The 72,089-nt window shown below is 44.3% G+C and overlaps 4 protein-coding genes and 1 long non-coding RNA gene across 11 annotated transcripts; 4 read left to right on the top strand and 1 right to left on the bottom strand.

Annotated features, from left to right (window-relative positions):
• Positions 1-723: 723 nt before the first annotated feature.
• On the top strand, positions 724-10,205 carry LOC132828701 (uncharacterized). Its single transcript, XM_060845787.1, has 3 exons — positions 724-793; positions 4,250-4,347; positions 8,150-10,205. The coding sequence occupies exon 3, from the start codon at positions 8,215-8,217 to the stop codon at positions 8,941-8,943; it is 729 nt and encodes a 242-aa protein (XP_060701770.1). The 5' UTR covers positions 724-793; positions 4,250-4,347; positions 8,150-8,214; the 3' UTR covers positions 8,944-10,205.
• Positions 10,206-13,926: 3,721 nt separating this feature from the next.
• LOC132828626 (zinc finger protein 239-like) lies at positions 13,927-14,316 on the top strand. Its single transcript, XM_060845675.1, has one exon. It carries the CDS (start codon positions 13,927-13,929, stop codon positions 14,314-14,316), a length of 390 nt encoding a protein of 129 aa, XP_060701658.1.
• Positions 14,317-24,647: 10,331 nt separating this feature from the next.
• LOC132828702 (gastrula zinc finger protein XlCGF8.2DB-like) lies at positions 24,648-27,614 on the bottom strand (the record flags this gene model as incomplete). Its single annotated transcript, XM_060845788.1, has 1 exon — positions 24,648-27,614. A coding segment is annotated over one exon (732 nt), but the record flags the coding sequence as incomplete, so codon positions are not given.
• A 9,248-nt stretch (positions 27,615-36,862) lies between these two features.
• On the top strand, positions 36,863-48,524 carry LOC132828688 (zinc finger protein 239-like). 7 transcript variants are annotated; one of them, XM_060845765.1, is made up of 3 exons: positions 36,863-36,938; positions 43,493-44,890; positions 47,557-48,524. In XM_060845765.1, exon 2 carries the CDS (start codon positions 43,897-43,899, stop codon positions 44,881-44,883), a length of 987 nt encoding a protein of 328 aa, XP_060701748.1. In that variant the 5' UTR covers positions 36,863-36,938; positions 43,493-43,896; the 3' UTR covers positions 44,884-44,890; positions 47,557-48,524. The 7 variants fall into 7 exon arrangements, with proteins under 7 accessions (XP_060701748.1, XP_060701741.1, XP_060701745.1 ...); XM_060845758.1 differs by lacking the exon at positions 47,557-48,524 and having other exon boundaries at positions 43,493-46,366; XM_060845762.1 differs by lacking the exons at positions 36,863-36,938; positions 47,557-48,524 and adding an exon at positions 37,184-37,326 and having other exon boundaries at positions 43,493-46,366.
• A 2,119-nt stretch (positions 48,525-50,643) lies between these two features.
• LOC132828709 (uncharacterized) lies at positions 50,644-62,123 on the top strand. The gene is made up of 3 exons (XR_009646142.1): positions 50,644-50,928; positions 54,070-54,121; positions 57,414-62,123. It is a non-coding gene; the product is annotated as an uncharacterized LOC132828709 (long non-coding RNA).
• The last annotated feature ends 9,966 nt before the right edge of the window (positions 62,124-72,089 follow it).

Below are 72,089 nucleotides of genomic sequence, written 5' to 3'. Positions count from 1 at the left end.
ATTATCCCACTATTTCTTCATTTGCACTCAACCCTACTGTATGGTTCCTGTCAAGGGTAGAGTGCACCATTATCACGTGACATTTTGCCCATATCATTTCTATACTCTGGACTACATAGGTCATCTCTCTCAATTACCACAAAGGAAAAGGTCCAGTTCTCTGCTGGGATTTGATAAATTTGGTTTCCAAATGGTTTCAGTCCATGAGGTAAAATAGCCATGGTCCTACCAGACCAGAGGACTACTCCCTCATTAGCAAAACCACTAGTTCTGGTTTAACCTGAGGGTCATCATGCTTCAGGAGAGGGGACAGGTTGAGAAGGACAGTCCTTGAGACGTACGGGAATTGAACATAAAACCAACAGAGTTAACCTGCCCCTGAGTCGATGAGAAGGCTCCAGGCTCAGCCTCCCCCTTCATTGACTCCCATTGGTTGGAGGTCCAGCCTATTTCAGGCAGGAATTCTAGTCCCGCCCCTGATTGACCCCCATTAGTTGGAGGACCAATCTCGGTGGGTCGGTCTTCCAGTCCCGCCCCTCATTAGCACCCAATGATTGGAAGGCTCTTCCCTAGGCTGTCCTTCGGTTACGCCCCCTCATTGACAGTGATTGGTTGGAGGACCAGCCATTTGCGGGTTGGTCCTCCAGTCCTTCCCCCTCAGTGACGCCCACTGCTTGGATCCAGGCCCGCCCCTCTGTCTGATTGGCGCGGGGTAGCCGTCAATCAGTCGGTGGTTGGAGAGCTGTGTCGGGACCGTGAGTTTGAATGCCGGAGCACTTCAGGGACGGGCTCGGTGAGTGGGGTGGGAAGGGACCGAAGGAAGCGGCGGTGCGTGTCCGGTGAGATGACTCCAAACGGCACGACGTGGCTTCAAACCCCCGAGTAACCAGCTCCCGTGTCGCTCCGCAGCGGACGGGGCTTCTCTTCTTTTCACACCTACCCATTTATAACTCTGGCTCTTCGCCCTCATGTCTTTCTTCCCCTCCCACAACACCAATAGGGTCCCACTGTTCCTCACTTTTGACCTCAGCAGCATCCACATCCAAACAATCATAAGCTACCATTTCCACCACTTCCAATAGGGTGCCACCACCAGGCACATATTCTGCTCCCTTCCCCGGCAGCCTTCTGCAGGGACCATTCCCTCCTGGACACCTTGGTCCACTCCTCCTCCACTCCCAATGCCTCTCACAACCCCATGGCACTTGCCATGTAATTGCAGAAGGTCTAAGTCATGTCCGTTTACTTTCTCCCTCCTCACTATCCAGGGCTCCAGCCCCACCTTTCAGATGAAGCAGCAATTAACCTGTACTTTCCTTAATCTGGTCTATTGTACTGCCTATTCACAATGTGGTCTCCTCTACATTGGGGAGATAGGGTAACTGACTCGCAGAACACCTATGTTCTGTCCACAACAAATAACCCGAACCTTCTGGTTACCTGCCACTTGAACACACCACTTTGTTCCCTGGCTAACACCTCAGTCTGAGGCTTGCTGAAATACTCCGGAGAAGCTCAGTGCAAGCTGGAAGAACATCTCCTCATTTTCCGGTTGGGGACCCCACTTCAGTTCAATAATTTAAAGGCCTAAGCATCTTCCTGGATCCCACAGACTAGGCCTCATCATCACATGGACTGCCTCCACAATTGACCCATTCTCAATTACTAATGGCCCCCATTAGCAGCTATTGATTCTCCTCGGCTGACCATTACCCATTCTTTGAAACAAAAGACAAAAGAACTGCAGATGCTGTAAATCAGAAACAAAACCAGAAATTACAGGAAAAACTCAGTAGATCAGGCAGCATCTGTGGATAGAAATCAGAGTTAACATTTCAGGTTGAAATACTGAGGAATGTTCTGAGAAAGGGTCACTTGACCGGAGACATTAATTCTGACTTCTCCCCACAGATGCTGCCTGGCCTGTTGAACTTTTCCAGCAATTTCTGTTTTTGTTACCCGTTACTTTGTCCAAATGCTGTTCTCTCTCTTTGGATCCATCACCACCCAACGTTTCCTACTATCCCCTCTCCCACTCCATCTTCAGCATATGTAGCAATATTTTCTGAGGTACATTCTGGATTAGTGGTGCTGGAAGAGCACAGCAGTTCAGGCAGCATCCGAGGAGCAGTAAAATCGATGTTTCGGGCAAAAGCCCTTCTGAGAGAGGGTCAACGGATCTGAAACGTTAGCTCAGCTTTCTCTCCACAGATGCTGCCAAAACTGCTGAGTTTCTCCAGCAATGTCTATTGTAGTTACTAATTTACATCTGTTTATTGAACTTAGCCTGCAACACTGGTAGAAGTCCCTTACCTTCAACTACAATTGCAATTATACCAAAGTCGTATCCAAGTCTAATTGGTATGAAGGTGCAGGATGCAGAGATTTCGGGATGCTGGTCTGTTTCCACTTCCCTGAAGTACTTTGACTTTCATCACAGGGAGGAATTTCATCATCTAACTGTAGCTTCAATTATTGTTGCTGGTGTCACATGTCCCGAATGATTCTGTGAAATGAGTAGCCAACTTTACCTCTTTTTAACTTTCTTCATTAAAGGCAGGGATGACTATGCTCAAGAAAGACAGCTGTGACTTCATAAACAATGCTTCCACCCAAATACAAGTAATGAGGTCTATGCCTGTGCTAAATGATCAGAATGAACGCTGGGTTCCTGTGCGTGTGCGTGTGTGTGTGTGTCTCTTTCTCTCTCGAAAGAACTGTGAGGGGACTCAGTGGTTAGCACTGCTGCCTCACAGCACCAGGGACCCAGGTTCGATTCCAGCCTTGGGTGCTCATTTGTGTGGAGTTTGCACATTCTCCCTGTGTCTGCGTGGGTTTCCTCCACAGTCCAAAGATGGCAGGTCAGGTGATTTGACCATGCTAAATTGCCTGTAGTGTGAGGTGCATAAGTCAGAGGGAAATGGGTCTGGGTGGGTTACTCTTCGGAGGGTCGGTGTGGACTTGCTGGGCCAAAGGGCCTGTTTCCACATTGTAGGGAATCTAATCTAATCTAGAACAAACTGAAGTCCAGAATGCTCTCTTGTGGCTGGTCTTCTTCATCTGTATATTTGAACCCCTCCATTTCAGGTTCACTTTGAAGAGAAATGAAGGATCTGCACCACCTCCTTGTAATGATGATCGGTAGATATGCAGATCATAAAAGCTTACACTGAGGGGGTAACATATTGGCGTGAATAGAAGATCAGTCGACTAACAGGAAACAGAGTTTAGGCACAAATGGGTCTTTTTATGGTCAGTAAGATGTAACAAGTGATGTCCCACAGAGATCAGGTTTTACAACTTATATAACTTTATACAATTACTTGGATAAAGGGGTTGGTTGCAGAATTAGTTTAATGATGCAAAGATTAAGTAGGAATGTAAGTTGTGAAAAGGACATAAGAAGGGTTCAAAGGGATACAGATAGGTTAAGAGGGCAAAGATCTGGCAAATGGAATATAATGAGGAAAAATATGAAATTGTTAATTTGACCTGAAGAATGAAAAAAGCCGATTGTCTAAGTGGTGAGAGATTACAGATCTCTGTGATGTGGAGTGATCTGGGTGTCTGGGTGCACAAAACACAAGTTTAGTAGGCACGTGTAGCAAGTAATTCAGAAAAGTAATAGGATGTTATTGTTTATTGTAAGAGGAATAAGTAAGAAAATCATGTTTAATTTATACAGGGCATTGGTGAGGCCACATTTGGAGAATTGTGCACAGTCCAACAGTCGAACTAGTCCCTGTTGACCATAATCCCAAACTAAACTAGTCCCACCTGCTTATGCTCGGCCTGTATCCCCCCAACCACTTCTTATTCATAGTATTTTAAGCATTATAACTGTACCTGCACCCATCACTTCCTCTGGAAGTTCATTCCACACATAAACCACCCTCTGTGTGAAAGAAAACTGCCCCTCCTGTCTTTTTAAAATCTTTCTTCTCCCACCTTAAAAATATGCCTACTTGAACTTCCCCACCCGAGATAAAGACCCCTGCCATTCACCTTATCTATACCCCTCATGATTTTATAAACCACTAGTTATGATAATATATTTTAAATTATGATATAATAAGTCTTGGTCGTCTTATTAAAGAAAAGACCACATTTTCATGGGCTTCTATTGCATGCTACTTCCTGTCACTGTTGGCTATTTGGAATGTTAGATCGCTGGGCTGGCCTTTTTTACCCTTAGCAGTGTGGTATCTCTAGGCTTTATTTCTGAAGCTCTTTGTCACTTACCCTTCAGATCATGGAGTCTGATCACCACATTGTTAGGTCCGGACGAGTGGAACCGAAGGATCTGTTTCCATGATGTACATCTCTCTGCTGATGACTATGAGCCAGGTAAGCAAACATTTACAGGCTTCAGCAACATGCCTACATACAGTGGCGAGTAAGACGGCAGCTACCGGAACTCCTCCAGGTTCATGCTCCAATTGCACAATGATCCGAAATCATTCTGACACAGCTCCTTCTGCACACAATTGAGTTGCTATTCTTAAAGGCCCAGATAACACTTTACTCTACATCAACCATCTCTCGCCTGAGATTCCTCCGAAATCTTTGCGTCTCAGATTCTGGACTGCTACACATCCAGGATCTTCCTCACTCCACCAGTGTCAGATTTGCATTCAGCTGCCTGGATAGTGAACTCTGATTCCTTACCTCACTATTCTTATTCTCTCTCCTCTCCTTTCAGAAGCCCCTTCTAACCTGACTCTTTGCCTGAATGTTTGCTCACCTGGAATACTGTGCACAGTTTTGGTGCCCTTACTTGTGAAGGGATGCAGCTGCATTGGAGACAGTTCAGAGGAGACTCACTAGATGGGTTCTGAAGGCAAGGGATTTGTCTTATCAAGAGAAATTGAATATTTAGACCTACGCCCTCTAGAGCTTCGAAGAATGGGAGGAGATTGGAGTTATATAAAAATGCCAAAGGGGATTGACAAAGTAGATGTAGAAAGGATGTTTGTTTCATGTAAGGCAATCTCGAACAAGAGGTACAAGTTTAGGAAAAGGGTTAACAAATTTAAAGTAGAAATGGGGAGAAATTACTTCTCTGAAAGAGTCATGAACCTGTGGAAATCACTGTCACAGAGTGGGGTGGATACTAGGACATTGAGTAAATGGAAGAAGACAGGGACAGATTTACAATTAGCAATGGGTTGAAGGGTTATGAGTAGTGACACGAAAGTGGAGTTGAGGCCAAGATGAAATTAGCTATGATCATACTAAACCCTCCAATCCTGCACCTAGATCTTACGCCCTAATACTTCCTTCTGGAGAACTGAAATTGGTTTGATAACACTCAGTCACACGGCACAGAAACAGGCCCTTCGGATCAACTTATCTGCGCCGACCAGACATCCCCACCTGAGTCAGTCCCATTTGCCAGCATTTGCCTTCCTATTCATGTACCTATCCAGATACCTTTTGAATGTTGTAATTGTACTAGCCTCCACCACTTCCTCTGGCAGCTCATTCCTCGCACATATCACTCTCCGTGGAGAAGTTACACCTTCGGTCCTTTTTAAATCATACTGCTCTTGCCTTCCTGGCCGTTATTAGACTGAGGAGGGAATCAGTTTAGCTCAGTTGGCTGGATTGTTGGTTTACAGAGCAGTGTGATGCCATCACCGGTTTGAAGTTATGATGAAGGACCCTCCTTTTCAATCTCTTCCCTCACCTGAGGTCAGGTGGCCCTCAGGTGAAATCCCCACCAGTTGCATCTCTCTCTAATAAGAGAGCAGCCCCTATGGTCTGGTAGGACTATGGTGACACAACACAACAACAGACCAAGGAATGGACTCTCTAACCTCAAATAATACATGCCTATCGGTGACTCCAGAACCACAGCAATGCAATTGATCCTGGATGGACATTAAATGCTGGCCTCACCAGATCCAATGAACAAATAAAAGAACACCTGAAAAGTTAAACTGTACACTTCAATTAAAATGTGAATTAATGTCAACTACAAACGAAATTTGATTTGTACCCACCAATTGCAAGCACTCAGTTTTTTAATGTTTTCTCCTTATTGATCTTTTAGTGATTCTGTCGATTATATCCCGCCTAGTCCTGTGATCTGACACCCATTTCTGCAATTAGTTTGCTCTGGTACTATGTTAAACCTATTTCTTAGTTAAGCACAAATGGCAGGTCATGCATTTGTATTTTTATCATCATCACAATATTTCTTATGAAATATCCCCTTACATGTCGATAACTAACGCCTTTATTGGTCGATTTGTTACCTTAATTTACCAGTTCATGTTAGCTAGCTGTTTTCACACCGTTCACAATTGCCCCTTTTTAATTTTAAAATAATACTCTTAGACTAATCTCTCTCTCTAACTCTACGTAAAATTCAATCACATCATTTCACTGCTGTCTGGAATGCTTTCTGCAAGATCATTAATTAATCCTGTCTCATTGCAATTAAAAGTTCGGTGCCACCAGAATATGTTATTTTAAGCATCTATCGGGAAAAAAAATGTACTCCTCAGCTGAGCTATCATTGCCCTTCTGATGGCCTCAGCCCATATTAGGATGGTCATACCTCCTGATTATAGCCAGTCACTGGACTTGTAATGTTAACTCTGCTTTCTCTCCACAGATACTGCCAGGCCCACAGGGTTTTTCCAGAAATTTCTGCTTTTGTTTGATTTCTAAAATAGACAGGCAGGAGGCTGGAAGACACAGCAAGCCAAGTAGCATCAGGAGGTGGAGAAGTCAGAAACTGAAGAGGGGTTACACCCGAAATGTCGACTTCTCCAACTCCTGATGCTGCCTGGCTTGCTGTGTTCTTCCAGCCTCCTGCCTGTCTATTTTGGATTCCAGCATCTGCAGTTTTTTTTGTCTCTAACTTTGTTTGATTTCCTGAATTCAAAGTTCTTGGTTTTATATTATCCCACTATTTCTTCCTTTGCACTCAACCCTACTGTATGGTTCCTGTCAAGGGTACAGCGCACCATTATCACGTGACATTTTACCCATATCATCTACCCTATCATTTCTACACTCTGGACTCCGTAGGTCATCCCTCTCAATTACCACAAAGAGAAAGGTCCAGTTCTCTGCTGGGATTTGATAAATTCGGTTTCCAAATGGTTTCAGTCCATGAGGTAAAATAGACATGGTCCTACCAGACCATCGGGCTACTCCCTCATTAGAAAAACCGCTAGTTATAGTTTAACCTGAGGGTCATCATGCCTCAGGAGAGGGGACAGGTTGAGAAGGAGAGTCCTTCAGACGTACGGGAATTGAACATACAACCAACAGAGTTAACCTGCCCCTGAGTCGATGAGAAGGATCCAGGCTCACCCTACCCCTTCGTTGACTCCCATTGGTTGGAGGTCCAGCCTTTTTCAGGTAGGAATTCTAGTCCCGCCCCGATTGATTCCCATCCGTTGGAGGACCAGTCTCAGCGGGTCGGTCTTCCAGTCCCGACCCTTATTAGCACCCAATGGTTGGAGGGCTATCCCCTCGGCTGTTCTTCGGTCACGCCCCCTCATTGACCGCGATTGGTTGGAGGACCAGCCATATGCGGGTTGGTCCTCCAGTTCTTACCCATGCCTCTAGAAATTCCCTGGCTGTTCTCTGTTTGGCTTGTCCTATAATAGTAGTGTTGTCCCAGTGGAATTCATGTTGCTTGTCATCTGCGTGTGTGGCTACTAAGGATAGCTGGTTGTGTCGTTTCGTGGCTAGTTGGCGTTCATGGATGTGGATCGTTAGCTGTCTTCCTGTTTGCCCTATGTCGTGTTTTGTGCAGTCCTTGCATGGGATTTTGTACACTACATTGGTTTTGCTCATGCTGGGTATTGGGTCCTTCATTCTGGTGAGCTGTTGTCTGAGAGTAACTGTTGGTTTGTGTGCTGTTATGAGTCCCAGTGGTCGCAGCAGTCTGGCTGTCAGTTCGGAAATGCTCTTGATGTATGGTAGTGTTGCTAGTCCTTTGGGTTGCGGCATGTCCTCGTTCCGTTGTCTTTCCCTTAGGCATCTGTTGATGAAATTGCGGGGGTATCCGTTTTTGGCGAATACATTGTATAGGTGTTCTTCTTCCTCTTTTTGCAGTTCTGGTGTACTGCAGTGTGTTGTGGCTCTTTTGAATAGTGTCTTGATGCAACTTCTTTTGTGTTCATAGAACAGGCAATCACCACAGGACAGAACAGGACCACATACTGCAAAAAAACAGCACTACAAGAAAAAATGGCCAAACTAACACACAACAGAGAGGACACCACAGCACACATCTGTGTTAGAAACCTCTCCCACAGACAGCTCACAGACATGGAAAGAACAATACTGGCCAAGGGACTCAACTACAACCACAGGGACACCAAGACAGTGGACTTCCTAGCAGCACTAGAATGCACACTCAGGAACAATGGACTGACAGAACAGACACAACAAACAGTGAGACAAAGTATCGTACCTCTGATAACAAGGAAAAGACAAACACATAATCTCAACACCAAGGAGAGGGAAGCACTAAAATCACTAAGAACTGATAAGGACATAATCGTACTACCAGCAGACAAAGGCAGAATGATGGTCATCCTGGACAAAGCAGACTACATCCAAAAAGCGCAACAACTACTTGCAGATACCAACACCTATCAAAAGAGGGAGTTCGACCCCACCCCACAGCTCATCAATAGGATTAACAACACACTGAGGAACCTACAAAAAAATGGACAGATAACCAGGTTTGACCTACAAAGAATGAAACCGGAAAGCAACAACACCCCCAGATTCTATGGACTACCTAAAGTGCACAAACCACACGTCCCACTCAGACCCATAGTATCACTACCAGGGACACCATCACACAAACGGGCTAAAGAACTACAGCAGAAACTGAAACACCTGATCAGCGGATCCAGAGACTCTATACAATCTACACAGGAATTCTTGGACATCATCGGCAAAGCCTAAAGATTTCACAAGCATGCAGGACTGGGTGATGCTGTTAGCTGACAGCTCAGAGAATGTGTTTTAAGTACGAATAATGTTTTGATGCAATACAAATGTCTGAAGCTGCACTGGAGTCAGGAGACATAGGACGTCACTGCTTTTTGTTACATGTTGATTCTGATGCAAGTGATGTTTCTTTTAATGAGAAATTATTGAGGTTGCAAATGTTATTTGTGACATAAAGTCTTGTTTGATAGAAATTTACCTCATAGGAGCAACCTCACTTTGATTTCACGAGAAATTCATCCTGACAAATTGGAATGACCAGACGTTATGTGATAATATTGCTATAGCCAACTGTTAATGCTTTTGGAGACAATGCTATTGAGCAATAAGGGTTCCTTAAACAGTCTTTGTCAAGTTGGTAATGAATATGTAACAATTTTAAGCAATGCCTAACAGTCTCATTTTGTTTTATTTATATTGGTATAAAATTCATGAAAGAAGCCACAGATAAAGACTCCATGAACATGTTGCCAATCATTTCTTCGGGGCAACGTCAGATTGTTTGTTTCCTTTTCAGAGTTGAAAACCCTCAGCATTTGAAGATTGACGAATGAATGGTGTTCAGAAAACATGCTAATATTGCAATGAAGAAGAGTTCTGAAGTCATGTTATGTTAACTCTTGCTTCTCTCTGCACAAATACTGCCAGATGTCTTGAGTATTTTGCATTTATCAGGCATGTTTTCTGAAGTAGCCTTTCATCCAACACACATTGCAGGATGAATGTGCAATATGTTTGCCTCTGTCTCACTGTTAAGCTTGTAACTGCTCCCTAACAGCTCACCATGTGTACTATGATTTCAAAGCTTGGCCATACCAGTATCAGGTCAGTCATTCGTGTGGAAGAACTGAATACCCATGATCCTTCGCATTGTAGAGTTGTATCTTGTCAACAGATGGACATCATGCTGCTCTTTATTTTTAAAAAATAGTTCCAAGAAATATGGATAATATTGAGTTTGATGCTATTGGTACGAGTTACACATACACACCCAAGATACTTTATGCAATCACAAGGATAAGTGGAATCCATTTATCATTACTCACCGTTTACCAAAACTTTCAGTAAATCTCATGATGTTATTTTATATGAATGATCCCTGGAACAATTTTCTTTAAACAGTATTAACTTCCATATATACTTCATAATTGGACAAACATTAGGTAGGACTTGCTAATTAGGTGTAACAAAAATAAAACTTCATCTAATTATGATTATCATCTCTACAAAGAACTTGATATGGTTAAAGTCACATTAGATTCAATGATGTTCGGACCTCTTTGTGTTTTAATTAGAACAGTACATGTATTGTGAAAAGAAAAAAGGCATTTGGTCGAATTGTCTTACAATATCAATCCAGATATAAATGCAGTTAAAATGTGAAACAAGTTGGCAGAGTGTTAGTGATACTAATCTTAAACCAGACACCAAACTAATCCTCCAGGAACATAGCTTTAAATCCAACCATTGCAGGATGCCCAGTCACTGACCAACCATTGCAGGATGCCCAGTCACTGACCAACCATTGCAGGATGCCCAGTCACTGACCAACGATTGGAGATGGAATTTATGTGGCTGGTCCACTTAAGTGTCTTATCAATGGTGACGGCGAAGATGTTGATTTTGAGGGGTTTAGAGATTGTATTGTGTTGAATGGATTGTATCTTGTTGGATATTTATTGTCTGGTACTTGTGTGGCACAAATATTACTTGCCACTAAGTACCCCAACATTGTCCAGATCTTGCTGCATTTGGATACAGACTGATAATTAATGATACTAAGAACAACAACGCACTTTATAGAAGAGAAAGATAATAACAGCAACTTTATATTGTGTAGTATCTTTCTTACAATTATATAAACGCAGGCACTTCAGACATAAAGTATAAAGCAAACATAAAGTGCAGTTTGTGCAGCAGATTAGAAGCTTGGCTGAAGCATACTTTTTTTTAATGAGCGTCTTAAAGGAAGAAAGAGGTTGAGAGAAAAGTTTATGAAGCTATTTCTAGTGCCTAAGCAACCGAAGGTAAGACCACCAGTGGTGGAACAATTAAAATCAGAGTGCCCAAGAGGTTGGAGTTGAGAGTGCTCTATGGATTGTGGAAACAGTGGAGATTAACGATAGGAAAGGATGATACCGGAGAGATTTGAAAACAAGGATGACAGTTTTAAAACCAAGGCATTGTTTGACTGGGAGCCAGTAGAGGTGAGTGAGCACATGGTTGATTAACAATATTATCTCTAATTTCTGCTTTTCTGTGAACATCAGCTATTTACACTGTTTCTAACCTGATTAATATGAGCAAACACTCACTCCACTTGTATTTTTACCTGCATATTTCATAGTGTTTCAACAAGGTTTATATTAAACATTTCTCTAAATTATCATATTGGAATGGGATTCTGTTATTGAATTGCTCATGGCAAATGAGAAGTGATGCTATTGGTACTGGTTGCCAGTTTCCTCAGATGCTGTACTCTGTCAATGTAATTTTACAAGCAATGCATCAGTATGTGTACTTAAAAAGTGTTTTCACTGTTTTTGGTGAAGTTAAGGTGATGGATTGGGAACAACTCCGTTATGGGAAAATGGAAATGAAGGAGTTGAACTTTGCATGGGCTCACTAAGCTTTCCATGGTCAGGAAAGAGAGGATCACATCGGTGCGCAGGGGAAGAAGTATTTTTTTTTCCTTTTTTCTGCCTCATAGTTTGAAACGTTTTTCACTAGGATATATTGAACCGCAGGACCAGGGCCCAACAGAAAATAGTGATGTCACAGGTAAACTGTAAACCTATCCATTATGGGTTACTTTCAGATTGAAAGATAATATTGGAAGTATTTACATGCAACAAACTAAAAGACGAGTATGATTTTTAAAAAAAAATCAAATAAAGAACTCAGTAATTAAAATACAGGGCCTGGCAATGTGTTGTAACTACACGATGTGGGAGCTGGGGGACACAATTGTGGTTCACATTGACGCCATCAGTAGCAATGTTGGTTGCTTGAGGAACTCTGGCACAGAGTTGATGATCCTGACTGAGTATAGATAGAATGGATAGAGATATGTTTTTTCCCAGGCTGAAGGATTCATTAACAAGAGGTCACGCATTCAAGGTGAGAGGAGGAAAGCTAAGGGGAATACACACGGAAATTACTTCACACAGAGGATGGGATTTCCTGGAACGTGTTGCAGCAGAGGTAGGAGAGGCAGGTACAGTAGATTTATTTAAGTTGCGTCTGGACAAATATACAAGTAGGTGGGGACTGGAGGGATACAGATCCTTAAGAATTGGGCAATAGGTTTAGATAGTCAATTTGGATCAGCACAGGCTTGGCGGGCTGAAGAGCCTGTCCTGGGCTGTAAATTTTCTTCTTTGGTCTTTGTCATTTGTTGGAACTGGCCATTACGTGGCACTTGAGTGGCTTAAGTGTCACTTGCCAGTTAGCATCCTGAGACCATAAAACATCGGAGCAGAATTAGGCCATTCAGCTCACTGAGTTTTCTCTGCCATTTGATCACGGTCGATATGTTTCTTAACCTCATTCCCCTGCTTTCTCCCCTTCCTAATCAAGAATCTTAAATACACTCAAGGACCTGGCCTTCTGAGGCATTGAGTTCCACAGATTCATCACTGTCTGGCTGAAGAAATTCCCCCTTATCTCCTTTCTAACATGTCATCTCTTCACTCCAAGGCTGTGCACTCAGGTTCTAATCTCTCTTACTACTGGAAACATCTTCTCCACGTTCACTCTCACTATTCTTGCTACTTGTCTAGATCTTGCCACAAATGAACACTGGCTTCTTAAATATCTGAGGAGTTACATTCGGCACACGAACATCCCAACGTTGACCTTATGATGGAATGGAAGGCATTGCTGAAGTAGCTGAAGGTTTGGGGCCTTGGACGTGTTCCCAGCAGTGATGAACTAGGGTTTAGATGCCTCCAACAACTCCAATCGTATTTCTTTGCGGTAGGGTTGGCTGCAATCAGTGGAGAGTTTTCTTCCTGATTCCCATTGACCTCAATTGTGTTTTTGATGCCAATATTTGGCCTTTAACTCAAGGGCATTCATTTCACACCACTTCTGGAGTTCAGCTCTATTTTTTCCACTTTTACATTATGGCTGATGAATTCAAAACTTGGTTTGCCTGGCAAAACACTTGAGATTTGTGAGGGGTAGGGGGGAAATAATGTTGCTGGTCTAGTAATCTGCAACATGAGGCTATTATTCATGGGTTCAATCTGCACTATGGAAGATAGTAAAATCTGAATTCAGTGCACATCTGGAGTAAAATGCTCATCCAATAGCCACATTGTGCCTGTGTAACCAATGTCAATTGTCATAAAACATCATCTGAGAATCCTGGGAAGGAAATCTGCCATTCTTAACTAGTGTGGCCTAGAAATGACACCAAAAACTAATGATGGGACTTGGATGGAGTGGTTAGAAAGCAACTGTTCCCGTTAGTTGAAGGGTCAATAACAAGGAGACATAATTTTAAGGTGAAAGACAGGAGATTTGGGGGGGAGGGGTTTAGGGGGAAAAAAGAGGGTAATGGCAATCTGGAACTCATTACTGTCTTACCCCTCTCTCTTCCCACAGAAGCTTGGTTCTGGTGTGGACTCAGATCTATTGACAGGGTTGCCTTCACGATGGACATTAGTGAACTAGCTAGCTCTTTCTGACAATCCAGCATCTTCCGTGGTCTAGGGTTGGTGCAACAATTTACCAGATTGATTCAGCTCAGTTTTACAACCCATCTTTGATGTTTTTTTCTTGATTGTCTTTCATTCCTGTTTCTTTGCTTTATACTGATTTCACAGGGTATGAGAAGGAGTGGATTTGCAGTCATGAAACACACTAGCGTCCCGTCAGGATTGGATGGAGCAGCTCAATTCATTGCAACCTGAATATCATCGGATTTTAAACATGGAAGGAATCTGTACCGTTCAGAGTGGGGAGAAACCGTGCATGTATCTTGTGTGTGGACAAGGTTTCAGCCAGTCATCTGAGCTGACAGAACATAAGTGCAGTCACAGTAGGCAGAAACCATGGAAATGTGGGGACTGTGGGAAGGGATTTAGTTATCCATCAGAGCTGGAAATCCATCGACTCAGTCACACTGGAGAGAGGCTGTTCTTCTACTCCGAGTGTGGGAAGAAATTCATGGAGTCATCCCACCTGCACGCACACCAGCGTACTCACACTGGAGAGAGGCCGTTCACATGTTGCAAGTGCGGGAAGGGATTTATTCACTTTTCCGACCTGGTGAGACACCAGAGGATCCACACTGACGAGAGACCTTTTCAAGTGTTCTGACTGTGGGGAGTGCTATAAAAGTTCTGGGACACTGATGACCCATCAATGTGTTCACACTGGCAAGAGACCCTCTAGCTGCTGTCAGTGTGGAAAGGGGTTCAGACGATCATCTCAACTCATTGTTCACAAGCGAATTCACACTGGGGAGAAGTTGTTCTCCTGCTCTGTGTGTGGGAAGGAATTTATTCGGTCTTCCCAACTGGTGATACACCAGCGAGTTCATACTGGGGAGAGGCCCTTCACCTGCTTGGAGTGTGGGAAGGGATTCACTTGCTCATCCAATCTGCTAATTCATCAAAGAATTCACACTGGCGAGAGACCGTTCACCTGCCCCAAGTGTGGGAAGGGGTCTGGTCACTCATCCAGCCTGGTGAAACACCAGCGAGTGCACACTGACGAGAGGCCTTTTGAATGTTCAGATTGCAGGAAGTGCTTTAAGAGTTGCAGGGAACTGATGTCCCATCAACGTGTTCACTCAGATGAGAGACCGTTCAGGTGCTCTCACTGCAAGGTTGGATTCAGACGGTTATCTAACCTCGCTGTACACCAGTGAGTTCACACTGAGGAGAGCACAGCAGGTTAGGCAGCATCCAAGGAACAGGAAATTCGACGTTTCAGGCCAGAGCCCTTCATCAGGAATGAGGAGAGTGTGCCAGGCAGGCTAAGATAAAAGGTAGGGAGGAGGGACTTGGGGGAGGGGCGATGGAGATGTGATAGGTGGAAGGAGGTCAAGGTGAGGGTGATAGGCCGGAGTGGGGTGGGGGCGGAGAGGTCAGGAAGAAGATTGCAGGTTAGGAGTTTGGTGCTGAGTTGAGGGAACCGACTGAGACAAGGTGGGGGGAGGGGAAATGAGGAAACTGGAGAAATCTGAGTTCATCCCTTGTGGTTGGAAGGTTCCCAGGCGGAAGATGAGGCGCTCCTCCTCCAGCCGTCGTGTTGTTATGTTCTGCCGATGGAGGAGTCCAAGGACCTGCATGTCCTCGGTGGAGTGGGAGGGAGAGTTAAAGTGTTGAGCCACGGGGTGGTTGGGTTGGCAGAAAACATTGGACCTCTGAAAAGAAAGGCGCTGCCCTTTTCTCTGCAGTTAACAAACTACAATGAAGCCAGAAGAAAGCCATTTTACTTTCCCTCAGTTGCTACACGCTATTGCTGTTAATAAGTCTGAGACTTTATAAACGTGAGCCAGTCATCACGTACCTCCTGCAAGCCAGTGAAAATACCTGGGGAAGAACGATCAAGGAGCAGCAGGGCCTGACAACCGAAGGAAACACCTCAATGAACCCTGAAGTCAAGGATTATTGAACTGCTTTCCTCAGTCTGTCCCTCTTGTCCATTATACTCCTGATTCTTTGTAAGTCGGTCTGTATGTGCAGGGTTAAAAAAATCACACAATACCAGGTTATAGCCCGACAGGTTTATTTGGAAGCACTAGCTTTTGTGGCACTGCCTCTTCATCAGATGCCTCAAAGTCTAGAGCTTCCAAATAAGCCTGTTGTGTAATTTTAACTTTGTCCACCCCAGTCCAATACCGGCACCTCCAAATCATATATGTGCAGGGGCAGCTTTATAAAGAGATTAGTGCTTTAACTTGCAGACTATATGCTCGTAAGTGTTTACATGTAGCTAGAAACTGTTCATTTGTAATAATTAATGATCGTTAAGTACAAAAACCTGGTCTCTGCCTATGCTTTCTACCAACTTGGTTGTAAACATCTGGTAATTTAGGGAGTTTTGAAGCGCTTCTGTAAAAATGTTGTGATGGCTTGGGCAATAGCAGGACTTGATTTCCCACACATTCTCCCTGGGATGTGTAGTGCTATGCAGCTCCAAAGGACAGCTGCTTCGTGGGCAATATAGTAGTGAACACCAAACGAGGCAAAAAAAAATGGAGAGGTAACCTTCTGACATTCTACTGATGATATCTTGTCAGAGAGAAAGCAGCTGAACTGAAATCCTTGTTCCCCGGGTGCGTGGTGCATGTGTGCGTGTGCAAGTAGTGATGTTGCAGTAACGTCACTGTATTGGTAATTCAGAACTCTAGGCTAATGGTCTGGGGAAATTGGTGAGTCCCACAATGGCAGGTGTTGAAGTTTTGAATTGAGCTTTTAACAAAATGTAGAATTAAAATCTGGCCTTGTGGTGACAGTGTAACCACTGTCCATTGTTGCAAAACCCACCTGGTTCACTGATGTCCTGTAGGGAAGGATATCTACTGTCCTTATGTGGTCTGGCTCTGTCATCTGACTCTAGACCTGCAGCAAAGTGGCTGACTCTCAACTGCTGTCTGGGCAATTAGGAATGAATAATAAATGCTGGAATAGTCAGCAATACTCATCTCATGAACGAACTTAAGAAAAAAAAAACTGTGCTATAGATATTTAATGATCAATCTGTTCAGAGATGTTATAACACACCTCAGAAGCAGGTGGGATTTGAACTCAGGCTTCCTGGCCCAGATGTTGGGTCACTGTCACAGTGGCACAAGAGTCCCCGAATAAAGAAAGTGTTCGACAGCATCCTTACTTGTCGAGTACTTCCTCAATATTGCTGTTTTCTGTTAATTTTTACACTTAAGTTCCGGAATGAGACTCAAATTTGGAATTGTCAGAAGCAAGGCACGACCCATTTAGCCACCACTCACTGTCATACATTTGTAGTGTACGTAATTCAGAATTGTTCAGAGTTGTTTTAAATATCTTTGAAGCTGGTTAGACTTCATCTCAGGTTTCTTAACCCAAAGGTAGCGACACTATGACTGCACCACAATCTACGGTACGTACTTTTGAATCAACAAAATTAAATGGCACGACTTCCTGAGTATGTGGAACTTGAACCCAGATCTCCTTTCACAGAGGTAGGGCCACCATCAATGTGCCATAAAAGTCTGAACCTTGTGGTGTACTCTGAGAACAATGAGCACGCAATGGCACCTCTGCACAAGAACAGTGCTGAACCGTTGACGTGCAATATTATTGTTAAGGAAGTAGACTTCTGGACCAGGATTTGCATTACACTGGTTGGGTGGCAAATTGACTTACATTCCCACATATTTCTTAGCCCTTATTATTTCCAGAAGATCATCCTCAATCTCCAGTGCTAGCTCTTTTAGTGTCAGTTCACCTACCCATTTATAACTCTGGCTCTTCGCCCTCATGTCTTTCTTCCCCTCCCACAACACCAATAGGGTCCCACTGTTCCTCACTTTTGACCTCAGCAGCATCCACATCCAAACAATCATAAGCTGCCATTTCCATCACTTCCAATAGGGTGCCACCACCAGGCACATATTCTGCTTCCTTCCCCGGCAGCCTTCTGCAGGGATTATTCCCTCCTGGACACCTTGGTCCACTCCTCCTCCACTCCCAATGCCTTTCACAACACCGTGGCACTTGCCATATACTTGCAGAAGGTCTAAGTCATGTCCATTTACTTTCTCCATCCTCACTATCCAGGGCTCCAGCCCCACCTTTGAGGTGAAGCAGCAATTAACCTGTACTTTCCTTAATCTGGTCTATTGTACTGCCTATTCACAATGTGGTCTCCTCTACATTGGGGAGATAGGTGTTCTGCAAGTCAGTTACCCGATGTTCTGTCCACAACAAATAACCCCAAACCTTCTGGTTACCTGCCACTTGAACACCACTTTGTTCCCTGGCTAACACCTCAGTCTGAGGCTTGCTGAAATACTCCGGAGAAGCTCAGTGCAAGCCGGAAGAACATCTCATTTTCCGGTTGGGGACCCCACTTCAATTCAATAATTTAAAGGCCTAAGCATCTTCCTGGAATCCCATAGACCAGGCCTCATCATCACACGAACTGCCTACACACTTGACCCATTGTCAATTACTAATGGCCCCCATTAGCAGCTATTGATTCTCCTTGGCTGACCATTATCCAAAACTGCTGAGTTTCCCCAGCAATGTCTATTGTAGTCACTAATTTACATCTGTTTATTGAACTTAGCCTGCAACACTGGTAGAAGTCCCTTACCTTCAACTACAATTGCAATTATACCAAAGTCGTATCCAAGTCTAATTGGTGTGAAGGTGCAGGATGCAGAGATTTCAGGATGCTGGTCTGTTTCCACTTCCCTGAATTACTCTGACTTCCATCACAGGGAGGAATTTCTTCATCTAACTGCAGCTTCAATTATTGTTGCTGGTGTCTCACGTCCCGAATGAGTTCTGGGAAATGAGTAGCCAACTTTACCTCTTTTAAACTTTCTTCATTAAAGGCAGGGATGACGATGCTCAAGAAAGACCGCTGTGACTTCATAAACAATGCTTCCACCCAAATACAAGTAATGAGGTCTATGCCTGTGCTCAATGAACAGGATGAATGCTGGGTTCCTCTGTGTGTGTGTCTCTCTCTCTTTCTTTCTCGAAAGAACTGTGAGGCGGCTCAGTGGTTAGCACTGCTACCTCACAGCACCAGGGACCCAGGTTCGATTCTAGCCTTGAGTGCTCATTTGTGTGGAGTTTGCACATTCTCCCTGTGTCTGCGTGGGTTTCCTCCACAGTCACAAAGATGTGCAGGCCAGGTGAATTGGCCATGCTAAATTGCCTGTAGTGTTAGGTGCATTAGTCAGAAGGAAATGGGTCTGGGTGGGTTACTCTTCAGACGGTCGGTGTGGACTTGTTGGGCCGAAGGGCCTGTTTCCACACTGTAGGGAATCTAATCTAATCTAGAACAAACTGAAGTCCAGAACGCTATCTTGTGGATGGTCTCCTTTATCTGTACATTTGAACCCCTCCATTTCAGGTTCACTTTGAAGAGAAATGAAGGATCTGCACCACCTCCTTGTAATGATGATCGGTAGATATGCAGATCATAAAAGCTTACGCTGAGGGGGTAACATATTGGCGTGGATAGAAGATGAGTCGACTAACAGGAAACAGAGTTTAGGCACAAATGGGTCTTTTTATGGTCAGTAAGATGTAACAAGTGATGTCCCACAGAGATCAGGTTTTACAACTTATACAAATTTATACAATTACTTGAATAAAGGGGTTGGTTGCAAAATTAGTTTAATGATGCAAAGATTAAGTAAGAACGTAAGTTGTGAAAAGGACATAAGAAGGGTTCAAAGGGATACAGATAGGTTAAGAGGGTAAAGATCTGTCAAATTGAATATAATGAGGAAAAACATGAAATTGTTAATTTGACCTGAAGAATGAAAAAAGCCGATTGTCTAAGTGGTGAGAGATTACAGATCTCTGTGATGTGGAGTGATCTGGGTGTCTGGGTGCACAAACCACAAGTTTAGTAGGCACGTGTAGCAAGTAATTCAGAAAAGTAATAGGATGTTATTGTTTATTGTAAGAGGAGTAAGTAAGAAAATCATGTTTAATTTATACAGGGCATCGGTGAGGCCACATTTGGAGAATTGTGCACAGTCCAACAGTCGAACTAGTCCCTGTTGACCATAATCCCAAACTAAACTAGTCCCACCTGCTTATGCTCGGCCTATATCCCCCCAACCACTTCTTATTCATATAGTATTTTAAGCATTATAACTGTACCTGCACCCATCACTTCCTCTGGAAGTTCATTCCACACACAAACCACCCTCTGTGTGAAAAAAAACTGCCCCTCCTGTCTTTTTAAAATCTTTCGCCTCCCACCTTAAAAATATGCCTCCTTGAACTTCCCCACCCTAGGGAAAAGACACCTGCCATTCACCTTATCTATACCCCTCATGATTTTATAAACCACTAGTTATTATAATAATATATTTTAAATTATGATATAATAAGTCTTGGTCGTCTTATTTAAGAAAAGACCCCTTTTCCAGCATTTGCATGGGCTTCTATAGCATGCTACTTCCTGTCACTGTTGGCTATTTGGAATGTTAGATCGCTGGGCTGGCCTTTTTTGCCCTTAGCAGTGTGGTATCCCTGGGCTTTATTCCTGAAGCTCCTTGTCACTTACCCTTCAGATCATGGAGTCTGATCACCACATTGTTAGGCCCGGACGAGTGGAACCGAAGGATCTGTTTCCATGATGTACATCTCTCTGCTGATGACTATGAGCCAGGTAAGCAAACATTTACAGGCTTCAGTAACATGCCTACATACAGTGGCGATTAAGACAGCAGCTTCCGGGGCTCCTACAGGTTCAGGCTCCAATTGCACGGTGATCCGAAATCATTCTGACAGAGCTCCTTCTGCACACAATTGAGTTGCTATTCTTAAAGGCCCAAATAGCACTTTACTCTACATCAACCATCTCTCGCCTGAGATTCCTCTGAAATCTTTCTGCGTCTCAGATTCTGGACTGCAACACATTCAGGATTTTCCTCACTCCACCAGTGTCAGATTTGCATTCAACTGCCTGGATCGTGAACTCTGAATCCTTACCTCACTATTCTTATTTCTCTCCTCTCCTTTCAGAAGCCCCTTCTAACCTGACTCTTTGCCTGAATGTTTGCTCACCTGGAATACTGTGCACAGTTTTGGTGCCCTTACTTGTGAAGGGATGCAGCTGCATTGGAGACAGTTCAGAGGAGACTCACTAGATGGGTTCTGAAGGCAAGGGATTTGTCTTATCAAGAGAAATTGAATATTTAGACCTACGCCCTCTAGAGCTTCGAAGAATGGGAGGAGATTGGAGTTATATAAAAATGCCAAATGGGATTGACAAAGTAGATGTAGAAAGAATGTTTGTTTCATGTAAGGCAATCTTGCACAAGAGGTACAATTTTAGGAAAAGGGTTAACAAATTTAAAGTAGAAATGGGGAGAAATTACTTCTCTGAAAGAGTCATGAACCTGTGGAAATCACTGTCACAGAGTGGGGTGGATACCAGGACATTGAGTAAATGGAAGAAGACAGGGACAGATTTACAATTAGCAATGGGTTGAAGGGTTATGAGTAGTGACACGAAAGTGGAGTTGAGGCCAAGATGAAATTAGCTATGATCATACTAAATTGCGCTGCAGACTCGAGGTACTGAATCCTCCAATCCTGCACCTAGATCTTATGCCCTAATACTTCCTTCTGGAAAACTGAAATTGGTTTGATAACACTCAGTCACACGGCACAGAAACAGACCCTTCGGCTCAACTTGTCTGCACTAACCAGACATCCCCACCTGAGCCAGTCCCATTTGCCAGCATTTTCCTGCCTATTCATGTACCTATCCAGATACCTTGTGAATGTTGTAATTGTACTAGCCTCCACCACTTCCTCTGGCAGCTGATTCCACGCACAAATCACTCTTCGTGGAGAAGTTACACCTCAGGTCCTTTTTAAATCTTACCACTCTTGCCTTCCTGGCTGTTATTAGACAGAGGAGGGAATCAGTTTAGCTCAGTTGGCTGGATTGTTGGTTTACAAAGCAGTGTGATGCCATCACCGGTTTGAAGTTATGATGAAGGACCCTCCTTTTCAATCTCTTCCCTCGCCTGAGGTCTAGTGGCCCTCAGGTTAAATCCCCACCAGTTGCTTCTCTCTCGAATGAGAGAGCAGCCCCTATGGTCTGGTAGGACTATGGCGACACAACACAACAACAGACCGAGGTAATGGACTCTCTAACCTCAAATAATACAGATCTTGCTATAATGCTGATCTCGCCTACTGTACGCCCTGTGTAATGTAACCTGTCTCAGCTGTTAATTTACAACCTTTGATCTTACATCCCTGCTTACTATGATCTGCTCATAAACAAAGCTTTTTGCTGTATTTTGGCGCACATGACAATAAATCAATTAGTTTAAGCCAACGCATTGAGACTTTGTCTCATTGGGAACCTGATTTGTCAAAGTGAATTTTTTCTGTGGCTTTAAACAAAGGAATCGCCATGGGGCTGGCGGGAACATCTCAACATATTACTGAACAGTGCACAAAAAAATTCAAGAGCTGACATACTAGAAGAGGTGGGCAGACAGGGAATGTCACCATTAGAACAAAGTGTCCTTGGTTTCAATAAATGAACTGGTAGGGCCGACTGCCTGCCCCTCTTCCGCAGTTACGTTCGGGCCCGGGTGTCCTTGGAGAAGGAGCACGCGGTGTCCACCAACACCCTGGAGTTGTTCAGGGAGAGGTGGGCGCCGCAGGGAGTGGAGTGCATCATTTCCCCCTCCAACTCTATTTTGATTTAGTCCCTGCCCTCCCCTTCACTGTTTGATCACACAGCATTGCCCTTTGATGTGAAGGGCACTGCTTGTCACTGTCCACTCAGGTGTTTTCCGATCTTCCTGGTGGTGGAAATTGAATAAAGATTCGTGCACTTTGTGTCTCTCACTGTGTCTCACACCTGCACACACACACCATGGGTGCTGGGGAAAAAATAAGCACTACCACAGTTAGGTGGTAGTGTGGGGGTTAATTAAAATTTAAAAAACACAAAAAAAGAAAAAAATAATCAGAAGTGTTGATCACACAGCAAAAAAAAATGAACTGGCAAAAAGGTCATACGGTCATTGTTGAATAAAAAGGGATTAAATTATGTCTTGAATTTTAATCAATCACATTGTAATCTGGAACTCAGATGAGAACATGGGTTGGAAGGAAAGACTGGGAGTAATGCATTACTATAAGAAGCCTTAGAATGAGAGTGCCAAGTCATTCAGAACTGACCCACATCACAGCAGCAATTCTGTCGACATCTGTAGTAAAATGGATGAAGGTACTTAAAGTCGAGACCTTACGACTGTTGGAGAATGATGTATCAAGGAATTCATGAACTGAGGGTAAGTGTGAGGGGAAAGAACAGGATCTGGAAAGCAGCAGACCCTTCATTTTCCAGGAGAAGTGAGGCCTGTCTGTATAAATGTCAGATGTTACACAGCACAGGGTCAACTAGTGGATTCTCCCATGATGAACAATTTCCAACTTATCCCATTAAAAGCTTGGTGGATTGTGCAGAGAATCAACATAAGTTGCTCTGAGACAGGCTTGTGTTCCAGACACACACACACACACACACTCCTTCTTCCATCGGATGGCTAAAGCAATGTACCTTACTGGCAATACCAACATTTATTGTCCACCCCTAGTTACACCTGAAATGAACGGTCATTTCAGTTGGCAGTTAAGAGTCAAGCATGTTACTGTAGGTTGGGGTCAGATGTAGACCAGACTGGGTAAGGACTGCAGAGTTCCTTCACTAAGGACATCTGTGAACCAGAAAGCAGGTTTTTATGACAATTGATGATGCTTTCATGGTTCCACTATGGATTAGACTAACTTGTAATTCCAGATTTATTTCTTGAATTTTAAATTCTACCAGTTGCCTTGGTGATTTGGATCTGAACCAATATTCTCAGTGTGTTACTATAAGAGCCCTTCAGGCTTCTGCCCAAAACGTTGAATTTCCTGTTCCTCAGATGCTGCCTGACCTGCTGTGCTTTTCCAGTCCCATGCTAATCTAGACTCTGGCTTCCAGCATCTGCAGTCCTCACTGTTGTCTGGTAGGTTGAGTAGGCCATCTGGCCCCTCAAGCCTGCTCGGCCATTCAATAAGTTCACGGCTGATCTTGTTGTGGACTCAGTTCCACTTACTTGCCGCATCACCATAACCCTTAATTCCTTTACTGTTCAAAAATCTGTCTCTGCTTTGAAAACATTCAATGAGGTCACCTCAATTGCTTCACTGGACAGGAACTTCCACAGATATTCAACCTTTTGGGTGAAGATGTTCCACCTCAACTCAATCCTAAATCTGCTCTCCCTTATATTACTTTCTACACCGCCTCCCCTCCCCGGTTCTAATTTTTTTCCATCAGTGGAAACAACCTCCCTGCTTCTGCCTTGTCTATTCCCTTCATAATTTTATATGTTTCTATAAAATTCGTCACGCATTCTTCTAAATTCCAACGAGTAAAGTCTCAGTCTACTCAATGACAAAATATGAAGTATTCACGGTCAATACTGCCAAAGACCAAGTAGACTTTACTCTCCGGGAATTATATGCACTCCAATTCCAGCACTTTCTCACAATCTTAAATCTACATTGAACAACATCTGGGATAGAGGCAACAACAAAATATTAAAATTGAGCAGTCTACTATCTTCGGTCACAGTAGAAGATAGATTCCAATACAGAACAATAATTGGATAATTACAACCCTGACTTCCCTCTTTGTATTACAGATGATACTAATTTCCCTGGTATGGGCAGAACTCTCTTCGGCAGCCAGTCTAAGACAGCATTGCGAGGCGAAAAGACATAATGGTAATGTTGGCCCTGACTACGGGATAACCTTTGAGAATGCAGGAGGAAGAATCTTTTTGAGCCGAGGTACAGTATGTAGACAGTAGGAGGCAATGCAAGGAAGATCTGAATAATTCCAGTGACTTTACTGTTGAGGAATGTTTAATAAAGACACTTATATACATACATTAAAATTAAGAATCTTTGATACAAGCAACTCCAGGATGTCATCTCAAGGATAGGATCAGAATCTGCGCACAGACGTTAGTGTATTAAAAGTGGAGCAGAGCCAGGGGAGGTGTTTCAAAGTATATTGTTCCAGCAAGGTCCTTGGTCCTCTGCTCTGATTTTGCAATCAGTGCCACAAATGTCCCCACTGGCAGTTTGTGCCTGAAGCTGTTGGAGTATACCAAAACAAAGGTCTGGACTGATTTCGGCCTTTGGTGCCTCTAACTCCTCACTTAGATTCTGCCTCTGACTCAATATTCTGTTCCAGTGCTTGGCTTGATTTTCTCCTTTGTTGGTGTGTGTCCAATCCTGTGCCTTCTGTTCCCAGTGTAACTAATTGCAGTCCTGCACAACACTTTACTACCAACCACCACTTTATTTTTCAATTTTTCCACCAGTTCCCTCAAAAACTTGCACTGTTAAACTGACTGGAAGGTACACACGTGCACAAAAGGCTCCTCCAGCATCACTTTCCAAACCCAGGCAGCAAATCCATGGGAACAGTACCATTCCCCTCCAAGCCACTCTGCAGCTTGACTTGGAAACCTATCGCCATTCCTTCAGTGTCGCTGGAACTCCATCCCTCATGGCATTGTGGATGTCCGTACACCAAACAGACTGTGGCTATTCAAGAAGACAGCTCACCACCACGTTCACCAGGGCAGGACAGTTTGCACATTCTCCCCATGTCTGTATGGGTTTCCTCCGGGTGCTCCGGTTTCCTCCCACAATCCAAAGATGTGCAGGTTAGGGTGAATTGGCCATGCTAAATTGCCCATAGTATTCAGGGATGTCTAGGTTAGGTGCATTGGTTGGGGTAATTACAGGATAATAGGGAGGGGAATGGGTCTGGGTGGGTTACTCTTCGGAGGGTCGGTGTGGACTCGTTGGGCTGAAGGGCCTGTTTCCACACTGTAGGGATTCTGTGAACGAGGAATGGGCAATAAACATTAGTCTTTCCAGTGATTCACCACATCCCAGAAAGAAATTTAAGACAAAACACAGATCAACTGATTTTAGACCCAAGTCAAATCTTACTTTTGACTCTTGAACTCCTCAGAAAGCCTATTGAATGTTTACTCATAACTCCCATTGCACTCACCTATAACCGACAGGTTATTTTCTATTTCTTATAACATGCCAACATCATTGTATACCCCGGCTTCATTTAAGAACTTCTCTGTTCGCAGTTACCTCAGAACACTGCTTCTCAAGATTATGATCTGGGCCACTACGACCCCACTTGCAGCACCACTTGTAAATTTAGGTCCAGAGCCCAAAATTACTGGCGCAGGGGCTGAGGGGTGTCAAACTCATTATTGATATTAAAAGAGGTTTTTGAGAGGCAAGAGTTTAAATACAATGTATTAGCTAAACAGTCAGAAAAAGCTTATCGCCTTCGCAGGTAAGAATGGTTGATTGATCCCCAAGGATAATGCAGTGTGTGTGCTGGCTTCTGTTGCTGGTGTTTTCTCTGAACAGTTAAATAGTGGGGGCAAAACTGAATTAATTCGAATTCTCTTTCCTATCCTCTCAAGCTTGCTTTAACGTTCACACAGTTTGCATGTGTCCAGAATTAAACCTGTCTGGTTTTAGAGCCTGTGCTGGAGACAAGTCCTGGGCAGAGGTAACAGGTACAACGTGCGTCTGTCAGCCAGAAAGCAGCTGTAGAAGCTTTCCTCATCAGATTGTGACATAGGTCTCCTTCGCTCTTTGTACAAGACTCAAATCATTTTTTGAGCTCCCAGAAGTTAAGAGAGACTGATTTCTTACAGTCCATTACTTGGCTTGGATCTGCCTCCAATTTCTGGGTTTCTTTACCAGATGGGAGGGTAACACTTGAGGACTCGATTCTCCCCAAATTACCACTAATATTCTCACCATGGACAACAGAAGGACCATTGCATAGAATGTCCAGGTCAGTAAGAATTGTCAGCAAGGATTGATCCGCACCGGATCAATGGAGATGTTCATAATTGGAACATTTCAAATATTGAATCATAAAGCTTGTATCAAAGATCAGTACAGGATGAGAGGGACAGTTACAGTGGGACACTGCAGTGCTGAGAACACCATCAGCTGTAGATTCAGGGTGTTAAACTCCAGCCCAGTTAAGCGATAACATCAGCAGAAACACACCCAACTGTAAGAATGGATGTGATAACAGTAGAGTTTGAGCCACAGTCATTTGTGAACTCGCTGATGTTTTAGCAGTTGGGATGAATCAATGAATCCCTTCCCACACTCCGAGCAGACAAAAGGCCTCTCCCCAGTGTGAACTCGCTGGTGTCTCAACAGTTGGCACGAATCAGTGAATCCCTTCCCACATGCGGCGCATGTGAATGGCCTCTCCCCCGTGTGAATGCGCTGGTGTACAGTGAGGCTGCCCGAATGCCTGAAGCTTTTACCACAGTCAGTGCAGCTGAATGGTTTCTCCTCAGTGTGCACTCGCTGGTGCTTCAGCAGAGTGGATGAAAGCCTGAAGCTCATTCCACAGGAGGTGCAGCTGAATGGCTTCTCCTCAGTGTGAACTCGCTGGTGTGACACCAAGTTGGATGAATTAATGAATCCTTTCCCACACACGGAGCAGGTGAATGGCCTCTCCCCGGTGTGCACTCGCCGGTGTAACGCCAGGTTGTATGACTGCGTGAATCTCTTCCCGCACAAAGAGCAGCTGTACGGCTTCTCTCCAGTGTGGACCCGCTGGTGCAACGCCAGGTTGGAGGACTGAGAGAATTCCTTCCCACACACTGAGCAGGTGAACGGCCTCTCCCCGGTGTGAGTGCGTCGATGAGTTTCCAACTTTGACGGACATGTGAATCCCTTTCCGCAGTCTGCACACTTCCACGGTTTCTCCGCGGCATCGCTGTCCTCTTGCCCCTCCAGGGTGATGATCAGTTGAAATCCCGTACACACTCAAAACAAGTGTACGGTTGCGAACTGTGCACAACTTTTTGCTGTCCATGAAACTAGTTAAAGCTTTTTCCACAGTCAGGTCACTAGTACACTCTCACTCAGATGCGTGCCTCGGAGTTTTTTCTGTTAAATGTATGTTTAAAATCTTACCCCTCAGGCAGAACGGAGAGTCATTTCTCTTTGCACATTGAGAAGGTGATGGTATTGAGGTCTTGATGAATTGGGTGACTCTGTCGGGTGCTGATGTGATGCTCATTTTGACTTGTCCTCTGTAAATTCGCCCCTCTAATTCCCCCCTGTAAAAAAGAGTGAACAAAAATCACTTAAACTACAGGATAAAAATTCAGAACAGGCAATTCCAGTGCCTGTGGAATACCTTCCTCTCTTGTTGCTCCAAGAGCTGTAAAATCCTATCCTATACACTCTCGTTCTCCTGGACTGGAATATCAATAAAGTGTGGGACAATTGCCTCTTATTCTCACGAATCAACTGTCACAGATGCATATATCTGTGTATTGGTAAGGGCAACTACTGTACACTTCTTGCAGTGCACCAAGTTATGTCCTCACATTGAGCACAGCCTCCCATCATGTTGGTAGAGAATAGCACTTTGCTCTTTATTCTGTCATCGGTTATGGGTGTCGTTGGCAAGGTCCAAAAATTTTACCCATTGCTAATTGCTAAATGGCTTGCTCAGCCCTTTCAGATTGCAGTTTAGAGTCAAGTTTAGAGTTGCTATAGATCTGTGGTCACATGTCAGCTAGACCAAGAGGAACGGCAGATTTCCTTCCTTACAAGTTATTTGTTAACGAGGTGTGCTTTCTACAACAATCAATGATAGTTTCATGAGCACCAATACTGCAATTATTTTTCAATTCTAGCTTTATTAACTGAGTTGGAATTCCATCGGTTGCTGTGGTGGGTTTTGAATCCATATCCACAGACCATCAGACTGGGCCTCTGTATTACCACTTACAGCTACACCAGTGAGAGAGCCAGGAGAACCCTACTCAACTAAAATCTGTAACCTCAGGGCATGCAATGAGGAGTTAATCTGGTGAGGCAACAACCAAGACTATTTGAATGCAAAACAGTGGAAGCAGTAAGTGGTAGAGCGAGCTGATCCCACAACCTTTACATCAGGCTTACACTCCACAGTCCTGCTGCATCCAGTCATGAATGGTGGTGGACAATTAAACAGCTCACTGGAGCAGGGCCCCCACAAATATTCCCACCCTCAATCATGAAGGAGCTCGGCACATCACTGCAAATGACAAAGCTGAAGTTTTTCTTTCATCTTCAGTCAGATGTGTTGAGTACATGATCCATCACGGCCTCCTCCTGAGATCCCCAGCATTACAGGTGCCAGTCTTTCGACAATTCAGTTCACTCTATGTGATGTTGAGAAACAGCTGTAAATAATGGATACCATAAACGCTATGGGCCCTGACAACATTTCAGTGATAGGACTGAAGATGTCCTCCTGAACTAGTCGCTACACCCAAAAATGGACTTCCTACTATCAAGATTTCTCATTTCTAACCAAACTCTTTCTACATTTTGGCTATCTGGGGTTAGGGTCATCATTTACTCTGTGCCAACACCAACATTAACTTAAACCCCCTTCCCAAACCTTTTCCTGCATTTCTAGATGTCATGCACCCTTTAAGATTTGGGGCACAGTCCATGTCATTTTGTAGCCATACCTGTGTAATGGCTACCAGATCATATTTACTCATTTCTGTTTGGGCTTTCAGCTCATCTGTTTTGTTTTGAATACTATGTATATTTAATTTTATCTTTTTAGTTCCTTTGTAAATTCTAGTCTTTATTTGTTGTTTCTTAGATTTTCACTTGATCATGGTATCTTTTGAATACAATGTATATTCAAATACCGTCTTTAATTTTATCTTTTTAGTTCCTTTGTAGATTCTGGTCTTCTTTATTTGTTGTTTCTTAGATTTTCACTCGATCATGGACTCTTTACTGTATTATTACTTTCCTCATTGGCCTTGACTCTATTCTTTAATTTACCGCATCTTCCCAAATTTGAATCTTTGCCCACATTATTAAAATCCTTACCACTTCCCTGGTTAAGAGGAGTCAGCAAGAACACTGGTCCCAACATGGTTCAGGTGGTGACCATCCCACTGGTACAGATCCCACCTTGCCCTGTACTGGTGCCGATGCCCCATGAACCAGAACCAACTACTCCCACACCAGTCCTTCAGCCACGAATTCATTTCTTTAACGTGATTTTCTCCATGCCGATTTTTATACGGACCAGATAACGCAGAGGTATATGCTTCTAAATGTGGCACCTGGCTTCTCTTAATGACTATGAAGAATATCCATCTTTGTCCTGATGACCTGACCATCCTCCTCCACTAGAAATTCCTGTACCATGGTATCAAAGTCATAGAGATGTACAGCATGGAAACAGACCCTTTGGTCCAACTTGTCCATGCTGACCAAATATCCCAAACCAATCTTGCCCCACTTGCCAGCACCCGCCACATATCCCTCCAAACCCTTCCTATTCATATACCCATTCAGATGCCTTGTAATGTTGCAATTGTACCAGCCTCCAACACTTCCTCTGGCAACTCATTCCATACATGCACCAACCTCTGCGTGAAACAGTTGCCCCTTAGGTCTCTTTTATACCTCTCCCCTCTCACCCTAAACCTATGCCCTCTAGTTCTGGACTCCCCCATCCCAGGGAAAAGACCTTGTCTATTTATCCTATCCATGATCATGATCAGTTAGCTCATCAACCCTGCAGCCTCACACTCATCGTGACAGAAATCAGAATTGTTATGATGTAGGAGGGGGTTATATGGCCCCTTTGGAGGTAAAAGAACCTAGAACCTGTTGCGAAATGACAAATGGCTGAGAATCCTGCCTTCTGGATCCCATTACTTGTCTCAACTCTCAGTCATGCACCCTTTTTTTGGCTATTGTCAAATTCAGATGACCTAATCAGAGGTGTGACAGCCTCCTGGTACAAAGAATCTAGGGAACTTTTCTCCTCCCTGATCAATTACAGGGTCTGTAGTTCACCCTCCAGCTCATAAAACCTTCAGCCAAAGCTGCTGAATGTCAAATAATTATTGTAGACTTTTTGCTCTCAACCAAACTGGCATCCAGGAGCTCTGACATGCTGCTACTGTGATATTTCACCTAAAAGAAAAATACCGCTGAAATTCTAAAATAAAAACAGAGCGCTGGAGAAACTCAGCGGCTCTGTCAACATTTGTGTAAAGAGAAACAGAGGTAACGTTTCAAGTCTGACATCTCTTCTTCAGCACAATCATATTGGACTCAAAGCATGAACCTATTTCTTGCTCTGCAGATGCTGTCAGACTTGCTGAGTTGCTCCAGCACTTTCTGTTGTCATTTGTGTCCCCTAGGAATCTCAATGTGGTCTAAGGAACTATTTGATTATTTGAGTCGGTTTTTAAAATATTTTATTCAACTTACCCTCCCATGCGATGTTGAACCTTAGGAACAGAACAGACCTCATAGCAGACATTCACCAAATAATCAGGTTATTCTGCAAAAAAAGGGAGGGCAGTGAAAGATGGGCAAAAAAAAAACTACTGGCCAGTGCATTTACCCACGTCCTGGGAAAGATCACATCAGTAGAACATTTGTGCAACTGGGCTTAACCACGCGCTACTGTGTGGAGCAGGCCCGCAGCAGCAAGTGGGCGGGACTGGCCCGGATATTCCCCTCTCATTGGCTTCCTCGTCCAGGAAGACAGTGCCCCTGAAAAATATGGCGGCCTGTCGGGCGGACAGCGAACCCATCCGACAATCTGCTGCCCCCGAAAATGATGGGCGCCGCGCACGCGCCGTTCGCAAAAACGACCGCCTTGCAAAGATGGCGGCCGTCGAGCCGGGGCCTCGAAGAGATGTCGCCGCAGTCGCCCGGCAGAACGCAAACGGAGCTTCGCTCGATGACGATTCGGGGTTTGAGTCCTACGCCAACCCGGTAATAAAACCGTTTCAAGTGACCTACCTGGCTGGGTCCGGCCTTTTCCCCCGACTCACCGTCAGACTCCCTCACTCGTTGCGATCGGCAACGCCACTGCCCCAGTTCGTATGGCGTCGCCCGAAATGCGCATGCGTCAGCGCCCCGGTGATTGACAGTAGTGCTGGACCAATAGGAAGAGAGTAGGACCATCACAACATTTCAAAGGTGTTTCGATGAACACTTGGAAGTGCCATAGCTCAAGTTCTGAAAAATAGGAATTGAATCGACAGATGATTGGGCACAGAACTTTCCAACGAGCACCAAGACATGGCTTGGTGGTGGTGAGAAGGGCTTTGCCTGGGAGATTCTTTATGCATGTCTGGACTCTCTGACGTACCGCAAGCTGCCCTTGAAGCAGCTGGGTTGGGGTGGGGGAGACGAGACTGTCACACACTTCCTTCTGGAATGTGCCTATGCAGAAGAAGTCTGGAGAGGAATGCAGTGGTGTTTGTCGAGGTTCATCCCGTGCAGCACCGTGACATGGGACTCTGTGCTCTACAGTCTGTTCCCCAGGAAGCACATCGAGATGAACATCAACTGTGCTTGGAGGATCATCAACTTGGTGAAAGATGCTCTTTCGGTGGTCCGAAACCTGTTGATCTTCCAGCTGAAGGAGTTGACCCCGAATGAGTGTTGCAGACGGGCACATTCCAAGGTCCAGGACTACATGTTGAGGGCCGTGCTGAAGCTTGGGGCAGCTGCCGGCAAGGCGCGGTGGGGAAAGACCATTGTGTAACGTCTGCCTGCCAAAGAGCAGGGGGCTCACCCAGTCACTTGGGCTCTGCTGATGCCTTAGCAGAAGAGCTGGATAGTAAATGTACAGATTTGTATATTGGAAAAATGAATTTCAGTGTCTGCATGTAAAGCAATGTAACGTGTGCACAAGAATGGCATGACCAATTGTATAGAGATCCAAATAATTTTATGAATAAAGTATATTTTTGAAATAAAAAAAACATGATTGGGGATGGATAGATGTAATGGGCCGACATCCTCTTTCCATGCTGTGCAACACATGCTATAAATGCTCACAATTTCCTGAACATAGCAAGGCAGGTTGACAAGGTGGTTAAAAAGAGACATAGGGTACAAGAACAGAGTGGTTGTACTAGGAATGTGTAAGTTATTCATTATTCAACAACATGAACATTATGTGCAGTCCTGGTCGACTCGTTACATAAAGGAGGTAATTGCACTAGAGAAGGTGTGGAGAAGTTTTACGAGGGTGTTGCTCGCATTGCAAAATACAGCCATGACGAAAGATTGAATAGAAGTTGTTCTCCTTCGAACAGAGAACATTGAGGGCAGATTCTATTGAGATATAAAACATTGAGAGGGCCCTGGATGGAGTTGATGGATGGAACTTACTTACGTTAGCTGAGAGATCATTGATGAAAAGGGATATATTTAAGTGAATGGTAGGAAGGTTGGAAGGGAAATAGGATAAGTGTTTTTTTCACCCAGAGAATGGTGGTAATCTGGAACTCACTGCCTGAAGGACTAGGAGCATAAACTCAATTGAAATGTGTCTGGATCTGGACCTCAAGTGTCATACCCTGCTGAAATATGTACTAAATGCTGAAAAAACAGCTCAGGATATGTGGGTCATTTTATGGCCAGTGCAGTCACATTGGGCCAAATTACCTCTCTCTGTGCTGTGACCTTTCTATAGTTCTACAACAGCAATACCATTGCTATTTGTGATAAAACCAAGCAAAGTACCTAAAGTTGGATGACCGCATGCACAAGGAATTCTTTTTGACAATTACAAGAAGAGCTGAAGGGATCTGGAAACCAGCAGCTACCTTGTATGGTCCAGAAAAATTGGGGCTTGATTGTGTGTGGTCAAATTTTACACAGTGTACAGTCAATCGGTGGTTTCATCCAAGGTGAAGAATCTTCAACTTCTCCCATTCACTTTATGGGATTCTCAGATTGACAGCATCTGCTTTTTAAAAGAATTTTAGAATTCTACAGGTACTGATAAGCTGTACCCATACTTACAGATCTACTTATGCCATTCCTTCAGTGTCTCACACATGTATACAAACACCCAATCACACAGACAGACATAGATACATATGGAAAGCATGCAAATATTTCTGCTTCTCAACAAATGTAAAAAGAAACAATGCACCTACACATTGATTGTGTCATTTTCTGTTTCATTGGATGGACAACATTAACCACACAAAATCAAAACAGAAACCATTTCCAGAAACTAATTTGGAGATAAGATAAGAAGGTATCTTATAACTATGAATAGACTAATGGTCTGAAATAACAGACCATGCAAGTTTGGCACCAGCCCAAAGAGTCAGGGGATAAATGCAATATAAGGAATTAATTTCCTCTATCCGAAATAAATGATATCCAGGTACAAACTGAGGAAAGCAACAACATAGAGACATGGTCAAAGAATCATACATCATAGAAACAGACCCTGTGGTCCAACTTGTCCATGCTAACCAGATACCCTAAATTAATCTAGTCCCATTTGCCAGCATTTGGCCAGTATCTCTCTAAACTCTTCCTATTCATGTACCCATCCAGATGCTTTTTAAATGTTGTAAATGTACTTGTCTTTGGCAGCTCATTCCAAACACGCATCATGGTCTGTGTGAAAAAGTTGACCCTCGGATTTTTTTTTTAAATGTTTCTCCTTTCACCTTATGCCTAAGCCCTTTAGTTTTGGACTCCCCTACCTTTTGAAAAAGACCTTGGGTATTTACCCTATCTTTGTCCCTCATGATTTTACAAATCTCTATAAGGTCACCCCCTCAGCCTATGATGCTCCCAGCCTATTCAGCATCGCCTTATGACTCAAAAACACCAATGCCAGTAACATCCTTGTAAAGCTTTTCAGAACTCTTTCAAGTTTAATAACATTTTTCCTTTTGCAGGGAGAGCAGAATTGAGCACAGTATTCTAAAAGTGGCCTCACCACCGTCCCCTACAGCCACAACAAGGCATGCCAAATCCTATATTTAATGTACTTAGCAATGAAGGCAAGTGCGTCAAATGCCTTCTTCATCTTCCTATCTACTTGAGATTCCACTTTCAAGGAAATATGCTGCTGCATCCCTAGGTCACTTCTCAGGGCCCTACCATTAACTGTATGAGTCCTGCTCTGGCTACCAAAATGCAAAACCTCACATTTACCTAAATTAATAGCCATCTGTTATTCCTCAGCTCATTAACTCATCTGAAAACTCATGAAAGAGATTGCATTATTTACAGCATGTATTTATCAGTGTATTCCATTTAATTCACAAACAAAAGAATATGTTGCCATGTTATTGACATGTTCTCAAGACATCACTAGAATTAAAACGTTTACTCTATTTTACTAACCGACCTGTTGAAACGATATTACCCACCTCTGAATCAAGTGGGACTTGAACCCAGGCTACCTGGTCCGGGGCAGGGACATTACCATTGCACCAGAAGAAGCCTTATTTAATACACGCACTCTCAAGGCTTTTAAGCTGGTTGTGCAATCAGTCAGGATAACCAGGCCAGAATGATGTGGTCACAACTTTTCTTCCTGTGAGCAATTCTTAATCTCATGCTCTCCAAACATAATTGGATCCAGAGACCCATGGACCACCTGCCCCAGAGGTGTGTAATAACATCTCTGGACAGGTTGATTACTTGGAATCAGAGTCCACAACCTTCCTGAACGAATGCAAAAGTGTGACCCTTTGAAACCGTGCTGACATCAGAGCTGAAGTTGATGCCGGTGCTGCTGCTGCCGCCTTGAGTCCTGCGCAGGGCCCACCAATGTCGAAATTGTAATGCTCCAGCACCATTTTCTGGGCCAACACTTGTCACCGCTGATGCTTTCGGTTCCATTGCAGTCGAGTTCCCCAAGGGGAAAAAAAAGTAAGAGAATTGTAGAAAAAAGTAGAAAGAAAAGGAGAAAAAGAGAAATGGTTGAAGGACAGCAGCAGCTGAACAGGAGCCTGAACACTGTAATTCCTGTTGCAGCTATTTAGGATTAGTTAGCTTTGAGTTCTACCTGCTCCAAAGGTGTGTAAGAACATATGTGAACAAGATGATTATGAAAATATCTCTTCAAGTGTAGCAGATGTGACTGAATTTTTAATTTAAACTTCAAATGACATCTCATTGTTTGTTAGTTTCCAATCTTGCTAAAAGGCATCTAAATGCAGATAATTCTGTAACAATGAAATGGACATTTAGCTTTAATTGGGACGCATTTTGTAATAATGTTAAATGAATCCCATGATTTCTGTAAAGAAAATCATCAGCAAATTTCTTTTCAGATTGAATAACTTCTCTCAACTTTATATTTCAAATGTTTGGAGCTGTGATCATCATCATCAAATAGTTTTCCACCAGACATAAATACCCTCTTTGCTGTGTAATCAAGCTGATCTGTCCAACATTTAAACAACTGGGTTAATCCCTCCCATGTTTAATCTCAGCCGATCTAAGTTTACCAATATTGTCCAGAGGTTGGATGAATTAACATTTCCAGTCTCAGGGTTAGTACCGATTTATGGCCTTTTCCTCATGTGAGCATGACAGTGATTCATCGATTTGGTTGATTCTGTGAATGTTTCCCAGTCAGAATGGTTTATAAAGCTGGGGGGTAACGCAAGTGTTAAATGTGAACTCTGACACATTGTAAAAAAAGTGAACAAAGAGATAGCTCATTTTCATGATGCAATTTTTCATATCCTCTTTCCTTTAAGTGAAAGGGGTCTGTGAAACGGGCTGACTCCCGGAAGGCTTCATACCACAGGACCCTCGTGTGTCAGTGATCTTTCAGCTCAATGTGCTTCTACTGCAATGAAAGGAAACTACTGCGGAGATGCTGGAAAAGTTAAATAAAAACAGAAGGCACGGGAGAGAGAAATAGGCTTAATGTTTTGATTCTAGTGTGCAACTGTTAAAAATAAGCGAGGAGAAGTCATTTCAGCCTCAAACTCCATTTTTATCCCCACAGACCTCTGGCACATTATTTCATTCTTGCACTGTAATAATTTAATAAAGCGGCTTAAGCGCTCCCGGTCGAATGTCCTTCTCATCCACAGATATTCTGCGACAAATGTTCTCCCATTGCACGTAAATGTCGATGGCGGTGAGTTTACCCAGAATGCCGAGCGGTTCGGAAGGTCCCCTATCGATGACTGTGGGCACCCAGGGCGCAGGTGCAGAACTCGTCAGCGCTGTCGGTGTGAGTGACCGTTACCGCAGCTGAAGAGAAGCCGGACGGTCTCAGGGAGTTGGCGAGCGGAAGGCGCCGGGGATGGCAAGGTGAGATTGGGGAATGGGGATCGCCGCAAGCTTCAGAAGCAGCTCGGCTCGGGCCTGAGACATTCCTTTCCACCCGCGACCCCTCAGGCGCAGACCGCCATGGGCGGGGAGGTGGCTCGGCGGCCGCCGCCATTTCGGGCGCGGGGGGGGCAAACGGGCGCGTCCACCTCCCTGATGACGGAGGGGCCGGGGGAGGTGTGGGTGGGTTACCCGGGCAACCGGCCGCCATTTTGCGGGCGGGTTCGCTGGCGGGGCGCGAGGCCTCTGCGCTGGTTGCTCCGGCAACCGGCCGCCATTTTGCGGGTCTGCCTCGCCGGCGGGGGTCGGTCGCCTGGGCAACCGGCCGGTCGCAGGCGCCATCTTATGAGCCTTGAGGATTGGTCCTGAGGTCAGATCCGCGACCTGCGAGAAGAGAGCAGGCTCTTGAATCACCGGCAGTTCTTCCTCTCGTTTTTCAAAAATCCTGTTGCAAAAGGAGCCAAGTAACTCAGAAACTCGCCGAGGCTCTTCAGAGAGTACCTTCCAAACCCACAGCCAATTCCATGTGCAAGGAGAAGGGGGCAGCAGGCACCATGTTGGCTTGGAGATGCATCGCTGTTCCTTTAGCTTGTCTTGGTCACAATATCTACCTCAAGACATTGTGCCCTTTCTCAAGGGACAATTAGGGATGGGCAATAATTGCTGGCAATAGAAGCAAAGATTGCAGATGCTGGAGATCAGAGTGGAGCCGGTCAGGCAGCATCTGAAGAGCAAGAGAGTTGACGTTTCTGGCAAGAGCCCTTCATCAGGAATGATGCTTGTGGGCTGAGGGGACTGGGGGGGGGGGGGGGGGAAAGGTCTCTGAGAGTGCGATATGGAGGTGGGGGGGGTAATGGTGACAGGTCGGAGAGGAGGGTAGAGCGGATAAGTGGGAAGGAAGATGGAGAGGTCATGAGTTTGGTGCCGAGTGGAAGGTTGGAACTGGGATAAGGTTGGGGGGGGAGGGAGGGGAAATGAGGCAACTGGTGAAGTCCACAGTGATTCTGTGTGGTTGGAGGGTCCCGAGGCAGAAGATGAGGCGTTCTTCCTCCTGGTGTCGATTAGTAAGGGTGTGCCGATGGAGGAGGCCCAGGACCTGTATGTCATTGGCGGGGTAGTGGGAGTTGAGTGTTTGGTCACGGGGCGGTGGGATTGGTTGGTGCTGGAGTCCCGGAGATGTTCTTTGAAGTGCTCTGGCTAATTACTGGCTAGCTGCTGACATTCCCACAAGTGAATCATATGAAAATTCAACTGGGAATTGGATTGTTAATTAAAAATGGAAGGACACGGATGAGAACATACAAGGCATGATTAGTAGGTTTGTTGATGACACTAAAATAGGCAGTATTGTGCACAGTGAGGAAGGTTATCAGAAATTGCAGCAGGACTTTGATCAGCTGGGAAAGTGAGCTGAGAAATGACAAATGGAGTATAACATAGATAAGTGTGAAGTCTTTGATTCTTGCATTTGGGAAAGTCAAATTGAGGCAGGGATTTCATGGTGAATGGGAGGGCCTTAAGGAGTTAGTGAAACAGAGGGAATGTGGAGTTCAGGTGCACAGTTCTGTGAAAGTGGAGTCATAGATAGACAGGGCAGCTGAAGAAGGCTTTTGGCACACTGGTCTTCATCAGTCAGGGCAATAGGTATGAACGTTGGGAAATTATGTTGCAGTTGTACAGGGCATTGGTGAGGCTGCACTTGGAGCATTGTGTTTAGTTTTGGTCAGTTTGCTATAGGAAGAATGTTAAACTGGAAAGAGTGCAAAGAAATTTACAAGGATGTTGTCTGGATGCAAGGCTCTGAAGTTTTGGGAGAGATTGGACAAGTTAGTACTTTTTCCTTTAGATCATAGGAAATTGTGGGGGGATCTTATAGAAGCATAGAAGATAATGAGGCATAAATAGGATGAATGCAGTCCGTCTTTTTCATAGGGTTGGAGAATTGAGGACTAAAGGGCATCAGTTTAAGGTTAGAGGGGAAAGAATAAAAGGGACGCTGAGGGGAATCTTTTTTACAGAAAGGGTGGTATGCGTATGGAATGCGCTGCCAGCAGAAGTGGTTGAGGTGATACATTAACAACATTTAAAAGGCATTCGGAGAAATACATGAATAGAAAAGGTTCCGAAGGATATGGGCCAAGTGCAGGGAAATGGGGTTAGCGTGGACAGGCATTTTGGTCGGCATGGACTAGTTTGGGCCAAGTGGCCTGTCTCCATGCTGTAGGACTTTATGATTATGACTCTGTGACATGCTGGGATATAGGGTAGAGATGAGGGGATAGGGAAATCCAAGTGAACTACTCACTTGGGGATGAGTATGGAGTGTGATGGAATACTCTCCACTCCTCTGGATGAATTCAGTTCCAACAAGCCATGAGAGAAGCTGGATGCCATTGAGGACAAAGCAGCCCAATTGATTGGCATCACCATCCACAAACATGCACTCCCTGCATCACTGGTGCTCAGTAGCAGCAGCATGTACCGTCTGAGCATGGAATATAAATTTGCTTCATTAAAGTTTTGACCTTTGAAGAAGCCAGTTCTCAGTGAGGGCGACTATAAAACAATGATCAATTGCCATAAGAACCCACCTGCTTCATTAATGTTCTTCAAGATTGTAAATCTGCTGACCTTATCCAATCTGACCTACACATGACTCCTGGTCCACAGCAATGTTATGGATTCGTGAATGCCCTCTGAAATGACCTAGCAAGTCACTTAGTTCATGTGCTGCCCTTCTTGGTGATGTCCTCATCTCAACAAAGAATAAGTAAAATTGATCATCAGTGGCATCCTGCATGAGTCTGTGGCCAAATAGGTAGCAAATTTCAGATCCTGGAATGGGTGACGACAACATTTGATCCCAGGAATGTATTGGTGGACTCTTAGCCAGCCTTTGAAAGGCCCTAGCAAGCCTCTCAGTTCAAGGGCAGTACAATGTCCACAAGTCATACAATCATACAGCATGGAAACAGATCCTTCTGTCCAACCATCTGTGCTAACCATAATCCCAAACTAGATCATCCTACCTGCCTGCATTTGGCCCATATCCATCAGAACATTTCCTGTTCATGTACTTCTCTAAATGTCTTTTGAACATTGTAACTGCAGCTGCATCCACTACTTCCTCTGGAAGTGCATTCCACACACAAACCACTCCCTGTATAAATAAAAAGCCCCTCATGTCTTGTTTAGATCTTTCTCCTCTTCCCTTAAAAGTATACCCACTAATCTTGAAATCCTCCAACATAGGGAAAAGACACCTGTTCATGTTATCAATGCCCCTCGTTATTTTATAAACCTCTATAAGGTCACATCTCAACCTCCTACCCTCCAGTGAAAAATGTCCCAGCTTATCCAGCCTCTCCTATAACGAAAACCCTCCATTCCTGGCAACATCTTGGTAAATCTCTTCTGAACCCTCTCCAGCTTTATGAAAGAAAAATAATAATTTCTTTAAAATCAGCAACTACCTTACAGCAATTAAAGTGGAAATTTGAAATTCTTTTGTGATTAGATCAGTTCAGAATTTCAAACTGAGATTGTTGAATGTTTATGATGTAAATTTTTTAAATGTTATGGAATCGAGGTAGATGCTGCTTCACAGCACCGGAGACCTGGGTTCAATTCCACCCTCAGGCGACTGGTCATGTGGAGTTTGCATATTCTCCCTGTGTCTGCGTGGGTTTCCTCTCAGAGTTGAAAGATGTGCAGGTTAGGTGGATTGGCCATGTCAAATTGTTCATAGTGTCCAGGGACGTGAAGGTGAGGTGGATTAGCCATGGGAAGTGCGGTGTTATGGGGAAACTGGAGGAGGATGGGTCTGAATGGGTTGCTCTTTGGAGAGTCAGTATGGACTTGATGGACCAAATGGCTTGTTTCCACATTAGCAATTCTATGATTAATGTGCAGATAAGATATTTGATACAGACTCTAACTGTCTGAGCTTGAAGTAATCTAGTTTTGTTTTGAAGGTGCACTGAGTTTTCTGTCTGCTGCAAGCTGTCTCAAACTCCTGGACCATTTGCTAAGGGTGAGGTGCAGTCTTAACAGCGAGGAAAATTTATGTTTTTGTGGAGAAGGTAGAGGATGGTGATGTCATTTGTGAGGGGAGCTAAGCTGGAGGCTTTCAGGGTTAGCAATAGTTTTGGCAGCAAGTAAAAGGCCAAATACATTGTTGGTGCTGTTCCTTACTCTGAACTGTAAGGTGCAGAAGGAGCTGGGTGTCATGTGCATGAATCGCAGAAGGTGAGTAAAGTAGGTATAAAATGGAAATAGGCCAGCTGAGATAAAAAACAAAGAAAACTTAAAGCCCAGGAACAGGCCCTCCAAGCCTGAGCCAATCTAAATCTACTGTCTAAACCTGTTGCCCAATTCCTAAGCATCTGTATCCCTCTGCTCCCCATCTACTCTTGCATCTGTCCAGATGTATCCTAAATGAATCTACCGTGCCTGCCTCTACTATCTCTGCTGGCAATGTGTTCCAGACACCCATCACCCTGTGTGTAAATTATGAATATAAAATTAGAATGGTTATGCTTCAGTATTACAGGGCATTGTGAGACTGCATCGTGGAGTATTGTGCATGTTATTTAAGGAAGGATGTAAATGCATTGAAGACATTTCAGAGAAGACATAAGTAAGAACTGACTTGGTTGAAGATGGCATCTTACAGAGTAGATTTGGACAGGATGTTTCCTCTTGTGGGAGAATCTAGAACATTTAAAACAGATGAGACAAGTGTTTTCTCTGAGGGTTGTGAGTCTTTAGTACCTGAAACATATGTTGGAAGCAGAGTTCTTGAATGTTTTTAAGGCAGTGGGAGGTAGACTGTTCTTAAGGGGGTGAAATGTCATTGGGGTTAGGCAGGAGTGTGGATTTGAGATTACAGTTAGATTGGCCAAGAGTTGAATTGAATGGCAAAACAAGCTTGAGGGACTGAATGGTGGACTCATTATTTTAATGTTAATCATGCAGTGAAAATAGTTTCAGTGGTGTCTCTTGATGAAGGAAAAACTGTGCTGAGACTCTGAAAGAAGCTCCTTGGCCATGAGAAGAGGGTGATTGAGAGGTTCTGTGCTATGACCTTCCCTGTGGTAAACAATAGGGAGTCACCTCTAGAGTTACCTCAATTGGATCTGTCTATTCACAAACATAGCTGCAGTTCTGATGATTCTGAGGAATCATTCCTCTTCTTAGATGGGCATTCCAAGATGATACAGCTGTGCCAGGAATGTAACCTCAACACATTTTAGAGTTTAGGAGAAAGTGAGGCCTGCAGATGCTGGAGATTTCAGAGTCGAGAGTGTGGTGCTGGAAAAGCATGGCTGATCAGGCAGCATCCGAAGAGCAGGAGAATCGACGTTTCGGCAAAAACCCTTCATTAGAATGGGGCTAGCGGCCAAGGGGATGGAGAGATAAATGGGAGGGGCTGGGGTGAAGGTAGCTGAGAGTGTGATAGGATGAGAGTGGTGGCGAATTGCAAGGTTGGATCTGGGATAAGATGGGGGGGGGAGGGAAAATGAGGAGTTTGGCTGGGCTTGCATCTGCTTTAGAGCTACGAAAATGTTTTTCAATTTCACTCTGCACTTGGGTAGAACGGTGTTGAGGTATTCTTCTGAGAAGAGAATCTTGGTTGAGGAATTCTTTAGTTTGTTCTCTGCAGTGAGCTTTGACTGTCTCCTTATCCTTGATAAATTCCCCTCTGCACTTTTGTCTAAGCAGGGTGGGTTCCAGAGTGCCTGGGCCATAGATTGTTCTCTCAGCACTGAAGACAACGCTGCCTCTTATTGGTGTTCGAGTTCTTGGATCTTCTGTACTTTTTCTACCCGCAGTTTGATACTTATGTTGTGAGAGTTAACATGAGGATGTCCTCAAAGCATCTCTGAAGAGACTGAATACAAACCACCGACTCAGGGGTGTGTCCAGCTTGTGGTGGACTAAAGTGGAGAAAGCTGGTTTGGGAATGCACGGAGTACATTGAGATACTTTGTTGAGTATCTGCAGAGTCAAAGTGGAGGCACCTCAAGTTCCAAACATCCACCTGACCCTTTATGCTTTGCACATCCCCATCCCACGGTGCAGCACCTACAGATCATGCATTTGTCACCTAATCCAGAGTCATGTAAGGAAGCCATTCATGATCCTGAGAGACTGCTGAAGAATGAGAGAGGCAGGGCTGTCTTCTCAGTCTTAGCCAGGTCATCAGCTACCATTTGAAGTATTTGTTCCGTAAGCGGTGAGTGTGCATGGTCACCCAGCTGACTAAATAGAAATTGGCTGGGCCTCAGAAGAGAACATAGTTTATTCTTTGATTTTATGTTTAGTTTGCACAAAGGAGCTGGAGAACTCAGAGGAGAGGGAGAGAGAAAACTGGGCAGGAAAGAAGTAGATTATTTGGATTTCTGTACATACAAGAGGGAAACCGTTGAAAAGACATTTACAGCTTGAGGGGAAATTGTTCCATTGAAAGAAGAATTGTCTGTTTCCAATTCCAGTCCTGAATTCATGCTGACTTCTCTAATCTTCCTTTTTAGGATGTCAAAAGAAGAGAATTTTCAGACAGCAATGTCTAATCAAACATCAATATCTGACAGTCCCAAGATTCACCAGGACCTGAAATTCATCAGCCTTTGAATGTGGAAGAAGAAGTTTTTCTTCATTCTTTCTGAGGGAAAAGATTTCAAATGTCAGTGTAACCAGAAAACAACAAGACAACAAACCCACCCGATTGAGAGTGTCCAAGTGAATTGACTGCAAAAAGCATGAATCAATTACACAGACTGAATGTTCCAGTGAATTGATTGGAGAATGAGCTTTAACCAATGACACTGTCCAAGATAAATCACACTGTTCACTGCCGGGAGAAACCATACCTGTGTTTTGTGTGTTGACGAGGCTTCAACTGATCATCCAACTTAGACACACAAACAACTGCACCATGGAGAAACCATGGAAATGTGGGGACTGTGGGAAAGGATTCAGATCCCCATCTGATCTGGAAATTCATCGACGCATTCACACTGGTGAGAGACCGTTCACCTGCTCTGAGTGTGGAAAAGGATACACTCAGTTATCCAGCTTACAGACACACCAGAGAACTCACACTGGGGTGATGCCATTCAGTTGCTCTGACTGTGGGAAGGGATTCACTCGATCATCCACCCTGCTGAAGCACCAGCGAGTTCACACAGGAGAGAGGCCTTTCACCTGCTCTAAGTGTGGGAAAGGATTCAGCCATTCTTCCAACCTCCTGACGCACCAGCGGGTTCACACTGGGGAGAGGCCTTTCACTTGCTCTGAGTGTGGGAAAGGATTCTCTGATTCATCGACCCTGCTGAAACACCAGCAAGTTCACACTGACAAGAGACCTTTTATCTGCCCCATCTGTGGGAAGTGCTATAAAAGTTCCAGAGAACTGTCATGCCATCAACGTGTTCACACCGATGAGAGACCCTTCAGGTGCTCTCACTGTAGGACAGGGTTCAAAACGACATCTGACCTCGCTGTCCACCAGCGAGTTCACACTGGAGAGAAACCATTCATCTGCTTTGAGTGTGGGAAAAGTTTCACTTATTCATCCAACCTCCTGAGGCACCAGCGTGCTCACTCAGATCTGAGAGCCTTTCAATGTTCAGATGGTGAGGAGAGCTTTAAAAGTGGCAATGACTTGCAGACACACCGATGCATTGACGCTGGAGAGAGTCCGTTCTGCTGCTGCGATAGTGGGAAGAGGTTCACTGATTCATCCAACCAACTAAACGATCAGCAAAGTCAAGTTGTGGAGAAGTCATTTACCTGCTCCAAATGCAGGAAGGACTCACTTGGGTGTTTACCTTGCTGCAAAAGTAGCGAGTTCACTCAGAGAAGAGGTCATACACTTGAGCCCTGTATGGGAAGGAATTCATTCATTCTTCCCTCCTGCTGAGATTGCAGTGAGTTCATATATGATTGACTGACTGCAGGGGTTGGATTCTGTTTGCGCAGCTATTCATCTCATTCAGAGCTGGCTGCTCCCCAGTGGAACTCACTGGTGCATCAGGAAGTTGGAGAATGAGTTATTGTTGTCATTTATGTAAATGATTTTGATGTGAATATAGGCGGAATGGTTAGTAAGTTTGCAGGTGACAGCAAGGTTGGTGCTATAGCGGACAGTGAAGAAGGTTATCTCTCAATACAATAGGAACTTGATCACGATGGCTGAGGATTGGCAGATGAAGTTTAATTTAGATAGGTATGAGGGTTGCATTTTAGTAAGGGAAATCAAGGCAGGACTTTACACACATGGTAGGGTCCTGGGGAGTGTGGCTGAGGAAAGAAACCTTGGGATGCAGGTTCATATTTCGTTGAAGATGGAGTCCCAGGTAGACAGGTTAGGAAAGAAGATTTTGGTACGCTTACTGTTATTGGTCAGTGCATTGAGTATAGGATTGGGTTGAATGTTGCGGCTGTACAGGACATTGGTTATTCCACTTATGGAATACTGCGTTCAGTTCTGGTATCCCTGCTATATGAAAGATGTTGTTAAACTTGAAAGGGCGCAGAAAGGATTTACAATGATGTTGCCAGGGTTGTAGGGTTTGAGCTACACTTACAGGCTGAATAGGCTGGGCTATTTCCCTGCCGTGCCTGAGGCTGATGGGTAACCTTATAGAGGTTTATAAAGTCAAGAAGGGCATTGGTAGGGTATGTAACCAGGTCTTTTCCCCTGGGTAGGGGAGTCTAAAATGAGTTGGCATAGCTTTAAGCTGAGAGGGGAAAGATTTAAAAGGGACGTAAGGGGCATCTTTTTCATTCAAAGGGTGGTGCATGTATGGAACGAGCTGCCAGAAGAAGTGATGGAGGTTGGTACAATAACAGCATTTAAAAGGCATCTGGATGGTTCCATAACTGTGAAGGGTTTAGAGGGATAAGGGCCAAATGCTGGCAGTTGGAACTAGATTAATTTTGGATACCTGGTAAGCTTGGGCAAGTTGGACTGAAGAGTGTGTTTCCATGCTGTAGAGCTGTAATCCTGAGATAGGGAAAAATTATGTCCCAGCCACTCTACTCCATGTTTCAGAGCTCTGAGACGTAACTGTTTCAAGTCATTAAGAACAATGGGGAATGGTAGAAATGTATAATCAAGCCAGAGATTGGGGTCATAATGGGATCTGCTCCTGACTGAAAATGAAATGGCAGATTTAGGTTTCCAGTGTGATAGCAACAGTGGTTTTTATGGTCTGAGGAATTAAAACGATTATGTGATGCTCCTGATTCTCAGAATGTACGTGAACAACACCAACTTAGACCTTTTCATATTGTAAAACTTGCCAAGGTGCTTTATACTTGACCAAAAGCTTTATTGAGGTAGATTTTAGGGAGGGAATTCTCAAGCTTGATATCTTGGTAGCTGAAAGTGCAACCACAGATGGTGGAATGATGTTGGTGGTGGGGGGGGGGGGGGGGGGGGATGGTAGGAAAGGGTGATAGTTGGAGGAGTGCAGGGCTCTTGGAGGTTCAGGCACGGAAAGAGTGACTGCCTTTGTGTAACCTTAAGTGCCGAAAGAGGTCCATGTAGGCCAATGCCATGGTGTGGGGGAATGTCTACTGGTTCACTAACCTTCTTTAGGGAAGGAAATGTACCCTCCTTACCTGGTATGATCTGTAGACTGTGATTGACTCCCTCTGGGCAATTTGGAATGGATAACAAATGCTGACTTAGCCACTGAGCCCACATTCCTTGAAATAAATTATTAGTTACAAAGTGGTCCTGGACATTGTGCAACCATCTGTGAACGTCCCCACTTTGAACCTTACAATGGAACAATTAAATACCTGAAGAACTTTGAACCTAAGACACTATCCTGAGGAACTCCTGCAGGGATGTCTGAGCTCCATCAACAGCAACCATCTCTCTCATTAGGAAGGTGGAGATTCTTGCTCATTCAATGTCCTAGATAATTGGTAGTTGTGAACTTGCAGGATATTTTCTATTCATTCATAGGATGAGGGCATAGCCGGCCAGATCCACATTTATTGCCTCTGCCTAATTGGCCAGAAGGCGGTTAAGACTCGATCACATTGTTGTGGATCTGGAGTCATATGTAGGCCAGACCAAATGAGGATGGCCGTTTCCTTCCCTGAAGGGCATTTTTGAAACAAATGAGTTTTTTCTGACAATTGGGAATGGATTCATGCTCATCATTAGACTCTTGATTCAGATTTCACTATATTCATGCCAGGATTTGAACACAGGTCCCCAGAACATTATCTCATTGCCTCCCCAATGCCTTTGCTTTTCTCTGATAAGTGACTTCTTTAACTTAAATTTGTTCCAAAGCTGTGCAGGTTTTGTGGCCTTAAATTGTTAATTTACATCTAGTTTACGGATTTTAAGTTTATTCTGCACTGTTTTACTAACAAACGTATTGGAATGCTTTGAGAATGTAACTAGTAGAATAAATAAGCAGAACCAGTGAATGTGATGTATTTGGATCTTCAGATAAGGTGCAAAATTAAAGTACATGAGATAGGGGTAAGATATTGGCATGGATTGAGAATTGATTCCCAGTTGGAAACAGAAAGAGAATAAGTCGATCTTTTTTTGTGTTTCATGCAGTGGCCTAGGAGATGCTGCAAGGATCGCTGCTTAGGCCCCAGTATTCACCGTACTCATGACCTCAATGAGGAAACCAAATACAACATTTTCAGATTTGCTCAAGACACAAAACTAAACAGAATTGTGACTTGAGGAGATGCAAGGAGACTTTACGGAGCTTTCGACAATTTGAGTGAATGGGGAAACAGTTGGCAGATGCACGACAACCTGACTAAATGTGAAGTTATACACTTAGGCATGAAAAGAATAAAGACACAGGATTATTTAATTGGTGATAGATTGGGAAAAGTGTATGTACAAAGGAATCTTGGTGTCCTTTCATATCAGTCAATGAAAGTAGGCAGGTGCAGCAAGCAATATGGAAGGCAAATGGTGTATCAACTATCATTGTGAGAGGATTTGAGCGCAGAAGTAAGAATGCCTTACTCTGGTTCTGCAGGGCTTTGGCCACACTATACGTGAAATATTACACATGGTTTTGTTTTCTGAACCTGAGACAGGATACCCTTGCCAAAGAGTGAGTGCTGCAATGGTTCACTGAAGTGATATGTTGTATCTATTAACATTGATTTAAATGGGAACTATTGTTATGATACTGCTCCTTTAACAAAGTTGTTTTGTCATTTTTTAAGAGGGTCATAAAGGCATAGGTTCCCATATGTCTGGGTTTATCTGCTTGAAGAAGCTTTGAAAGGGGAGCAGCTAGTTCTTCTGGTTCAAGGTTTGGTTTGGTTTCGCAAGCTGACTTGTTTGCAGCTGCTGGTTAAGGTTTTCAAGGCTGCTGGACCTAAAGAACAGCTCCATGCTGGTCCTTCCTCTCTCTGCAATCTCTCCTGTAAGAACCTGTGTTTGATTTTACCTTTATTTGCCAAGGAGGTATTTAAGTGTTTGGAATACCATCATTAAGTTGCGATGGAGTAGATTGGGTTTTCAAATAGTTATGTCATTCTCAATTTGGTTACCTTTGGTTCATGTGTAAATAAATTGTTTTCTTTAAAACTGAGTGGTTGGGTCAGTTGCATCACTCCTGGAGTTTCCACCTTACACCTGCTTAAAACAACTAGAAAAGTTAGGTTCTGGGCTACCTTCTTGAAATGTTTTGAGAGGGTCTGGCCTGGTCCATAACACTATGAATTATTTATGATTTGGTGATGCTGGTGTTGGACTGGGGTGTACAAAGTTAAAAATCACACAAAACCAGGAGATGAAGGAGCAGAGCTCTGAAAGCTAGTGCTTCCAATTAAACCTGTTGGATTATAACCTGGTGTTATGTGATTTTTAACAATGAATTACTTAAATTGTTTAACTTAATATCTACTTAGTATATTAGTTGCTCAATCTTTCCAGGGAGGTCAGTGTGTGAAAAATAGCTGAATAGTCTACCTTTTCCATAAATCTCATGCATCCCTCAACCAAATATGCATTCTTTTAACTGCCAGCAGAACTGTGAGAATAATTGGATGGAGCTACTAGAAAGCCATCACAGGCATGGTGCATCAAATTATTTATTTTTGTTTTTATCATTCTAAAAAAACAATATTTAGGATTGTGAGAGATGGGAAATGGAGACAGTAACCAAGTCAAAGTCAGCATCTTTGAAAGAGAGAGAGAGATATCTGAATGTGGAGACCTGAGCAGAGAGAGACACACACACACACACACACACACACACACACACACACACACACACACACACACACACCAGTCAGCATAAGACTGAATAGTACCAGAATCCAGGGAATATGTACTGAAGGAGCTTAATTTTGTATCAGCAGGTGATAGCTTCAGAAACACTTGACATAGGTTGTAATCTTGGAGTAAGAAACTCCAGGACTTCACTTCGATTTTTGGAGTCATTGCTTAAGAAAAAAGCTTAGTTTAATAGACCCACTGTCTTTATTCAAGGTTAATAGCTATCTGTGTAGTCATTTTGATTAGAGAACAGAATGAACAGGACTTTAGGATCCCAATAAGCAGGTGAGAGAGCAATTGAATATCGGCTTTATTTATTTTTTCTCCAGCCAGCACAGAGTCAGTGCGCCAAACTGAGGTGACTCTACGTCTCCTCCTAATTTTTTTTAAGGAGACTCTAAATCTCCTGTTTTTTTTATATAAAACTCCCACACCTACTGCCTAACTGGGATAGTGCTTATTTTCCCCCAGCACCCATGTTGTGTTTGAATAGGTGTGAGACACAGTGAAAGACAAATTTCCACCTCCAGGAAGAAAAGAAACACCCAGTGACAAGCAGTGCCCTTCTCAGCACAGAGCAATGCTGAGTGATCAAAAAGGTGAAGGGGGAGGGCAGGGCAGGGATGAAATCAAAATAGAGTTGGAGGGGGAAATAGTACACTCCACTCCCTGTGGTGCCCACCTTTCCCTGAAAATCTTGAGGGTGTTGATGGACACGACGTGCTCCTTCTCCAAGGTCACACCAGCTTGAACGTTAGCTTTATTTGCACTCTGCATATGGTACTGGAGAATTGAAAACAGCCAGATTATTTAAAAAAAAGAGGGAGGACGCTGGGACTGGAGGAAGTACAGTGGATACAAGGGAAAGGGACAGTGTATGGGGACAGGATTTACAGCTTTGGGGAACAAATATTTCTTAGAAACTAGAATTATCCGTTTGAATTCCTATCCTGTATGTGAAGTCATTAATTTTGTAAACCCCTTGAGCGATGAGCCGCCACTTTTCGTTCAGGAGTAAAATGGTGCATCTGTGGTCATCTGTGCGTATAATCGCACACGAATTAGATCGAGGGTGTGACGCTGTCGTTTTCGTTGCGATGTAAACTCCGATTTTGTGTCCGGTTGCTGCATCCGGATGTCTGTTCGGATTTTGTTAAATTTGTTAAAGAGCTAATGGCGGACGATATACCCAGAAGACCTCGCGGGTCAGAAAGTCGAGTGATAGTTGGGGACGTGAGTGCGGTGTCGTTGCGTGGACTGAGCATGCTCACTCCGCGAGAGGGCCACAGAACGGTAGAGGAGGAGGAGGTGGGGCTACGGGGACTCGAGACCGCGGGGAAGGGGGAGGGGAGAGAGGCTGAAGACCGCGGCCGGCTTGGGAAGGCTGAAGGCAGGCCTGAGACCCCAGAAGACGAGCCCGACAGGTCCCGTCTTTTTACCCTCGGGTAGGAGGAAGAGCCGGGCTCGCCCACCACCATCCCGTGTCGGAGAGGTCGCGGGAGAGGGTGGAGCTCCGCCTTCGTGACGTCGGGTTGCCTGGGCAACCGGTCGCCGCGGCCGCCATTTTGAGAGAGGTTGGACCTGGCGGTTTCGGTGACCACCGGCGACCATTTTGAGACAGGCCTGAAACGTGGAGAGAGAGAGAGACCCTCGACGGCCATTTTGAGACTATCCTGAAAGGTGAGGATGAGACCACTGGCGGCCATTTTGGGAGGCGGTTGTTTCAGATGAAGGGGGGAAAAGACCACTGACGGCCATTTTGAGATTATCCTGAAAGGTGAGGGGGAGGACCACTGACGGCCATTTTAGGAGGCAATTGTTTAAAGTGGAGGAGGACCACCGGCGGCCATTTTGAAACTATCCTGAGAGGCCACTGGCGGCCATTTTGGGTGGCAATTATTTAAGGAGGGGAGGGGGGGGAGACCACCAGCGGCCATTTTGAGACTATCCTGAAAGGTGAGGGGGAGGACCACCGGCGGCCATTTTGTGCGGGGTCGGGGGGGGGGCAGTGGTGGACAGGGGTAGAGAAACATGTTCTTCTCTGTGGTTAAAAACAAGGGCTGCAGATGCTGGAAACCAGATTCTAGATGAGAGTGATGCTGGAAAAGCGCAGCAGTTCCCACCTCTTTTCCCCCACCCCCTCCCCCAACCCCAAGTCCTTGTACCATTAGCTAATGGGGGCAGCTTTTCCTTGAAATGACCATTCCACCCCCCCCCCCCCACCCCCTCCTTGTCTTGCCATATGCCCCTTATCCAATCTGGTCTCAAAAAGTTCCCAACAGAACCGAGAACGGAAGTTGCTGGAAAGGCTGAGTGGGTCTGGCAGCGCCTCGGCGGAGAGGAATCGGGAGCTAACCTTTCGGGTGAGGAAGGGGTCGCCGGACCCGAACTCTGGTTTCTCTGCCAGGTCCGCTCGGCCTTTCCGGCAACATCCGGCGTTGTTCTTGTTCCCCTCCCCCCCCCCCCCCAAAAAAATGTTCTACACCTGTCTCAGGTGTCACCCGAGAACTCCTGTTTCTTACGATCCTGCCCCGCCAGCCACCTGACGAAGGAGCGGCGCTGCGAAAGCCAGTGCTTCCAGATCAACCTGTTGGACTGTAACCTGGTGTTGTCAGATTTTTAAAGTCGATTTTGAAACCAGTGCAAGTGTAAAATGGAGGGGGCAGCCTGCCCACCGTTTACAATGCTGCAAATGTGTTGCTGGTCAAAGCACAGCAGGCCAGGCAGCACCTCAGGAATAGAGAATTCGACGTTTCGAGCATAAGCCCTTTTTACACCGTTTACAATGAAATGCCGAGGAAAGGGTCGCTGGCCCCGGAAGGTTAACTCTGATGTTTCTGTACAGAGGCGCTGCCAGACCCGCTCAGCCTTTCCAGCAACTTCTGGCATTGCCCTCGCCCCACCCCAAAACAGTTCCACACCTGCCTCGGGTGTCACCCAAGAAATTCTGTGTCTTATGACCCTGCCCCGCGAGCCACCCGACCAAGGAGCAGCGTTCCAAAAAGCTAGTGCTTGCAGATAAACCTGGTGTTGTGAGAGTTTTAACTTTGCTGAGCTGGAAGGTGGGGGGGGGGGGGGGGGGGAGGGGAATTGAGGAAATTGGTGAAATCCACACCGATGCCCTCGGCCTGGAGCGTCCCAAGGCGGAAGATGAGGCGTTCTTCCTCCAGGCGTCAGGTGGTCAGGGAGTGGCGATGGAGGAGGCCCAGGACCTGCATGTCCTCGGCAGAGTGGGAGGGGGAGTTGAAGTGTTCGGCCACTGGGCGTTGGGGTCGGTTGGTGTGGGAGATGTTCTCTGAAGCGTTCTGCGAGTAGGCGTCCTGTCTCCCCAAAGTAGAGGGGAACCACATCGGGAAAAACGAATACAGTAAACGACGCGTGTAAGTGTAGGTGAAACTTTGACGGATGCGGATGGCTCCTTGGATGGAGGTGAGGGGGAGGTGTAGGGGCAGGTCTTGCAATACCTGCAGGGGTGGGGTAAGGTGCCGGGGGGGTGGTGGTGAGCGTGGACCTGACAAGGGAGTCACGGAAGGAACAGTCTTTAAGGAAAGCAGGTAGGAGTGGGGAAGGAAATATATCTCTGATGTTGGGCTCCCTTTGTCGGTGGCGGAAATGGCAGAGGACAATGCGATGTATCAGGGCGTTGGTGGGATGGAAGGTGAGGTCCGGGGGGGAGGTGGGGTTCTGTGGTGGAACTGGTCCTCCTGGGAGCAGGTACGGTGAAAGAGGACCAGTTCGGCCATAGAACACACCAGATGGTCTCCTTCTTCAAAGACCGCAATTTCCCCTCCCACGTGGGTGATGATGCCCTCCAGCGCATCTCATCCACGTCCTACACCTCCGCCATCGAACCCCACCCCTTCAACCGCAACAAGGACAGAACCCCCCTGGTCCTCATCTTCCATCCTACCAACCTCAGGATACATCGCATCATACTCTGTCATTGCTGCCACCTACAAATGGACCCCGACATCAGAGATATATTTCACTCCCCACCCCATATGCTTTCCGTAAAGACCATTCCCTCTGCAACTACCTCATCAAGTCCATGCCCCCTAACAACCCACCCACCCCTCCTGGCACCTTCCCTCACCACTGCAGGAATTGCAAAACCTGCACCCACACCACCCCTACTCCTCACCTCTGTCCAAGGCCCAAAGGAGCCTTCCACATCCATCAAAGGTTTACCTCCACTTACACATGTCATTTATTGTATCCGTTGCTCCCAATGCGTCTTCTCTATATTGGGGAGACAAGGTGCCTATATGCAGAGCGATTCAGAGGGCATCTCCAGGAGACCCCCCCCCCCACCAACCAACCCCACCGCCCCCTGGCCGAACACTTCAACTCCCTCTCCCACTCTGCCGATGACGTGCAGGTCCTGGCCCTCATCCATCACCACTTCCTTACCACTTGATATCTGGAGGAAGAACACCCCATCTTCCGCCTTGGGACCCTCCAACCCCATGGCAGCAAAGTGGATTTCACCAGTTTCTTCATTTCCCCTCCCCCCACCTTACCCCAGTCCCAAACTTCCAGCTCAGCACCATCCTCATGACCTGTCCCATCTGTCCATCTTCCTTCCCGTTTATCCGCTCCACTCTCCCCTCCGACCTATCATCTTGCACCTATTGCACCTTCCCCTCCAGGACTCTAATCTCCTGCATCTACAGTACTCACTTTCGCCTAGATTTTTAACTTTGTCCATCCCAGTGCAACACCAGCACCACCACATCTGAGAATCCCTGCAGCGTTCCTTCCAGATTTGAAGAAAGGACTTCTTGATCTTAAAATGTTAAGTCTTTGTTTTCCTCTCTGCAGATGCGACAGACAAACCCCGGGCAGTCGCGTTGGAAGAGGCGATGGAATAGCGGTAAGGTCACTGGGCCAGCAGCTCCGAGTTTTCCTAATAGATTTGAATCGCGTCATGGCAGATAGTGAGATTTGAATTCACTTAATAAATACATAATTAAAACCTGGTTAATGCAATCAGATGATCACGTAAGAGAAAGCCCCAAAGAACTGCAGATGCTGGAAGTCAGAAACAAAAACATAACTTATAGAATCATAGAGATGCACAGCATGGAAACAGACCCTTCGGTCCAACTCGTCCATGCCGACCAGATATCCCAACCCAATCTAGTCCCACCTGCCAGCACCCAGCCCATATCCCTCCAAACCCTTCCTGTTCATATACCCATCCAGATGCCTCTTAAATGTTGCAATTGTACCAGCCTCCACCACTTCCTCTGGCAGCTCATTCCATACACGTATCACTCTCTGCGTGAAAAAGTTGCCCCTGAGGTCTCTTTTATATTTTTCCCCTCTCACCCTAAACCTAGGCCCTCGAGGTCTGGACTCCCCAACTCCAGGGAAAAGATTTTGTCTATTTATCCTATCCATGCTCCTCATAATTTTGTAAACCTCTATAAGGTCACCCGTCAGTCTCCGACGCTCCAGGGAAAACAGCCCCAGCCTGTTCAGCCTCTCCCTATAGCTCAAATCCTCCAACCCTGGCAACACCCTTGTAAATCTTTTCTGAACCCTTTCAAGTTTCGCAACATCTTTCCGATAGGAAGGAGATCAGAATTGCACGCAATATTCCAACAGTGACCTAACCAATTCAGAAAAACATGGAACTGAAGAAGTGTCTCTGGACCTCCAGGTTAACTCTGCTTTCACTCCACACATGCTGCCAAACCTGCTGTGTTTTTCCAGCAATTTCTGTTTTTGAATGCTATGATCATTGTCAATTGTCATTAAAAATACATCTTGTACAATAATGTCTGTTAGATGTGAAATTTTTTGACTCTGATCTCCACCATCTGCAGTCCTCACTTTCTTCTCTCTATTAGTTTCAGAGATCTGAGCATACAAACCCTCGAGTTAATCTGGCAAGATAAAGCTTTTAAACTATGACGTTGAGAGTACATTGTCTCTTCCTATTCCTCTGCCGAAATGCATCATCTCATTACAAGGATTATAGGAATTTAGATGATTGTATGTGACTTTGATGTTATTTGATACTGATCGAGAAGGTAGAGGGAAACTACATTCGCATAAGGCATCACATCAAAAGATAAAATCTCACATGACTGAATTCTGCAATGGTGTCACTGATTTGTGGGGAAAAACTGGATCAGTTATTCACGGCAGTTTAGAAGAATGAGGGTGATAATCTCATAGAAGCCTATAAAATCCTAACAAGACTGGACAAAGTAGAGATAAGAAGGACTTCCCCAGTTATGGGGAAGTCCAGTACCAGAATGTCACAGTGGAAGGAAGCAGGATAAACCATTTAGGATTGAGATGAAGACAAGTTTCTACTCCCAGAGAGTAGCGAGCCTGTGGAATTCGCTACCACAGAAAGCGGTGGAGGCCAAAACACTGAACATTTTCAAGAAGGAAATAGATTTAGCACTTAGGGCTAAAGGGATGGAAGGATATGGGGAGAAAGCATGAACATGCTACTGAATTGACTGATCAGCCATGAGCGATAGAGCAAGCTCGAAGGGCCAAATGGTCGACACGTTATCTCTATATTCTGTTTCTATGACATGTTTAGCACAAGTAGAGAATTGTCTAGCAGAGAGTGTGATGTACAAGTAAAGATTAGAGCAGCTTTGCTGGAGCAGACTCAATGGGCTATTTCTGTACTGTATGACTCTGAGTAACGACAAATGGGTTGGCATGCTGTAACTGACCAGGCTATAACAATCCTGTGGAGTTCTACAGGGTATCTGTGTGGGAGACTCAAATATTTACAATCCATATCAAATGACTTGAATACATATGGTAGCCAAATTTGCTGATGACACCAAATAAAAGAGGAACTTATATTGTTTAACAAATCTGTGAATGGGCATAAATAGAGCATGTAAGTGAGTGAAAAATCAACAGATAGGGTATGATATGAGAAGATGTCAACTTTGACGGAAAGAATAGAAGAGTGAAATCTGAATTAAATGAAGAAAGATTGTAGAACGTTGCGGAACGGAGGGGTGTGGACGTCCTGCTGCATGAATGACAAGACGTTAGTATGGAAGTACGCTGATTAGGAAGGCAAATTAATGCTTACTAGAAGGGAGTGGGATATCAATGAAGTTTTGATGCAGCAATGCAAGGCCTTGGTGAGATCATATCCTGAGTATTGTGTACAGTCATATTTTCCTTTCTTGGAAAAAGGGATCAGATCAATCATCTAATTTGTTGTGAGTGTATTGAGAGGAGTGTCTTTAGCTTTGTTTTTTTTTAACTCTGATTATCCCTGACGTCACTCTAGTTGCTAACATCCTATTCTCTCTGTCAGTTATCTTTTTTCTATTTCTTGACCTACCCATTGTTGACCCAAAGTGTTGCCACACATTCAAAGTTCAACACTTCGAATGCTGACTTATTGCTTGCATTTTCTGAATATTTGAGACAACAGGATTTTGCGCGTCTTCATCTAGTGGGTGAATACAAGTTGCATTTGATGTTTACAGTATAGGAATCCCTGGGCCATGCGTATATTCACTGTGAGAGGTTGCAGCCCCTCTGCCTAGCCCTTGAGGGGCTACTTCTCAGGTTTTGGCACTCTTTTAACGCTCATTCTCCTAATAGAATCCCAACAATATGGATCAGGCCATTTGTCCTAACAAGTCCACATCGACCCTCTGAAGACTATCCCTCCCAGACCCATTCTCCAACATTTTTCTCCTGAATAATGCACCTGGCTTGCACATCCCTAAACACTATGGGCAATTTAGCATGACTAATTCACCTAACTTGAACATTTTTGGACTGTGGGAGGAAACTGGAGCACTCAGGGGAAACCCACAAAGACACAGGGAGAATGTGCAAATTCCACAGAGATAGTCGCCTGAGGCTAGAATTAAACCTGGGTGCCTGTCGCTGTGAGGCGGCAGTGCTAACCACTGAGCCACCCTTGTCTGTGCTTGTCAGCCCTCACAGATAAAACGTGTAGTATCCATCTTTCGGCTGGATACCTTCCACAGTGAATACAACAGGGCGCTTAGCATCTCGTATACACTGAGCAATCATTCTGGTTTAGCTAGGAAGTTTGCCTTTTAATGCTGGTATTGGCCTATTTCCGCTTGACTGAAGAGGATTGGGGAAACAATGGGGAACAAATGTTCTAATTTTGTACCATGTTTTTCGAGCAGCGATGACTCCTGTAAGCTCCTTGTGCCGGATTTCAGAAGGGGAGGATTCATAGGCGGGGAACTCAAACCAAAATGTCACGTCAGGATCGGACAGAGTGACTCGGTTAATTGGGACCTGAACGCCATCAGCCTTTGACCGTAGAAGGAGAATTGCTTTTCTGTTGGTAAAGACTTCAAACATCAGTGTGACTGAGAAATCACTGAAGCATGCACATGGGTTGGTGATAAAGACCTTTCAAAGCCTGAAAGGAACAGCATTCACATCAGTCGGAAATCACTCTGACTGGACGAGGCTTCAGCTGGTTATGGGACTTGGAGGGATTCAAGGATATATGCCATGGAGAAACCCTGGAAATGTGGGGATTGTGGGAAGGGATTTAATTACCCATCTGAACTGAAGATTCATCGGCGCACTCACACCGGTGAGAGACCTTTCACATGCTCTGTCTGTGGGAAAGGATTCACACACTCTTCCCATCTTGCGACACACCAGCGTGTTCACTCCAACAACAAACCTTTTAATTGTTCTGACTGTGATAAATGCTTCAAAAGCAAAAAGGATCTGATAACGCACCAATATACTCACACTGGGGAGAGGCCATTTGCTTGCACAGTGTGTGGGAAGGGATTTGCACGTTCGTCCACCCTGGTGAAACACCAACGGGTTCACACCGGCGAGAGACCATTCACTTGCTCCGTGTGTGGGAAGGGATTCAGTAATTCGTCAAATCTTCTGACACACCAGCAGGTTCACACAGGGGACAGACCATTTATCTGTTCCATATGTAGGAAGGGATTCACTCGTTTATCCCACCTACAGACACACCAGCGAGTGCACACTGGGGAGAGGCCATTCACCTGCTCTGAGTGTGGGAAAGGGTTCACTCAGTCATCCAACTTGCTCACACACCAGCGAATTCACAAGTAACAGCAGGGCTTAGACTCTGTTAGTACTGTTTTTAATCACATGCAGTACTAATTACATTAATTCTGAGTTTGTTCCCAGTTTGGGGAACAGTTAGTTCAGTTGGCTGGAGGCTGGCCACGACAGGCACTGGTTTCGGTTCCTGTACTGGTTGAGATCACCTTGAAAGTCCCACCTCCTGAACCTTGCCATCTGACGGATGGCAAACCTCAGACTAAACCATCACCATCTAGAAAGATTCTTAGAGATGTACAGCACAGAAACAGGTCCTTCGGTCCAACTTGTCCATGCTGACCAAATATCCTAAATTAATCTAGTCCCGTTTGTCAGCATTTGGCCCATATCGCTCTAACCCCCTCCTATTCATATATTCATCCAGATGCCTTTTAAATGCTGTAATTGTACCAGCCTCCACCACTTCCTCTGGCAGCTCATTTCATGCACACGCCATCCTTTGCATGACAAAAGTTGCCCCTTAGGTTGCCCTTAGGTCCTTTTAAATCCTTCCCTTCTCACCCTAAATCTGTGCCTTCAACTTGATTCCCCCACCCTAGGAAAAAGACCTTGTCTATTTACCCAATCCATGCCGCTCATGATTTTATAAACCTCTATAAAGTCACCCCTCAGCTTCTGACACTCCAGGAAAAGCAGCCCCAGCCTACTCAACCTCCATTTGTCACTCAAACCCTCCAAACCTTGCAACATGCTTGTAAATCTTTTCTGAACCCTTCCAAGTTTTGCAACATCCTTCCTATAGGAGGGAGACCAGAATTGCACACAATATTCCAAAAGTGGCCTAACCAATGTGCTGTACAGCTGCAATGTGACCTCTCAACTCCCACACTCAATTCTGTGACCAATAAAGGAAAGCATACCAATTGCTTTCTCCACTATCCTATCTACCATCGATTCCACTTTGAAGGAACTATGAACCTGCACTCCAAGGTCTCTTGGTTCAGCAACACTCCCTAGGACCTTATCATTAAGTATATAAGTCCTGCCCTGGTTTGCCTTTCCAAAATGCAGCATTTATCTAAATTAAACCTCATCTGCCACTCCTTGGTCCATTGGCCCATCTGATCAAGATCCTGTTGAACTCTGAGGTAACCTTCTTCGCTGTCCACTACATCTCTTATGTTCACATCCAAACCATTTAGAAAATGACGAAAAGCAGTGGACTCAGCACTGATTCTTGTAGCACATCACTGTCACAGGCCTCCAGTCTGAAAAGAACCCTCTGAAGTCACCCTGTCTTCTTCCTTTGAGCCAGTTAGGTATCCAAGTGGCTAGTTCTACCTGTATTCTATGGGTTGTAAGCTTGCTAACCAGTGTACCATGAAACACTTTGTCGAATGCCTTATTGAAGCCCATATAGATCACGTCCACTGCTCTACCCTCATTAATCCTCTTTGTTACTAATTCAAAAAAACTCAATCAAGTTAGTGAGACATGATTTCCCATGCACAAAGCCATGTTGTCTATCCTTAATCAGTCCTTGCCTTTCCAAATACATGTAAATCTTGTCCCGTAGGATTCCCTCCAACACCCTACCCACCACTGATGTCAGGCTTACCAGTCCATAGTTCCCTGGCTTGTCCTTACTACCTTTCTTCAATTGAGGCAGCATGTTAGCCAACTTCCAGTCTTCTCGCACCTTTGATTATCTCAGCAAGGGGCCTAGCAATCACTTCTCACAGAGTTCTAGAGGACGCCTGATCAGGTCCTGGAGATTCATCCACCTTTCTGCATTTTAAGACATGCAGAACCACCTCCTCTGTAATATAGACATTTTTCAAGATGTCGCCATATAGTTCCCCACATTCTATGTCCTTCTCCACAGCAAACATTAATGCAAAATACTTGTTTAGTATCTCTCCCATCTCCTGAGTTAGCACACGTAGGCTGCCTTGCTGATCCTAGTTACTCTTTTGTCCTTAATATATTTATAAAATCTCTTTGGATTCTCCTTGACCCTATTTATTGAAGCTATCTGATGTCCCCTTTTTGCCCTCCTGATTTCCCTTTTATGTGTACTCCTACTGCATTTATGCTTTCCTAAGGATTCACTCGATCTCTACTGTCTACACCTGACATATGCTTTTTTTTTAACCAAAACCTAGCCATGTCTTTCACCCTAATAGGAATATACTGTCTGTGGACTCCCATTATCTCATCTTGAAGGCTTCCCATTTTTCAGCCGTCCCTTTACCTGCAAACATCTGCCCCTAGTCAACGTTTGGAGGTTCTTGTCTAATACCATCAAAATTGGCCTTCCTCCAATTTAAAAATTTAACTTTTAGAGCCAGTCTAACCTTTTCCATCATCACTATTTTAAAATTAATGGAATTATCATTACTGGCCTGAAAGTGCTCTCCTACTGACACCTCAGTCACTTACCCTGCCTTACTTCCCAAGAGTAGGTCAAGTTTTGCACCTTCTCTGGTAGGTATATCTACGCTCTGATTCAGAAAATTTTCTTGTGCACACTTAAATTCTTCTCCATTTTAAACCTAACACTATGGTCATCCCAGTCTATGTTTGGAAAGTTAAAATTCCTGATCATTACGACCCTAATATTCTTTCAGACAACCGAGATCGCCTTACAAATTTGTTTTTCAACTTCCTGATCACGATTGTGGAATCTATATTACAACCCAATAAGGTTTTCATCCCTTTCTTATTTCTCAGTTCTACCCAAATAACTTCCCCGGATGTATTCCCAGGATATCCTCCTGTAAGCCCAACCATAATGTTATCTTTTATCAAAAACGCCACTCTTCCACCTCTCTTGCTCCCCTTTCTATCCTTGCTATCACATTTCTATCATGGAACATTAAGCTACCAATCCTGTCCATACCTGAGCCACATCTCTGTAATTGTTATGACATTCCAGTTCCATATTCCTAACCATGCCATGAATTCATCTGCCTTCCCTGTTAGGCCTCTTGCATTGAAAGAAATGCAGTTTAATGAATCCATCCTACCTCGGTCTGTGCCATGTTCCTGTCTGCCCTGACTGTTTGACTTGCCCCTTTTCCCAACTATACCAGTTTCAGAGTGATCTCATTTCTCACTATGTCTTTGGGGTTCCCCCCCCCCCCCCCCACACACACACACACCCCATTTTACTAGTTTACATCCTCCAGAACAGCAAATCTCCCTGCCAGTATGTTAGACCCCTTCCAATTCAGGTGAAATCCATCCTTCTTGTACAGGTCATGTCTACTCCAGAAAAGATTTCAATGATCCAAACATATGAATACTTTTCCCGTGCATTAGCTCATCAGCTACACATTCATCAGCTTTATCCTCCTATTTCTGCCCTCACTTAGGCGTAGCACCAAGAGTAATCCAGGTATTATTACCCTCAAGGACCTTTTTAAATTCCTGCCTAACCTGTTCTATTCTCCCTTCAGAATCTCATCCTTTTTCCTTCCTATGTCCTTAGTTCCAATGCATACAAAGACCTCCTGCTGGTCCCACTCCCTTTGAGAATATCCTGTACTCTCTCCGAGATACCTTGATCTTTGCACCAAGGTTCTGATAACGCACTACCATCTTCACACTGGGGAGATGCCATTCACTTGCACTGTGTGTCAGAAGGGATTTATGCATTCATCCAGTCTGGTGATCAACTCATTCATCTACCATCAGTCTCTTGCAAATGAGAGCAATGGTATGATTTTCTGGTGGTTTCTAGAGATTTCACACCACCACCCCTAAAAATAACTGGGTTGAAGTTTCATGCTCTGGTTAAATATGAAATAAATCATCTTTTATTTAAACACATTGTAAGGTTCTGTCTTTTCCACCTGAGTGCCAGTCTTCAATTGAAGGAAGGACAATCTGGGGTGAGAATCATACAAAAACCTGGGCATGGTATTCCAGGGTCACACTGAGAGGGACAAATGCCACTGCGGTCTTTCTCATCTTTCTTCGCTGACAGCAAAGTCCCTGTGAGAGACCATCCTTAGGTGTGTAAGGAAGTCATCTTAGCTGCTCTCTCACATGGTTCAGAGCTTGTAGACAGGGAACACAAACACTTTCACCACTGAGTTTAGAATCAGCATGAACAATAGGGAATGCTGGAAACCAGCTGTGAAATCAGAGATTTGGGTCAAAGTGAGATCTGTTCCTGACTGAAACTGAAATTGCATGTTAAAGTTTCCAGTATGAATGTTGATGCTGCAATTTTTCTATGAAGTTTTGACGTTTTTATGTCAGATGTTCTGAAGCTACCATTTTGAAGCAGTTGTTAATTTTCATTCCGGTGACCCTTCTGAAAAAAAAAGATTTGATTCAAGTCTGCATTAAAATAACTATTGGGGAAATTGAGAGGACTCTGTTAACTGCTCGCATAATTCTGTGGTAGGCATTTGATCTTGGCATAAGGAAGGTTACAGCACTAAGTACGTCTGTTACTGAATTAGTATTGGAGAAGCTGGACAGATAACCTACAGATGTGAGTTCTGAAACCACCACTGAAATTGGGGACCAGAAGTTCAGTTAATTGAATAAATCTGGAAGGAATAAAATGCTGGTATAAGTGACATTAAAACTGCTGGTTTGTTGTAAAAGCCAGGGGTTTTACAGCTGGGTTGCTGTCATCTGCCAGGTAATGAAACCTCATCTGGCCCAAAGGTAACTTCAATGTGATTTACTCCATTCTGACCGCTCTTCCCTCTCCAAGTCTGGTTTTATCTGAGCAGGCTCCTAGTGAGAACAGCTGCATTCAGCTGCACTAAATTGGGAGGGGATTTACTCAGTCACGAGCTGAAAATGTGTTGCTGGTTAAAGCGCAGCAGGTCAGGCAGCATCCAGGGAACAGGAAATTCGACGTTTCGGGCACAAGCCCTTCATCAGGAAGCCCTTCATCGGCTTGTGCCCGAAACGTCGAATTTCCTGTTCCTTGGATGCTGCCTGACCTGCTGCGCTTTAACCAGCAACACATTTTCAGCTCTGATCTCCAGCATCTGCAGACCTCACTTTTTACTCGAAGATTTACTCAGTCATCCAGCCTACTGTTGCACTTGCAGTCACTTCCTCTGTGTGCGTATGATGTTTCATGGAATCAGCCCATCTGATCGATGCCTCAGTTGTCCACAATGAGGAAAGACCATCTAGCCGTATTTCACAGTAGGTCCGACTGTTCATCGATGTGTTGGGAGAGACATCGGACACATCAACAAGGTCACGTGATGGAGATGGTGTTTGTGTCAATGTTTGTGTCTGAGTAGAAAAGGGTTTGATCATCAATATGATTGCAAAATTTACATCTGTCTCTGAGATCATGGATCATAGAATCTGTGGAAAGAGATCATTTGGCTCAACAAGTCCACACTGACCCCCCCAGAGAGTATCCTACCCAGACCCATTTCTCTACATTTCCCCTGACTAATGCACCTAACCTACACACCCCTGAACACTATGGACAATTTAGCATGGCCAATTCACCTGATCTGCACATCTTTGGACTGTGGGAGGAAACCCACATAGACACAGTGAGACTGTGCAAACTCCGCGAGGCTGGAATCAAATCCGGGTGCGTGGTGTTTAGAGGCAGCAGTGCTAACCACTGAGCCACTGTGCCATCCTTCTAATTATGCATGATGCAGATGTAGGAGATGCTGTTCCAATTGAGCAACATCCATACAGGCATCACCCTCCAAAGTTGGCATAGCTTCAAAAGGAGATTGAGTACATGCTCTAGACTGTCACCCGAGGCTGGAATTGAACCCGGGTCCCTGGTGCTGTGAGAGAGCAGTGCTAGCCACTGAACCACCACATTACCCATGATGTAGTAATGTCTTTGTATTCAGTTCATCACCTGACCCTCAATATAAACTTGTTCTTAATGCAGGTTCTTAATTTTAATGTGTCTTTACTATTAAGAAATATTCAATAAAACTATTACAACAATTTGATAAGTTGGGTTTTTCCTGTCTGGCCTCCCTTTATCTCCATTTCCCATCTCAACACTTAAGATGATTCTTCATTTGTAGAAGTGGCATATGAAAGACAGTTTGGGAAATTGTGAGATCATGCCCTTTGGTAGGAAGATTCAGAAATCTGAAGTGCAGAGACTTGGCAGTCTTAGTCCAGGTTTCTCTTAAGGTAAACTTGCAGGTTGAGTCAGTCGTGAGGAAAGCCAATGCTGTGTTGTCATTTATATCAAGAGGACTAGCGTGTAAAAGCAGGGACATATTTTTGAGGCTTTATAAGGCTCTGGTCAGACCACATTTAGAGTATTGTGAGCAATCTTGGCCCCTATACCTCAGGAGGGATGTATTGACCCTGGAGTGGGAGCAGAGGAGGTTTTCACAAATGATCCCAGGAATGGAAGGCTTAACGTATGACAAATGTTCAAGAATCCTGGGGGTATACTCAATGGAGTGTAGAAGGATGAGGGGAGATCTGACTGAAACTTGCAGGATACTGAACAGCCTGGACAGAGTGGATGTTGGAAGATAATTCTGTGGGCAAGAGAGACTAGGACCTGAGGGCACAGCCTAAGAGTAAAGGGAAGACTGTTTAGAGTGGAGATAAGGAGAATCTTCTTTAGTCCTAGAGTGGTGAATCTGTCACAGAGACCTGGTCAATGAGTAAATTTAAAACTAAGAACTTGATTGTCTCGATTATGGGGAGAATGCATAAAAATGGGCTTGAAAAATCTATCAGCCATGATTGAATAATAGAGCAGACTCAATGGACTGAATGGCCTAACTTCTGTTTCTGTGTCCTATGGTATTATGGAGGCAGAATCTCAGACAATGAGGGACCTCCAGGACCAGCCTGTGCTCTTCATTCATTCGTATTGGTTGGAGGACCAAACTCCTGCTGAGTCTTCAGTCTCTCTCTCCCCCGCCCCCGTATACCTAAAAGGAATGAATGACCACCTATTACTTAATTGTAAATAAGTGTCAGCGAACCCGAAATGTTCCCTCTGATTTCGCTTCACAGATACTGCCAGACCTGCTAAGCTTCTTGGGTAACGTCTTGTGTCTGAATGCAGTCGCGCCTCGACTTAGGAACTTAATCCATTCCGGGATCCGGTTCGCGAACCGAAAAGTTCCCATTGTTCGGATAGCGTAAGAATGCTTGGATGGCTGTTCACAGCGCACACGCCAAAGATTAACTGAATGAGATCACGTGGGGCCCCGAGAGCTTTTGCGTTGAACAAGCGGAACAATGAAACCACGTGGTCGCACACGGGCTTTTTGCATTTGTACCTTTGCTCGTACCTTGAATTTCATATGTACATTGAAGCAAAATTTTACGTACAATCCTGTTCGTAAACCGATTTGTATGTGAACGGGGTCATTTGTATGTCGAGGTGCTACTGTACTACTTCTCATTTTAAAAAATATTTTCTGTGACCTGACATCTGATTTTTGTCGACTATCTTTAATATCTCCTGATGGTATTTGGACAGCATCTCTACCTGGTGTAACACCATCCACTTTTCTGCAGGTCTGCACAATGATTCTGCATGAACTGTCATTAGCTTTGAAATATTAAGTCTGCTTTCTCTCCACAGATGCTGCCTGACCTGTTAAGTTTCTCCAGTACTTTTTTTTTTACCATATTTCCAGCATCTGCAAATTTTTGTTTAATGTTTATGCATGTCCATCATCTGCGTTGGGCCAATAGATCAATTCGAAGGCGCTGGTGCAGTGAAGAAATAAAAATCAATGCAGACCATTGGGTTACATTAGAAATTGAACTTTAAATGCACATTTTGCATTTCTATTCTTTCTGCCAGAACTATATAAGCCAGAGATATCTCTCACATGGATGACTGCAGATTCCCCATGTGGGCTTCCAATAGGAAAAAGTTTCATAGAATCATAGAGAGACATTGCGTTTCTAGAGCATGGAAAGTTGCCCTTCAGCCCATCATGTTCATGCCGGTCATCAAGACCTCCAGGTTCCAGCCCTTGGCTGTGACCTTGCACTGTAATTCAAGTGCTTATCTAAATGCCTTTATAAATGCCTTAAAGGTTCCCTTCACTACAACCCTTTCAGACACTGAGTTCTAGATACCTGCCACCTTCTGAGTGAATTTGTTTTCTCTCACATTCTCTCTAAACCTTCTGTGGTGTACCTTTAAACTGCAATTCCTGGTTCCTCTAACTTTGACTTGGGGAGACTTTTCTCTCTATCTATCCCTCTCATAAATTTATGCACCTCAATCAGTTACTAATACACTGAACCCCTCGCCTCCCTGCCTTGTGGAATACCATATCCAGCTGCTCTTTGTTACTTCCTCCTGGGCAACATCCTGGTAAATCTCAGCAGGTCTGGCAGCATCTGTGGAGAGAAACAAAGTTAATGTTTCAGATTCAGTAACCCTTCTCTGGACCTGTTGAGCTTTTCCTGCAATTTCTATTTTTGCTCTGATTTCCAGCATCTGCAGTTCTTTCAGTTTTTATCCTGGTAAATCTCCTCTGGTGCAGAACAGTATACAATATTCCAAGATGCTCGAATTAATGTTATCTAAAGCTCCATCATAATCGTATGGTTTCTGCGCAAAATATATCCAGATGGTAATTGCAAAATATTATGAGAAGAATCCTGCCAACCTGTGCAATGCTTGGGGAATATAATAAAATTGATTTTCCATGCAGAGGCAAGCACCTCTAAAAAGTACAGGTAATTGGATGTGAGAAACTGGGACAAGGAGAATGGCTTCCTCCTGCGCTGCACCAATTCTACTTAACACTTGCCTCCCAGGAGGTCATCCAGTAATGCCACTTCTCCTTCCATTGGCCTGGAACCACTGTCAATCATTGCCTGTACCACCCATGGCTGAAGCGAGCGCATGCTCGGCAGGTGTAGACCATTGGTGGACACAGATGAGCTGTCCGGAGGCCATGCACAAATGGGACGTAACCAAGAAAAATGTTACTGGAGGAGTAACAATGGTCAAAAACGAATGTGCAACTGGAGGAGTAGTAATACTGAAGAAGGCACTTGACCATGAGAAGAGTAATAATACTGAAGAAGGGCTATGTGAATGATGGAGTAATAATACTGAAGTAAGGAAGTGTTAATGGAGGAGTAATAATATTGAGGAAGGCATATGTAAATGGAGGTTTAATAATACTGTGGAAGGGGTGTGTGTTTGGAACAACAATAATAGCAAGGAAGGGACCGGAAACCGGAATCTAATAGTATTTAGGAATTGTTATATAACTGGAGGAATAATAATACTGAGGAAGGAATGGACACATAATAGTACTGAAAAAGGTTTGTATAAATGGAGAAGAATTAATACTGAGGAAGAGGTGTGTGAATAGAAGGCTAATAATACTGAGGAATGGATGTGTAAATGGAAGAGTATTTGTATTGAAGAAGGGATATGTAAATAGCACAATAATTTGAAGGAAGGAATGTGTAAATGGAGGAGTAATAATGCCATAGTTGTGGATATGTTCGCTGAGCTGAGAAATTAATTTGCAGACATTTTATCCCCTGTCTAGCTGACATCTTCAGTGCTTTGGAGCCTTTTGTTAAGCGCTGTACTGTGTCTTCTGGAATTTATTTGGTTCCATTTCTGCTGCTTCCCCGGTTTCTAGTTCCAGTTCCTTGTAGTAGCTGGTATATTGGGTCTAGGTCTATATCTTTGTTGATGGAGTTCATGGATGAGTGTCATGCTTCTAGAAATTCTCTGGCTCTCCTCTGTTTAGCTTGTCCTATGATCTTTGTGTTGTCCCAGTCGCATTTGTGGCCCTTGTCATCTGTATGTGTCACCACTAGGGACAGCTGGTCATGGCATTTAGTGGCTCGTTGGTGTTAGTGGATGTGGATTGCTAGTTGTCTGCCTGTTTGTCCGAGATAGTGTTTTGTGCATGGAATCTTGTAAAATACGTTCATCTTGCACATGATGGGCACAGGGTATTTTGTTCTGGTGAGTTGTTGTCTGAGCATGGCTTTCAGTTTATGGGCTGTCATGAATCCGAGTGGTCGGACGAGTCTGGCTGTTACGTCTTCTAGAGAGGCTGTTAAACCTCTCCAACAGACAGCTCACAGACAGAGAAAAAGCCATGCTAGCCAAGAGACTCAACTACAACTACAAGGATCGAAAAACTACAGACTTCCTAGCTGTACTAGAATGTATGCTCAGAACTAACAAACTTACCAAAGAGACACAGCAAGCAGTCAGACAAACCATTGTACCCTTACTAACAAAGAAAAGACAAAAGAAGAATCTCAACACCAAAAAGAGAGAAGCCCTCAACACACTTAAAAAGGACAAGAACATAATCATAGTACCAGTGGGTAAAGGCGGAATGACGGTTATTATGGAGAAGACTGAATATATTCAGAAAGCAGAGAAACTAATTGCAGATATGGAGACCTACCTACAAAGGGAGTCAGACCCCATGGTATAGCTAACCAATAGAAAAAAAACACACTATGGAACCTACAAAAAATACGGGCTGATAACCAGGATTGAAGATTTTACGGATTACCCAAGGTACACAAGCCACTTAGACCTATTGTGGCATTTCCAGGAACCCCATCACTTAAACTGGCAAAAACTGAAGCATCTTATCAGCGGATCCAAACACTCCTTGCAATCATCACAGGAATTCCGAGGCATCATCAAGAACATAAACATAGACAAGGATGAAGCAATAGTCTCATTCGCTGTAATGGCACTGTTCACTTCAATTGACAAAACTCTAGCTGGAGAGACAATAGCCAACTTCCTAGACAAACAGTACAGATGGCATGATGGGGAACCTATGAACAAGATCTACATACTCAAACTACTAGACCTCTGCTTGACGATACACTTCACATTCAACAACCAAATATATGAACAAACCAATGGGGCACCTATGAGCTCACCCATCTCTGGGCTCATAGCAGAAGCAGTAATGTAAAAACTGGAACAATATCCCTGCCACAAATCCAACCCAAACTTTGGATCAGATACGTCTATGACACTCTTGTAATTATGAAGAGAGTGAAATCGAGAACACACACAGGATTATCAACACCATTCCCACGGGGATCAAATTTACAAGAGAGGAGGAAACCAACAATCAACTCCTATTTCTGGATGTGACGGTAGAAGGAACACAGAACGGTGAATGCACCACAAAAGTGTACAGAAAAGACACACACACTTGACCGGGTCTTGAACTACAACATCAACAACCCAAACACACGCAAGAGAAGCTGCATTAGGATCCTGTTCAAAATGGCACAATACACTGCAGCACTCCCAAACTCTGAAGGGAAGAAGAATGCCTCTACAGAGTCTTCACCAAGAATGGATCTTCCCGTAATTTCATCGACAGATGCCTAGCAGACAAACAGCGTGACAAGGGCATGCCATGACCCAACACACCAGCCATGCTACCTTATATTAAAAAGATCTAAGAACTAACAACCAGACTTCTCTGACCATTGGATTCATGACAGCCCATAAACTGACAGCCAAACTCTGACAACAATTTACCAGGGTAAAAAGCTCTATACCCATCATGTGCAAGATGAACGTAATTTACAAGATTCCATGCAAAGACTGCACAAAACACTATCTAGGCCGAACAGGCAGACAATGAGCGATTCTCATCCATGAACACCAACTAGCCACTAAATGGCATGACCAGCTGTCCCTAGTATGGACACACACAGATTACAAGGACCATAAATTCGACTGAGACAACGCAACAGTGATAGGACAAGCTAAACAGGAGTCAGCCAGAGAATTCCTAGAAGTATGGCACTCATCCACAGATTCTGCCAACAAGCACATTGACCTAGACCAATATACTGGCCACTGCAATTAACAACTGGAACTGGCAACTGGAAGCAGCAGAAACAGAACCAAATAAATTCCAGAAGACACAGTACAATAGTGCTTCACAGCATGCTCCAGAGCACTGAAGGTGCCAACCACACAGGGGATGCAATGTCTGCAAATCAATTTCCCAACTTGCCGAACATAAGTACAACTACTGCAAATGGCACCTAAGCTACAAATCTTTAACAAACCTTGAGGAGTAACAATATTGAGCAAGGGCTATGTAAAAAGAAGTATAATAATACTTAAGAAGAGACGTGTAATTGTTGGAGTAATAATGCTGAGGAAGAGATGTATAAATTCACATGTAATAATACTTAGGAAGAGATGTGCAAATGTACTAATAATACTGAGAAAATGATATGTAAGTAGAGGTTTAATAATGCTGAGGAGAAGATGTGTTAATTGAGGAGTAATAATACTGAGGAAGGGTTGTGCAAATGGAGGAGTAACAATACTGAGAATGACTTATGTAAATGCTAGAGAATTAATACTGAAGACGGCATGTGTAAATGGAGAAGTAATAGTATTGAGAAAAAATTGTGGACATGGAGGAGAACTTATGTTGAAGAAGACATGCGTAAATAGAGGAATCATTCTGAGGAAGAGATGTCGAAATGGAGGAATTTTAATACTGAGGAATAGATGTGTAAATTGAGATGTAATAAAACTGAGGAGGGGATGTATGAATAAAGAAATAATTCTGAGGAAGGGATTTGTAAATGGAAGAACACTAATACTAAGGAAGTGATACGTAAAGGGAGACATAATGATAGTGAGGAAAGAATGTGTAAATGGAGAAATTTACGGAGAGTAAAGGATGTGTAAATGGAGTAATCATACTGAGGAAGGGCTGTGTAAAATTGTGTGCATGTGTAATTGCTGGAGATTTAATGCCAAGGAAGGGATGTGGAGATGGAGATATAATACTGAGCAGGGGAATGTGACTAGAGTCATAGAGTCACAGAGATGTACAGCATGGAAACAGACCCTTTGGTCCAACCTGTCCATGCAGACCAGATATCCCAACCCAATCTAGTTCCAGTAGCCAGCACTCAACCCATATCCCTCCAAACCCTTCTTATTCATATACCCATCCAAATGCCTCTTAAATGTTGCAACTGTACCAGCCTCCACCACATCCTCTGGAAGCTCATTTCATACACGTACCACCCTCTGCATGAAAAAGTTGCCCCTTAGGTCTCTTTTGTGTCTTTCCCCTCTCACCCTAAATCTATGCCCTCTAGTTCTGGACTCCCCGACCCCAGGGAAAAGACTTTGCCTATTTATCCTATCCATGCCCCTCATAATTTTGTAAACCTCTATAAGGTCACGCCTCAGCCTCTGACACTCCAGGGAAAACAGCCCCAGCCTGCCCAGCCTCTCCCTGTAGCTCAGATCCTCCAACCTGGCAACATCCTTGTCAATCTTTTCTGAACCCTTTCAAGTTTCACAACATCTTTCTGATAGGAAGGAGACCAGAATTGCACGCAATATTCCAACAGTGGCCTAACCAATATCCTGTGCAGACACAACATGACCTCCCAACTCCTGTGCTCAAACTCTGACCAATAAAGGAAAGCATATCAAACGCCTTCTTCACTATCCTATCTACCTGCGACTCCACTTTCAAGGAGCTATGAACCTGCACTCCAAGGTCTCTTTGTTCAGCAACATTCCCTAGGACCTTACCAGTAAGTGTATAAGTCCTGCTAAGATTTGCTTTTCCAAAATGCAGCACCTCACATTTATCTGAATTAAACTCCATCTGCCACTTCTCAGCCCATTAGCCCATCTGGTCCAGATCCTGTTGTAATCTGAGGTAACCCTCTTCGCTGTCCACTACACCTCCAATTTTGGTGTCATCTGCAAACTTACTAACTGTACCTCTTATGCTTGCATCCAAATCATTTATGTAAATGACAAAAAG

Source organism: Hemiscyllium ocellatum, chromosome 27 (genome assembly GCF_020745735.1).
Source record: "Hemiscyllium ocellatum isolate sHemOce1 chromosome 27, sHemOce1.pat.X.cur, whole genome shotgun sequence".
Classification (NCBI taxonomy): Eukaryota; Metazoa; Chordata; class Chondrichthyes; order Orectolobiformes; family Hemiscylliidae; genus Hemiscyllium; species Hemiscyllium ocellatum.
This window is presented reverse-complemented; position numbering and strand designations above follow the sequence as displayed.

What these genes read in the sequence shown, in the direction of transcription:
- LOC132828626 (XM_060845675.1), top strand. Translation starts at nt 13,927, where the DNA reads ATGGAAGGAATCTGTACCGTTCAGAGTGGGGAGAAACCGTGCATGTAT.
- LOC132828701 (XM_060845787.1), top strand. Translation starts at nt 8,215, where the DNA reads ATGGCCAAACTAACACACAACAGAGAGGACACCACAGCACACATCTGT.
- LOC132828688 (XM_060845765.1), top strand. Translation starts at nt 43,897, where the DNA reads ATGGAGAAACCATGGAAATGTGGGGACTGTGGGAAAGGATTCAGATCC.